General features: G+C 32.1%; 1 long non-coding RNA gene and 2 pseudogenes across 1 annotated transcript; all 3 read right to left on the bottom strand.

Moving 5' to 3' along the window:
* Positions 1-54,486: 54,486 nt before the first annotated feature.
* On the bottom strand, positions 54,487-57,285 carry LOC146937555 (uncharacterized; annotated as a pseudogene).
* Positions 57,286-58,338: 1,053 nt separating this feature from the next.
* LOC146937554 (uncharacterized) lies at positions 58,339-59,072 on the bottom strand (annotated as a pseudogene).
* A 1,291-nt stretch (positions 59,073-60,363) lies between these two features.
* Positions 60,364-61,241, bottom strand: LOC146937553 (uncharacterized). The gene is made up of 2 exons (XR_015030974.1): positions 60,767-61,241; positions 60,364-60,678 (listed from the first exon to the last, which is right to left on the bottom strand). It is a non-coding gene; the product is annotated as an uncharacterized LOC146937553 (long non-coding RNA).
* Between the last annotated feature and the right edge of the window lie 10,848 nt (positions 61,242-72,089).

The raw sequence follows: 72,089 nt of genomic DNA, 5'->3' as shown, positions 1-72,089 counted from the left end.
AATAATGTCAAATAGAGTTATCATCCTGGAAGACGAAAGGTCACACCTTGTGACCTTTCGTCTTCGAGGATAAAAAATCTATTTAAACAATATTTTAGTCAAGTTACTTGTTCATTGGTTATATATTCAAGTAACCTGACTGAAATAATGTTTAAATCGAGTTATCATCCTGGAAGACGAAAGGTCACACCTTGTGACCTTTCGTCTTCCAGGATAAAAACTTTATTTAAACAATATTTTAGTGACATTACTTGTTCATTGGTTATATATTCAAGTAACCTGGCTAAAATAATGTTCAAATCGAGTTATCATCCTGGAAGACGAAAGGTCACACCTTGTGACCTTTCGTCTTCCAGGATAAAAACTCTATTTAAACAATATTTTAGTCACGTTACTTGTTCATTGGTTATATATTCAAGTAACCTGACTAAAATAATGTTCAAATCGAGTTATCATCCTGGAAGACGAAAGGTCACACCTTGTGACCTTTCGTCTTCTAGGATAAAAACTCAATTTAAACAATATTTTAGTCAGGTTACTTGTTCGTTGGTTATATATTCATGTAACCTGACTAAAATAATGTTCAAATAGAGTTATCATCCTGGAAGAGGAAAGGTCACACCCTGTGACCTTTCGTCTTCCAGGATCAAAACTCTATTTAAACATTATTTTAGTCAAGTTACTTGTTCATTGGTTATATATTCAAGTAACCTGATTAAAATAATGTTCAAATAAAACTCTATTTAAACAATATTTTAGTCAAGCTACTTGTTCAATGGTTATATATTCAAGTAACCTGACTAAAATAATGTCAAATAGAGTTATCATCCTGGAAGACGAAAGGTCACACCTTGTGACCTTTCGTCTTCTAGGATAAAAAATCTATTTAAACAATATTTTAGTCAAGTTACTTGTTCATTGGTTATATATTCAAGTAACCTGACTGAAATAATGTTTAAATCGAGTTATTATCCTGGAAGACGAAAGGTCACACCTTGTGACCTTTCGTCTTCCAGGATAAAAACTTTATTTAAACAATATTTTAGTGACGTTACTTGTTCATTGGTTATATATTCAAGTAACCTGACTAAAATAATGTTCAAATCGAGTTATCATCCTGGGAGACGAAAGGTCACACCTTGTGACCTTTTGTCTTCCAGGATAAAAACTCTATTTAAACAATATTTTAGTCACGTTACTTGTTCATTGGTTATATATTCAAGTAACCTGACTAAAATAATGTTCAAATCGAGTTATCATCCTGGAAGACGAAAGGTCACACCTTGTGACCTTTCGTCTTCCAGGATCAAAACTCTATTTAAACATTATTTTAGTCAAGTTACTTGTTCATTGGTTATATATTCAAGTAACCTGACTAAAATAATGTTCAAATCGAGTTATCATCTTGGAAGACGAAAGGTCACACCTTGTGACCTTTCGTCTTCCAGGATAAAAACTTTATTTAAACAATATTTTAGTGACGTTACTTGTTCATTGGTTATATATTCAAGTAACCTGACTAAAATAATGTTCAAATCGAGTTATCATCCTGGGAGACGAAAGGTCACACCTTGTGACCTTTCGTCTTCCAGGATAAAAACTCTATTTAAACAATATTTTAGTCACGTTACTTGTTCATTGGTTATATATTCAAGTAACCTGACTAAAATAATGTTCAAATCGAGTTATCATCCTGGAAGACGAAAGGTCACACCTTGTGACCTTTCGTCTTCCAGGATCAAAACTCTATTTAAACATTATTTTAGTCAAGTTACTTGTTCATTGGTTATATATTCAAGTAACCTGACTAAAATAATGTTCAAATCGAGTTATCATCCTGGAAGACGAAAGGTCACACCTTGTGACCTTTCGTCTTCCAGGATAAAAACTTTATTTAAACAATATTTTAGTGACGTTACTTGTTCATTGGTTATATATTCAAGTAACCTGACTAAAATAATGTTCAAATCGAGTTATCATCCTGGAAGACGAAAGGTCACACCTTGTGACCTTTCGTCTTCCAGGATCAAAACTCTATTTAAACATTATTTTAGTCAAGTTACTTGTTCATTGGTTATATATTCAAGTAACCTGACTAAAATAATGTTCAAATCGAGTTATCATCCTGGAAGACGAAAGGTCACACCTTGTGACCTTTCGTCTTCCAGGATAAAAACTCTATTTAAACAATATTTTAGTCACGTTACTTGTTCATTGGTTATATATTCAAGTAACCTGACTAAAATAATGTTCAAATCGAGTTATCATCCTGGAAGACGAAAGGTCACACCTTGTGACCTTTCGTCTTCTAGGATAAAAACTCAATTTAAACAATATTTTAGTCAGGTTACTTGTTCGTTGGTTATATATTCATGTAACCTGACTAAAATAATGTTCAAATAGAGTTATCATCCTGGAAGAGGAAAGGTCACACCCTGTGACCTTTCGTCTTCCAGGATCAAAACTCTATTTAAACATTATTTTAGTCAAGTTACTTGTTCATTGGTTATATATTCAAGTAACCTGATTAAAATAATGTTCAAATAAAACTCTATTTAAACAATATTTTAGTCAAGCTACTTGTTCATTGGTTATATATTCAAGTAACCTGACTAAAATAATGTCAAATAGAGTTATCATCCTGGAAGACGAAAGGTCACACCTTGTGACCTTTCGTCTTCGAGGATAAAAAATCTATTTAAACAATATTTTAGTCAAGTTACTTGTTCATTGGTTATATATTCAAGTAACCTGACTGAAATAATGTTTAAATCGAGTTATCATCCTGGAAGACGAAAGGTCACACCTTGTGACCTTTCGTCTTCCAGGATAAAAACTTTATTTAAACAATATTTTAGTGACATTACTTGTTCATTGGTTATATATTCAAGTAACCTGGCTAAAATAATGTTCAAATCGAGTTATCATCCTGGAAGACGAAAGGTCACACCTTGTGACCTTTCGTCTTCCAGGATAAAAACTCTATTTAAACAATATTTTAGTCACGTTACTTGTTCATTGGTTATATATTCAAGTAACCTGACTAAAATAATGTTCAAATCGAGTTATCATCCTGGAAGACGAAAGGTCACACCTTGTGACCTTTCGTCTTCTAGGATAAAAACTCAATTTAAACAATATTTTAGTCAGGTTACTTGTTCGTTGGTTATATATTCATGTAACCTGACTAAAATAATGTTCAAATAGAGTTATCATCCTGGAAGAGGAAAGGTCACACCTTGTGACCTTTCGTCTTCCAGGATCAAAACTCTATTTAAACATTATTTTAGTCAAGTTACTTGTTCATTGGTTATATATTCAAGTAACCTGATTAAAATAATGTTCAAATAAAACTCTATTTAAACAATATTTTAGTCAAGCTACTTGTTCATTGGTTATATATTCAAGTAACCTGACTAAAATAATGTCAAATAGAGTTATCATCCTGGAAGACGAAAGGTCACACCTTGTGACCTTTCGTCTTCTAGGATAAAAAATCTATTTAAACAATATTTTAGTCAAGTTACTTGTTCATTGGTTATATATTCAAGTAACCTGACTGAAATAATGTTTAAATCGAGTTATCATCCTGGAAGACGAAAGGTCACACCTTGTGACCTTTCGTCTTCCAGGATAAAAACTTTATTTAAACAATATTTTAGTGACGTTACTTGTTCATTGGTTATATATTCAAGTAACCTGACTAAAATAATGTTCAAATCGAGTTATCATCCTGGGAGACGAAAGGTCACACCTTGTGACCTTTCGTCTTCCAGGATAAAAACTCTATTTAAACAATATTTTAGTCACGTTACTTGTTCATTGGTTATATATTCAAGTAACCTGACTAAAATAATGTTCAAATCGAGTTATCATCCTGGAAGACGAAAGGTCACACCTTGTGACCTTTCGTCTTCCAGGATCAAAACTCTATTTAAACATTATTTTAGTCAAGTTACTTGTTCATTGGTTATATATTCAAGTAACCTGACTAAAATAATGTTCAAATCGAGTTATCATCCTGGAAGACGAAAGGTCACACCTTGTGACCTTTCGTCTTCCAGGATAAAAACTTTATTTAAACAATATTTTAGTGACGTTACTTGTTCATTGGTTATATATTCAAGTAACCTGACTAAAATAATGTTCAAATCGAGTTATCATCCTGGGAGACGAAAGGTCACACCTTGTGACCTTTCGTCTTCCAGGATAAAAACTCTATTTAAACAATATTTTAGTCACGTTACTTGTTCATTGGTTATATATTCAAGTAACCTGACTAAAATAATGTTCAAATCGAGTTATCATCCTGGAAGACGAAAGGTCACACCTTGTGACCTTTCGTCTTCCAGGATAAAAACTTTATTTAAACAATATTTTAGTCACGTTACTTGTTCATTGGTTATATATTCAAGTAACCTGACTAAAATAATGTTCAAATCGAGTTATCATCCTGGAAGACGAAAGGTCACACCTTGTGACCTTTCGTCTTCCAGGATCAAAACTCTATTTAAACATTATTTTAGTCAAGTTACTTGTTCATTGGTTATATATTCAAGTAACCTGACTAAAATAATGTTCAAATCGAGTTATCATCCTGGAAGACGAAAGGTCACACCTTGTGACCTTTCGTCTTCCAGGATAAAAACTCTATTTAAACAATATTTTAGTCACGTTACTTGTTCATTGGTTATATATTCAAGTAACCTGACTAAAATAATGTTCAAATCGAGTTATCATCCTGGAAGACGAAAGGTCACACCTTGTGACCTTTCGTCTTCTAGGATAAAAACTCAATTTAAACAATATTTTAGTCAGGTTACTTGTTCGTTGGTTATATATTCATGTAACCTGACTAAAATAATGTTCAAATAGAGTTATCATCCTGGAAGAGGAAAGGTCACACCCTGTGACCTTTCGTCTTCCAGGATCAAAACTCTATTTAAACATTATTTTAGTCAAGTTACTTGTTCATTGGTTATATATTCAAGTAACCTGATTAAAATAATGTTCAAATAAAACTCTATTTAAACAATATTTTAGTCAAGCTACTTGTTCATTGGTTATATATTCAAGTAACCTGACTAAAATAATGTCAAATAGAGTTATCATCCTGGAAGACGAAAGGTCACACCTTGTGACCTTTCGTCTTCGAGGATAAAAAATCTATTTAAACAATATTTTAGTCAAGTTACTTGTTCATTGGTTATATATTCAAGTAACCTGACTGAAATAATGTTTAAATCGAGTTATCATCCTGGAAGACGAAAGGTCACACCTTGTGACCTTTCGTCTTCCAGGATAAAAACTTTATTTAAACAATATTTTAGTGACATTACTTGTTCATTGGTTATATATTCAAGTAACCTGGCTAAAATAATGTTCAAATCGAGTTATCATCCTGGAAGACGAAAGGTCACACCTTGTGACCTTTCGTCTTCCAGGATAAAAACTCTATTTAAACAATATTTTAGTCACGTTACTTGTTCATTGGTTATATATTCAAGTAACCTGACTAAAATAATGTTCAAATCGAGTTATCATCCTGGAAGACGAAAGGTCACACCTTGTGACCTTTCGTCTTCTAGGATAAAAACTCAATTTAAACAATATTTTAGTCAGGTTACTTGTTCGTTGGTTATATATTCATGTAACCTGACTAAAATAATGTTCAAATAGAGTTATCATCCTGGAAGAGGAAAGGTCACACCTTGTGACCTTTCGTCTTCCAGGATCAAAACTCTATTTAAACATTATTTTAGTCAAGTTACTTGTTCATTGGTTATATATTCAAGTAACCTGATTAAAATAATGTTCAAATAAAACTCTATTTAAACAATATTTTAGTCAAGCTACTTGTTCATTGGTTATATATTCAAGTAACCTGACTAAAATAATGTCAAATAGAGTTATCATCCTGGAAGACGAAAGGTCACACCTTGTGACCTTTCGTCTTCTAGGATAAAAAATCTATTTAAACAATATTTTAGTCAAGTTACTTGTTCATTGGTTATATATTCAAGTAACCTGACTGAAATAATGTTTAAATCGAGTTATCATCCTGGAAGACGAAAGGTCACACCTTGTGACCTTTCGTCTTCCAGGATAAAAACTTTATTTAAACAATATTTTAGTGACGTTACTTGTTCATTGGTTATATATTCAAGTAACCTGACTAAAATAATGTTCAAATCGAGTTATCATCCTGGGAGACGAAAGGTCACACCTTGTGACCTTTCGTCTTCCAGGATAAAAACTCTATTTAAACAATATTTTAGTCACGTTACTTGTTCATTGGTTATATATTCAAGTAACCTGACTAAAATAATGTTCAAATCGAGTTATCATCCTGGAAGACGAAAGGTCACACCTTGTGACCTTTCGTCTTCCAGGATCAAAACTCTATTTAAACATTATTTTAGTCAAGTTACTTGTTCATTGGTTATATATTCAAGTAACCTGACTAAAATAATGTTCAAATCGAGTTATCATCCTGGAAGACGAAAGGTCACACCTTGTGACCTTTCGTCTTCCAGGATAAAAACTTTATTTAAACAATATTTTAGTGACGTTACTTGTTCATTGGTTATATATTCAAGTAACCTGACTAAAATACTGTTCAAATCGAGTTATCATCCTGGGAGACGAAAGGTCACACCTTGTGACCTTTCGTCTTCCAGGATAAAAACTCTATTTAAACAATATTTTAGTCACGTTACTTGTTCATTGGTTATATATTCAAGTAACCTGACTAAAATAATGTTCAAATCGAGTTATCATCCTGGAAGACGAAAGGTCACACCTTGTGACCTTTCGTCTTCCAGGATCAAAACTCTATTTAAACATTATTTTAGTCAAGTTACTTGTTCATTGGTTATATATTCAAGTAACCTGACTAAAATAATGTTCAAATCGAGTTATCATCCTGGAAGACGAAAGGTCACACCTTGTGACCTTTCGTCTTCCAGGATAAAAACTCTATTTAAACAATATTTTAGTCACGTTACTTGTTCATTGGTTATATATTCAAGTAACCTGACTAAAATAATGTTCAAATCGAGTTATCATCCTGGAAGACGAAAGGTCACACCTTGTGACCTTTCGTCTTCCAGGATCAAAACTCTATTTAAACATTATTTTAGTCAAGTTACTTGTTCATTGGTTATATATTCAAGTAACCTGACTAAAATAATGTTCAAATCGAGTTATCATCCTGGAAGACGAAAGGTCACACCTTGTGACCTTTCGTCTTCCAGGATAAAAACTTTATTTAAACAATATTTTAGTCACGTTACTTGTTCATTGGTTATATATTCAAGTAACCTGACTAAAATAATGTTCAAATCGAGTTATCATCCTGGAAGACGAAAGGTCACACCTTGTGACCTTTCGTCTTCCAGGATAAAAACTCTATTTAAACAATATTTTAGTCACGTTACTTGTTCATTGGTTATATATTCAAGTAACCTGACTAAAATAATGTTCAAATCGAGTTATCATCCTGGAAGACGAAAGGTCACACCTTGTGACCTTTCGTCTTCTTGGATAAAAACTCAATTTAAACAATATTTTAGTCAGGTTACTTGTTCGTTGGTTATATATTCATGTAACCTGACTAAAATAATGTTCAAATAGAGTTATCATCCTGGAAGAGGAAAGGTCACACCCTGTGACCTTTCGTCTTCCAGGATCAAAACTCTATTTAAACATTATTTTAGTCAAGTTACTTGTTCATTGGTTATATATTCAAGTAACCTGATTAAAATAATGTTCAAATAAAACTCTATTTAAACAATATTTTAGTCAAGCTACTTGTTCATTGGTTATATATTCAAGTAACCTGACTAAAATAATGTCAAATAGAGTTATCATCCTGGAAGACGAAAGGTCACACCTTGTGACCTTTCGTCTTCGAGGATAAAAAATCTATTTAAACAATATTTTAGTCAAGTTACTTGTTCATTGGTTATATATTCAAGTAACCTGACTGAAATAATGTTTAAATCGAGTTATCATCCTGGAAGACGAAAGGTCACACCTTGTGACCTTTCGTCTTCCAGGATAAAAACTTTATTTAAACAATATTTTAGTGACATTACTTGTTCATTGGTTATATATTCAAGTAACCTGGCTAAAATAATGTTCAAATCGAGTTATCATCCTGGAAGACGAAAGGTCACACCTTGTGAGCTTTCGTCTTCCAGGATAAAAACTCTATTTAAACAATATTTTAGTCACGTTACTTGTTCATTGGTTATATATTCAAGTAACCTGACTAAAATAATGTTCAAATCGAGTTATCATCCTGGAAGACGAAAGGTCACACCTTGTGACCTTTCGTCTTCTAGGATAAAAACTCAATTTAAACAATATTTTAGTCAGGTTACTTGTTCGTTGGTTATATATTCATGTAACCTGACTAAAATAATGTTCAAATAGAGTTATCATCCTGGAAGAGGAAAGGTCACACCTTGTGACCTTTCGTCTTCCAGGATCAAAACTCTATTTAAACATTATTTTAGTCAAGTTACTTGTTCATTGGTTATATATTCAAGTAACCTGATTAAAATAATGTTCAAATAAAACTCTATTTAAACAATATTTTAGTCAAGCTACTTGTTCATTGGTTATATATTCAAGTAACCTGACTAAAATAATGTCAAATAGAGTTATCATCCTGGAAGACGAAAGGTCACACCTTGTGACCTTTCGTCTTCTAGGATAAAAAATCTATTTAAACAATATTTTAGTCAAGTTACTTGTTCATTGGTTATATATTCAAGTAACCTGACTGAAATAATGTTTAAATCGAGTTATCATCCTGGAAGACGAAAGGTCACACCTTGTGACCTTTCGTCTTCCAGGATAAAAACTTTATTTAAACAATATTTTAGTGACGTTACTTGTTCATTGGTTATATATTCAAGTAACCTGACTAAAATAATGTTCAAATCAAGTTATCATCCTGGGAGACGAAAGGTCACACCTTGTGACCTTTCGTCTTCCAGGATAAAAACTCTATTTAAACAATATTTTAGTCACGTTACTTGTTCATTGGTTATATATTCAAGTAACCTGACTAAAATAATGTTCAAATCGAGTTATCATCCTGGAAGACGAAAGGTCACACCTTGTGACCTTTCGTCTTCCAGGATCAAAACTCTATTTAAACATTATTTTAGTCAAGTTACTTGTTCATTGGTTATATATTCAAGTAACCTGACTAAAATAATGTTCAAATCGAGTTATCATCCTGGAAGACGAAAGGTCACACCTTGTGACCTTTCGTCTTCCAGGATAAAAACTTTATTTAAACAATATTTTAGTGACGTTACTTGTTCATTGGTTATATATTCAAGTAACCTGACTAAAATAATGTTCAAATCGAGTTATCATCCTGGGAGACGAAAGGTCACACCTTGTGACCTTTCGTCTTCCAGGATAAAAACTCTATTTAAACAATATTTTAGTCACGTTACTTGTTCATTGGTTATATATTCAAGTAACCTGACTAAAATAATGTTCAAATCGAGTTATCATCCTGGAAGACGAAAGGTCACACCTTGTGACCTTTCGTCTTCCAGGATCAAAACTCTATTTAAACATTATTTTAGTCAAGTTACTTGTTCATTGGTTATATATTCAAGTAACCTGACTAAAATAATGTTCAAATCGAGTTATCATCCTGGAAGACGAAAGGTCACACCTTGTGACCTTTCGTCTTCCAGGATAAAAACTCTATTTAAACAATATTTTAGTCACGTTACTTGTTCATTGGTTATATATTCAAGTAACCTGACTAAAATAATGTTCAAATCGAGTTATCATCCTGGAAGACGAAAGGTCACACCTTGTGACCTTTCGTCTTCTAGGATAAAAACTCAATTTAAACAATATTTTAGTCAGGTTACTTGTTCGTTGGTTATATATTCATGTAACCTGACTAAAATAATGTTCAAATAGAGTTATCATCCTGGAAGAGGAAAGGTCACACCCTGTGACCTTTCGTCTTCCAGGATCAAAACTCTATTTAAACATTATTTTAGTCAAGTTACTTGTTCATTGGTTATATATTCAAGTAACCTGATTAAAATAATGTTCATATAAAACTCTATTTAAACAATATTTTAGTCAAGCTACTTGTTCATTGGTTATATATTCAAGTAACCTGACTAAAATAATGTCAAATAGAGTTATCATCCTGGAAGACGAAAGGTCACACCTTGTGACCTTTCGTCTTCGAGGATAAAAAATCTATTTAAACAATATTTTAGTCAAGTTACTTGTTCATTGGTTATATATTCAAGTAACCTGACTGAAATAATGTTTAAATCGAGTTATCATCCTGGAAGACGAAAGGTCACACCTTGTGACCTTTCGTCTTCCAGGATAAAAACTTTATTTAAACAATATTTTAGTGACATTACTTGTTCATTGGTTATATATTCAAGTAACCTGGCTAAAATAATGTTCAAATCGAGTTATCATCCTGGAAGACGAAAGGTCACACCTTGTGACCTTTCGTCTTCCAGGATAAAAACTCTATTTAAACAATATTTTAGTCACGTTACTTGTTCATTGGTTATATATTCAAGTAACCTGACTAAAATAATGTTCAAATCGAGTTATCATCCTGGAAGACGAAAGGTCACACCTTGTGACCTTTCGTCTTCTAGGATAAAAACTCAATTTAAACAATATTTTAGTCAGGTTACTTGTTCGTTGGTTATATATTCATGTAACCTGACTAAAATAATGTTCAAATAGAGTTATCATCCTGGAAGAGGAAAGGTCACACCTTGTGACCTTTCGTCTTCCAGGATCAAAACTCTATTTAAACATTATTTTAGTCAAGTTACTTGTTCATTGGTTAGATATTCAAGTAACCTGATTAAAATAATGTTCAAATAAAACTCTATTTAAACAATATTTTAGTCAAGCTACTTGTTCATTGGTTATATATTCAAGTAACCTGACTAAAATAATGTCAAATAGAGTTATCATCCTGGAAGACGAAAGGTCACACCTTGTGACCTTTCGTCTTCTAGGATAAAAAATCTATTTAAACAATATTTTAGTCAAGTTACTTGTTCATTGGTTATATATTCAAGTAACCTGACTGAAATAATGTTTAAATCGAGTTATCATCCTGGAAGACGAAAGGTCACACCTTGTGACCTTTCGTCTTCCAGGATAAAAACTTTATTTAAACAATATTTTAGTGACGTTACTTGTTCATTGGTTATATATTCAAGTAACCTGACTAAAATAATGTTCAAATCGAGTTATCATCCTGGGAGACGAAAGGTCACACCTTGTGACCTTTCGTCTTCCAGGATAAAAACTCTATTTAAACAATATTTTAGTCACGTTACTTGTTCATTGGTTATATATTCAAGTAACCTAACTAAAATAATATTCAAATCGAGTTATCATCCTGGAAGACGAAAGGTCACACCTTGTGACCTTTCGTCTTCCAGGATCAAAACTCTATTTAAACATTATTTTAGTCAAGTTACTTGTTCATTGGTTATATATTCAAGTAACCTGACTAAAATAATGTTCAAATCGAGTTATCATCCTGGAAGACGAAAGGTCACACCTTGTGACCTTTCGTCTTCCAGGATAAAAACTCTATTTAAACAATATTTTAGTCACGTTACTTGTTCATTGGTTATATATTCAAGTAACCTGACTAAAATAATGTTCAAATCGAGTTATCATCCTGGAAGACGAAAGGTCACACCTTGTGACCTTTCGTCTTCTAGGATAAAAACTCAATTTAAACAATATTTTAGTCAGGTTACTTGTTCGTTGGTTATATATTCATGTAACCTGACTAAAATAATGTTCAAATAGAGTTATCATCCTGGAAGAGGAAAGGTCACACCCTGTGACCTTTCGTCTTCCAGGATCAAAACTCTATTTAAACATTATTTTAGTCAAGTTACTTGTTCATTGGTTATATATTCAAGTAACCTGATTAAAATAATGTTCAAATAAAACTCTATTTAAACAATATTTTAGTCAAGCTACTTGTTCATTGGTTATATATTCAAGTAACCTGACTAAAATAATGTCAAATAGAGTTATCATCCTGGAAGACGAAAGGTCACACCTTGTGACCTTTCGTCTTCGAGGATAAAAAATCTATTTAAACAATATTTTAGTCAAGTTACTTGTTCATTGGTTATATATTCAAGTAACCTGACTGAAATAATGTTTAAATCGAGTTATCATCCTGGAAGACGAAAGGTCACACCTTGTGACCTTTCGTCTTCCAGGAGAAAAACTTTATTTAAACAATATTTTAGTGACATTACTTGTTCATTGGTTATATATTCAAGTAACCTGGCTAAAATAATGTTCAAATCGAGTTATCATCCTGGAAGACGAAAGGTCACACCTTGTGACCTTTCGTCTTCCAGGATAAAAACTCTATTTAAACAATATTTTAGTCACGTTACTTGTTCATTGGTTATATATTCAAGTAACCTGACTAAAATAATGTTCAAATCGAGTTATCATCCTGGAAGACGAAAGGTCACACCTTGTGACCTTTCGTCTTCTAGGATAAAAACTCAATTTAAACAATATTTTAGTCAGGTTACTTGTTCGTTGGTTATATATTCATGTAACCTGACTAAAATAATGTTCAAATAGAGTTATCATCCTGGAAGAGGAAAGGTCACACCTTGTGACCTTTCGTCTTCCAGGATCAAAACTCTATTTAAACATTATTTTAGTCAAGTTACTTGTTCATTGGTTATATATTCAAGTAACCTGATTAAAATAATGTTCAAATAAAACTCTATTTAAACAATATTTTAGTCAAGCTACTTGTTCATTGGTTATATATTCAAGTAACCTGACTAAAATAATGTCAAATAGAGTTATCATCCTGGAAGACGAAAGGTCACACCTTGTGACCTTTCGTCTTCTAGGATAAAAAATCTATTTAAACAATATTTTAGTCAAGTTACTTGTTCATTGGTTATATATTCAAGTAACCTGACTGAAATAATGTTTAAATCGAGTTATCATCCTGGAAGACGAAAGGTCACACCTTGTGACCTTTCGTCTTCCAGGATAAAAACTTTATTTAAACAATATTTTAGTGACGTTACTTGTTCATTGGTTATATATTCAAGTAACCTGACTAAAATAATGTTCAAATCGAGTTATCATCCTGGGAGACGAAAGGTCACACCTTGTGACCTTTCGTCTTCTTGGATAAAAACTCAATTTAAACAATATTTTAGTCAGGTTACTTGTTCGTTGGTTATATATTCATGTAACCTGACTAAAATAATGTTCAAATAGAGTTATCATCCTGGAAGAGGAAAGGTCACACCCTGTGACCTTTCGTCTTCCAGGATCAAAACTCTATTTAAACATTATTTTAGTCAAGTTACTTGTTCATTGGTTATATATTCAAGTAACCTGATTAAAATAATGTTCAAATAAAACTCTATTTAAACAATATTTTAGTCAAGCTACTTGTTCATTGGTTATATATTCAAGTAACCTGACTAAAATAATGTCAAATAGAGTAATCATCCTGGAAGACGAAAGGTCACACCTTGTGACCTTTCGTCTTCGAGGATAAAAAATCTATTTAAACAATATTTTAGTCAAGTTACTTGTTCATTGGTTATATATTCAAGTAACCTGACTGAAATAATGTTTAAATCGAGTTATCATCCTGGAAGACGAAAGGTCACACCTTGTGACCTTTCGTCTTCCAGGATAAAAACTTTATTTAAACAATATTTTAGTGACATTACTTGTTCATTGGTTATATATTCAAGTAACCTGACTAAAATAATGTTCAAATCGAGTTATCATCCTGGAAGACGAAAGGTCACACCTTGTGACCTTTCGTCTTCCAGGATAAAAACTCTATTTAAACAATATTTTAGTCAAGTTACTTGTTCATTGGTTATATTTTCAAGTAACCTGACTAAAATAATGTTTAAATCGAGTTATCATCCTGGAAGACGATAGGTCACACCTTGTGACCTTTCGTCTTCCAGGATAAAAACTTTATTTAAACAATATTTTAGTGACGTTACTTGTTCATTGGTTATATATTCAAGTAACCTGACTAAAATAATGTTCAAATCGAGTTATCATCCTGGAAGACGAAAGGTCACACCTTGTGACCTTTCGTCTTCCAGGATAAAAACTCAATTTAAACAATATTTTAGTCAGGTTACTTGTTCGTTGGTTATATATTCATGTAACCTGACTAAAATAATGTTCAAATAGAGTTATCATCCTGGAAGAGGAAAGGTCACACCCTGTGACCTTTCGTCTTCCAGGATCAAAACTCTATTTAAACATTATTTTAGTCAAGTTACTTGTTCATTGGTTATATATTCAAGTAACCTGATTAAAATAATGTTCAAATAAAACTCTATTTAAACAATATTTTAGTCAAGCTACTTGTTCATTGGTTATATATTCAAGTAACCTGACTAAAATAATGTCAAATAGAGTAATCATCCTGGAAGACGAAAGGTCACACCTTGTGACCTTTCGTCTTCGAGGATAAAAAATCTATTTAAACAATATTTTAGTCAAGTTACTTGTTCATTGGTTATATATTCAAGTAACCTGACTGAAATAATGTTTAAATCGAGTTATCATCCTGGAAGACGAAAGGTCACACCTTGTGACCTTTCGTCTTCCAGGATAAAAACTTTATTTAAACAATATTTTAGTGACATTACTTGTTCATTGGTTATATATTCAAGTAACCTGACTAAAATAATGTTCAAATCGAGTTATCATCCTGGAAGACGAAAGGTCACACCTTGTGACCTTTCGTCTTCCAGGATAAAAACTCTATTTAAACAATATTTTAGTCAAGTTACTTGTTCATTGGTTATATTTTCAAGTAACCTGACTAAAATAATGTTTAAATCGAGTTATCATCCTGGAAGACGATAGGTCACACCTTGTGACCTTTCGTCTTCCAGGATAAAAACTTTATTTAAACAATATTTTAGTGACGTTACTTGTTCATTGGTTATATATTCAAGTAACCTGACTAAAATAATGTTCAAATCGAGTTATCATCCTGGAAGACGAAAGGTCACACCTTGTGACCTTTCGTCTTCCAGGATAAAAACTCTATTTAAACAATATTTTAGTGACGTTACTTGTTCATTGGTTATATATTCAAGTAACCTGACTAAAATAATGTTCAAATCGAGTTATCATCCTGGAAGACGAAAGGTCACACCTTGTGACCTTTCGTCTTCCAGGATCAAAACTCTATTTAAACATTATTTTAGTCAAGTTACTTGTTCATTGGTTATATATTCAAGTAACCTGATTAAAATAATGTTCAAATAAAACTCTATTTAAACAATATTTTAGTCAAGCTACTTGTTCATTGGTTATATATTCAAGTAACCTGACTAAAATAATGTCAAATAGAGTTATCATCCTGGAAGACGAAAGGTCACACCTTGTGACCTTTCGTCTTCTAGGATAAAAAATCTATTTCAACAATATTTTAGTCAAGTTACTTGTTCATTGGTTATATATTCAAGTAACCTGACTGAAATAATGTTTAAATCGAGTTATCATCCTGGAAGACGAAAGGTCACACCTTGTGACCTTTCGTCTTCCAGGATAAAAACTTTATTTAAACAATATTTTAGTGACATTACTTGTTCATTGGTTATATATTCAAGTAACCTGACTGAAATAATGTTTAAATCGAGTTATCATCCTGGAAGACGAAAGGTCACACCTTGTGACCTTTCGTCTTCCAGGATAAAAACTTTATTTAAACAATATTTTAGTGACATTACTTGTTCATTGGTTATATATTCAAGTAATCTGACTAAAATAATGTTCAAATCGAGTTATCATCCTGGAAGACGAAAGGTCACACCTTGTGACCTTTCGTCTTCTAGGATAAAAACTCAATTTAAACAATATTTTAGTCAGGTTACTTGTTCATTGGTTGTATATTCAAGTAACCTGACTGAAATAATGTTTAAATCGAGTTATCATCCTGGAAGACGAAAGGTCACACCTTGTGACCTTTCGTCTTCCAGGATAAAAACTTTATTTAAACAATATTTTAGTGACATTACTTGTTCATTGGTTATATATTCAAGTAACCTGACTAAAATAATGTTTAAATCGAGTTATCATCCTGGAAGACGATAGGTCACACCTTGTGACCTTTCGTCTTCCAGGATAAAAACTTTATTTAAACAATATTTTAGTGACGTTACTTGTTCATTGGTTATATATTCAAGTAACCTGACTAAAATAATGTTCAAATCAAGTTATCATCCTGGAAGACGAAAGGTCACACCTTGTGACCTTTCGTCTTCCAGGATAAAAACTCTATTTAAACAATATTTTAGTGACGTTACTTGTTCATTGGTTATATATTCAAGTAACCTGACTAAAATAATGTTCAAATCGAGTTATCATCCTGGAAGACGAAAGGTCACACCTTGTGACCTTTCGTCTTCTAGGATAAAAACTCAATTTAAACAATATTTTAGTCAGGTTACTTGTTCGTTGGTTATATATTCATGTAACCTGACTAAAATAATGTTCAAATAGAGTTATCATCCTGGAAGAGGAAAGGTCACACCCTGTGACCTTTCGTCTTCCAGGATCAAAACTCTATTTAAACATTATTTTAGTCAAGTTACTTGTTCATTGGTTATATATTCAAGTAACCTGATTAAAATAATGTTCAAATAAAACTCTATTTAAACAATATTTTAGTCAAGCTACTTGTTCATTGGTTATATATTCAAGTAACCTGACTAAAATAATGTCAAATAGAGTTATCATCCTGGAAGACGAAAGGTCACACCTTGTGACCTTTCGTCTTCGAGGATAAAAAATCTATTTAAACAATATTTTAGTCAAGTTACTTGTTCATTGGTTATATATTCAAGTAACCTGACTGAAATAATGTTTAAATCGAGTTATCATCCTGGAAGACGAAAGGTCACACCTTGTGACCTTTCGTCTTCCAGGATAAAAACTTTATTTAAACAATATTTTAGTGACATTACTTGTTCATTGGTTATATATTCAAGTAACCTGACTAAAATAATGTTCAAATCGAGTTATCATCCTGGAAGACGAAAGGTCACACCTTGTGACCTTTCGTCTTCTAGGATAAAAACTCAATTTAAACAATATTTTAGTCAGGTTACTTGTTCGTTGGTTATATATTCATGTAACCTGACTAAAATAATGTTCAAATAGAGTTATCATCCTGGAAGAGGAAAGGTCACACCTTGTGACCTTTCGTCTTCCAGGATCAAAACTCTATTTAAACATTATTTTAGTCAAGTTACTTGTTCGTTGGTTATATATTCAAGTAACCTGATTAAAATAATGTTCAAATAAAACTCTATTTAAACAATTTTTTAGTCAAGCTACTTGTTCATTGGTTATAAATTCAAGTAACCTGACTAAAATAATGTCAAATAGAGTTATCATCCTGGAAGACGAAAGGTCACACCTTGTGACCTTTCGTCTTCTAGGATAAAAAATCTATTTAAACAATATTTTAGTCAAGTTACTTGTTCATTGGTTATATATTCAAGTAACCTGACTGAAATAATGTTTAAATCGAGTTATCATCCTGGAAGACGAAAGGTCACACCTTGTGACCTTTCGTCTTCCAGGATAAAAACTTTATTTAAACAATATTTTAGTGACATTACTTGTTCATTGGTTATATATTCAAGTAACCTGACTAAAATAATGTTCAAATCGAGTTATCATCCTGGAAGACGAAAGGTCACACCTTGTGACCTTTCGTCTTCCAGGATAAAAACTCTATTTAAACAATATTTTAGTCACGTTACTTGTTCATTGGTTATATATTCAGGTAACCTGACTAAAATAATGTTCAAATCGAGTTATCATCCTGGAAGACGAAAGGTCACACCTTGTGACCTTTCGTCTTCTAGGATAAAAACTCAATTTAAACAGTATTTTAGTCAGGTTACTTGTTCGTTGGTTATATATTCATGTAACCTGACTAAAATAATGTTCAAATAGAGTTATCATCCTGGAAGAGGAAAGGTCACACCTTGTGACCTTTCGTCTTCCAGGATAAAAACTCTATTTAAACCATATTTTAGTCAGGTTACTTGTTCATTCGTTATATATTCAAGTAACCTGACTAAAATAATGTTCAAATCGAGTTATCATCCTGGAAGACGAAAGGTCACACCTTGTTTTCGTCTTCTAGGATAAAAACTCTATTTCAACCATATTTTAGTCAAGTTACTTGTTCATTGGTTATATATTCAAGTAACCTGACTAAAATAATGTTCAAATCGAGTTATCATCCTAGAAGACGAAAGGTTACACCTTGTGACCTTTCGTCTTCCAGGATAAAAACTTTATTTAAACCATATTTTAGTCACGTTACTTGTTCATTGGCTATATATTCAAGTAACCTGACTAAAATAACGTTTAAATCGAGTTATCATCTTGGAAGACGAAAGGTCACACCTTGTGACCATTCGTCTTCCAGGATAAAAACTTTATTGAAACAATATTTTAGTCCAGTTACTTGTTCATTGGTTATATATTCAAGTAACCTGACTAAAATAATGTTCAAATCGAGTTATCATCCTGGAAGACGAAAGGTCACACCTTGTGACCTTTCATCTTCCAGGATAAAAACTCTATTTAAACCATATTTTAGCCAAGTTACTTGTTCATTCGTTATATATTCAAGTAACCTGACTAAAATAATGTTCAAATCGAGTTATCATCCTAGAAGACGAAAGGTCACACCTTGTTTTCGTCTTCCAGGATAAAAACTCTATTTAAACCATATTTTAGCCACGTTACTTGTTCATTCGTTATATATTCAAGTAACCTGACTAAAATAATGTTCAAATCGAGTTATCATCCTAGAAGACGAAAGGTCACACCTTGTTTTCGTCTTCCAGGATAAAAACTCTATTTCAACCGTATTTTAGTCAAGTTACTTGTTCATTGGTTATATATTCAAGTAACCTGACTAAAATAATGTTCAAGTCGAGTTACCATCCTGGAAGACGTAAGGTCACACCTTGTGACCTTTCAACTTCCAGGATAAAGACTCTATTTAAACAATATTATAGTCACGTTACTTGTTCATTGGTTATATATTCAAGTAACCTGACTAAAATAATGTTTAAATCGAGTTATCATCCTGGAAGACGAAAGGTCACACCTTGTGACCTTTTGTCTTCTAGGATAAAAACTCTATTTAAACCATATTTTAATCATGTTACTTGTTCATTGGTTATATATTCAAGTAACCTGACTAAAATAATGTTCAAATCAAGTTATCATCCTAGAAGACGAAAGGTCACACCTTGTGACCATTCGTCTTCCAGGATAAAAACTCTATTTAAACAATTTTTTAGTCCAGATACTTGTTCATTGTTTACATATTCAAGTAACCTGACTAAAATAATGTTCAAATCGAGTTGTCATCCTGGAAGACGAAAGGTCACACCTTGTGACCATTCGTCTTCCAGGATAAAAACTCTATTTAAACAATCTTTTAGTCAGGTTACTTGTTCATTCGTTATATATTGAAGTAACCTGACTAAAATAATGTTCAAATCGAGTTATCATCCTGGAAGACGAAAGGTCACACCTTGTTTTCGTCTTCCATGATAAAAACTCTATTTCAACCATATTTTAGTCAAGTTACTTGTTCATTGGTTATATATTCAAGTAACCTGACTAAAATAATGTTCAAATCGAGTTATCATCCTAGAAGACGAAAGGTTACACCTTGTGACCTTTCGTCTTCCAGGATAAAAACTTTATTTAAACCATATTTTGGTCACGTTACTTGTTCATTGGTTATATATTCAAGTAACCTGACTAAAATAATGTTCAAATCGAGTTATCATACTGGAAGACGTATGGTCACACCTTGTGACCTTTCAACTTCCAGGATAAAAACTCTATTAAAACCATATTTTAGTCAAGTTACTTGTTCATTGGTTATATATTCAAGTAACCTGACTAAAATAATGTTCAAATCAAGTTATCATCCTGGAAGACGAAAGGTCACACCTTGTGACCATTCGTCTTCCAGGATAAAAACTTTATTGAAACAATATTTTAGTCCAGTTACTTGTTCATTGGTTATATATTCAAGTAACCTGACTAAAATAATGTTCAAATCGAGTTATCATCCTGGAAGACGAAAGGTCACACCTTGTGACCTTTCATCTTCCAGGATAAAAACTCTATTTAAACCATATTTTAGCCAAGTTTCTTGTTCATTCGTTATATATTCAAGTAACCTGACTAAAATAATGTTTAAATCGAGTTATCATCCTAGAAGACGAAAGGTCACACCTTGTTTTCGTCTTCCAGGATAAAAACTCTATTTAAACCATATTTTAGCCAAGTTACTTGTTCATTCGTTATATATTCAAGTAACCTGACTAAAATAATGTTCAAATCGAGTTATCATCCTAGAAGACGAAAGGTCACACCTTGTTTTCGTCTTCTAGGATAAAAACTCTATTTCAACAGTATTTTAGTCAAGTTACTTGTTCATTGGTTATATATTCAAGTAACCTGACTAAAATAATGTTCAAGTCAAGTTACCATCCTGGAAGACGTAAGGTCACACCTTGTGACCTTTCAACTTCCAGGATAAAGACTCTATTTAAACAATATTATAGTCACGTTACTTGTTCATTGGTTATATATTCAAGTAACCTGACTAAAATAATATTTAAATTGAGTTATCATCCTGGAAGACGAAAGGTCACACCTTGTGACCATTCGTCTTCCAGGATAAAAACTTTATTGAAACAATTTTTTAGTCCAGTTACTTGTTCATTGGTTATATATTCAAGTAGCCTGACTAAAATAATGTTCAAATCGAGTTATCATCCTGGAAGACGAAAGGTCACACCTTGTGACCTTTCGTCTTCTAGGATAAAAACTCTATTTAAACCATATTTTAGTCAAGTTACTTGTTCATTGGTTATATATTCAAGTAACCTGACTAAAATAATGTTCAAATCAAGTTATCATCCTGGAAGACGAAAGGTCACACCTTGTGACCATTCGTCTTCTAGGATAAAAACTTTATTGAAACAATATTTTAGTCCAGTTACTTGTTCATTGGTTATATATTCAAGTAACCTGACTAAAATAATGTTCAAATCGAGTTATCATCCTGGAAGACAAAAGGTCACACCTTGTGACCTTTCATCTTCCAGGATAAAAACTCTATTTAAACCATATTTTAGCCAAGTTACTTGTTCATTCGTTATATATTCAAGTAACCTGACTAAAATAATGTTCAAATCGAGTTATCATCCTAGAAGACGAAAGGTCACACCTTGTTTTCGTCTTCCAGGATAAAAACTCTATTTAAACCATATTTTAGCCAAGTTACTTGTTCATTCGTTATATATTCAAGTAACCTGACTAAAATAATGTTCAAATCGAGTTATCATCCTAGAAGACGAAAGGTCACACCTTGTTTTCGTCTTCCAGGATAAAAACTCTATTTCAACCGTATTTTAGTCAAGTTACTTGTTCATTGGTTATATATTCAAGTAACCTGACTAAAATAATGTTCAAGTCGAGTTACCATCCTGGAAGACGTAAGGTCACACCTTGTGACCTTTCAACTTCCAGGATAAAGACTCTATTTAAACAATATTATAGTCACGTTACTTGTTCATTGGTTATATATTCAAGTAACCTGACTAAAATAATGTTTAAATCGAGTTATCATCCTGGAAGACGAAAGGTCACACCTTGTGACCTTTTGTCTTCTAGGATAAAAACTCTATTTAAACCATATTTTAATCATGTTACTTGTTCATTGGTTATATATTCAAGTAACCTGACTAAAATAATGTTCAAATCAAGTTATCATCCTAGAAGACGAAAGGTCACACCTTGTGACCATTCGTCTTCCAGGATAAAAACTCTATTTAAACAATTTTTTAGTCCAGATACTTGTTCATTGTTTACATATTCAAGTAACCTGACTAAAATAATGTTCAAATCGAGTTGTCATCCTGGAAGACGAAAGGTCACACCTTGTGACCATTCGTCTTCCAGGATAAAAACTCTATTTAAACAATCTTTTAGTCAGGTTACTTGTTCATTCGTTATATATTGAAGTAACCTGACTAAAATAATGTTCAAATCGAGTTATCATCCTGGAAGACGAAAGGTCACACCTTGTTTTCGTCTTCCATGATAAAAACTCTATTTCAACCATATTTTAGTCAAGTTACTTGTTCATTGGTTATATATTCAAGTAACCTGACTAAAATAATGTTCAAATCGAGTTATCATCCTAGAAGACGAAAGGTTACACCTTGTGACCTTTCGTCTTCCAGGATAAAAACTTTATTTAAACCATATTTTGGTCACGTTACTTGTTCATTGGTTATATATTCAAGTAACCTGACTAAAATAATGTTCAAATCGAGTTATCATACTGGAAGACGTATGGTCACACCTTGTGACCTTTCAACTTCCAGGATAAAAACTCTATTAAAACCATATTTTAGTCAAGTTACTTGTTCATTGGTTATATATTCAAGTAACCTGACTAAAATAATGTTCAAATCAAGTTATCATCCTGGAAGACGAAAGGTCACACCTTGTGACCATTCGTCTTCCAGGATAAAAACTTTATTGAAACAATATTTTAGTCCAGTTACTTGTTCATTGGTTATATATTCAAGTAACCTGACTAAAATAATGTTCAAATCGAGTTATCATCCTGGAAGACGAAAGGTCACACCTTGTGACCTTTCATCTTCCAGGATAAAAACTCTATTTAAACCATATTTTAGCCAAGTTTCTTGTTCATTCGTTATATATTCAAGTAACCTGACTAAAATAATGTTTAAATCGAGTTATCATCCTAGAAGACGAAAGGTCACACCTTGTTTTCGTCTTCCAGGATAAAAACTCTATTTAAACCATATTTTAGCCAAGTTACTTGTTCATTCGTTATATATTCAAGTAACCTGACTAAAATAATGTTCAAATCGAGTTATCATCCTAGAAGACGAAAGGTCACACCTTGTTTTCGTCTTCTAGGATAAAAACTCTATTTCAACAGTATTTTAGTCAAGTTACTTGTTCATTGGTTATATATTCAAGTAACCTGACTAAAATAATGTTCAAGTCAAGTTACCATCCTGGAAGACGTAAGGTCACACCTTGTGACCTTTCAACTTCCAGGATAAAGACTCTATTTAAACAATATTATAGTCACGTTACTTGTTCATTGGTTATATATTCAAGTAACCTGACTAAAATAATATTTAAATTGAGTTATCATCCTGGAAGACGAAAGGTCACACCTTGTGACCATTCGTCTTCCAGGATAAAAACTTTATTGAAACAATTTTTTAGTCCAGTTACTTGTTCATTGGTTATATATTCAAGTAGCCTGACTAAAATAATGTTCAAATCGAGTTATCATCCTGGAAGACGAAAGGTCACACCTTGTGACCTTTCGTCTTCTAGGATAAAAACTCTATTTAAACCATATTTTAGTCAAGTTACTTGTTCATTGGTTATATATTCAAGTAACCTGACTAAAATAATGTTCAAATCAAGTTATCATCCTGGAAGACGAAAGGTCACACCTTGTGACCATTCGTCTTCTAGGATAAAAACTTTATTGAAACAATATTTTAGTCCAGTTACTTGTTCATTGGTTATATATTCAAGTAACCTGACTAAAATAATGTTCAAATCGAGTTATCATCCTGGAAGACAAAAGGTCACACCTTGTGACCTTTCATCTTCCAGGATAAAAACTCTATTTAAACCATATTTTAGCCAAGTTACTTGTTCATTCGTTATATATTCAAGTAACCTGACTAAAATAATGTTCAAATCGAGTTATCATCCTAGAAGACGAAAGGTCACACCTTGTTTTCGTCTTCCAGGATAAAAACTCTATTTAAACCATATTTTAGCCAAGTTACTTGTTCATTCGTTATATATTCAAGTAACCTGACTAAAATAATGTTCAAATCGAGTTATCATCCTAGAAGACGAAAGGTCACACCTTGTTTTCGTCTTCCAGGATAAAAACTCTATTTCAACCGTATTTTAGTCAAGTTACTTGTTCATTGGTTATATATTCAAGTAACCTGACTAAAATAATGTTCAAATCGAGTTATCATCCTGGAAGACGAAAGGTCACACCTTGTGACCTTTCATCTTCAAGGATAAAAACTCTATTTAAACCATATTTTAGCCAAGTTACTTGTTCATTGGTTATATATTCAAGTAACCTGACTAAAATAATGTTCAAATCGAGTTATCATCCTGGAAGACGAAAGGTCACACCTTGTGACCTTTCATCTTCCAGGATAAAAACTCTATTTAAACCATATTTTAGCCAAGTTACTTGTTCATTCGTTATATATTCAAGTAACCTGACTAAAATAATGTTCAAATCGAGTTATCATCCTAGAAGACGAAAGGTCACACCTTGTTTTCGTCTTCCAGGATAAAAACTCTATTTAAAACATATTTTAGCCACGTTACTTGTTCATTCGTTATATATTCAAGTAACCTAACTAAAATAATGTTCAAATCGAGTTATCATCCTAGAAGACGAAAGGTCACACCTTGTTTTCGTCTTCCAGGATAAAAACTCTATTTCAACCGTATTTTAGTCAAGTTACTTGTTCATTGGTTATATATTCAAGTAACCTGACTAAAATAATGTTCAAGTCGAGTTACCATCCTGGAAGACGTAAGGTCACACCTTGTGACCTTTCAACTTCCAGGATAAAGACTCTATTTAAACAATATTATAGTCACGTTACTTGTTCATTGGTTATATATTCAAGTAACCTGACTAAAATAATGTTTAAATCGAGTTATCATCCTGGAAGACGAAAGGTCACACCTTGTGACCTTTTGTCTTCTAGGATAAAAACTCTATTTAAACCATATTTTAATCATGTTACTTGTTCATTGGTTATATATTCAAGTAACCTGACTAAAATAATGTTCAAATCAAGTTATCATCCTAGAAGACGAAAGGTCACACCTTGTGACCATTCGTCTTCCAGGATAAAAACTCTATTTAAACAATTTTTTAGTCCAGATACTTGTTCATTGTTTACATATTCAAGTAACCTGACTAAAATAATGTTCAAATCGAGTTGTCATCCTGGAAGACGAAAGGTCACACCTTGTGACCATTCGTCTTCCAGGATAAAAACTCTATTTAAACAATCTTTTAGTCAGGTTACTTGTTCATTCGTTATATATTGAAGTAACCTGACTAAAATAATGTTCAAATCGAGTTATCATCCTGGAAGACGAAAGGTCACACCTTGTTTTCGTCTTCCATGATAAAAACTCTATTTCAACCATATTTTAGTCAAGTTACTTGTTCATTGGTTATATATTCAAGTAACCTGACTAAAATAATGTTCAAATCGAGTTATCATCCTAGAAGACGAAAGGTTACACCTTGTGACCTTTCGTCTTCCAGGATAAAAACTTTATTTAAACCATATTTTGGTCACGTTACTTGTTCATTGGTTATATATTCAAGTAACCTGACTAAAATAATGTTCAAATCGAGTTATCATACTGGAAGACGTATGGTCACACCTTGTGACCTTTCAACTTCCAGGATAAAAACTCTATTTAAACCATATTTTAGTCAAGTTACTTGTTCATTGGTTATATATTCAAGTAACCTGACTAAAATAATGTTCAAATCAAGTTATCATCCTGGAAGACGAAAGGTCACACCTTGTGACCATTCGTCTTCCAGGATAAAAACTTTATTGAAACAATATTTTAGTCCAGTTACTTGTTCATTGGTTATATATTCAAGTAACCTGACTAAAATAATGTTCAAATCGAGTTATCATCCTGGAAGACGAAAGGTCACACCTTGTGACCTTTCATCTTCCAGGATAAAAACTCTATTTAAACCATATTTTAGCCAAGTTACTTGTTCATTCGTTATATATTCAAGTAACCTGACTAAAATAATGTTTAAATCGAGTTATCATCCTAGAAGACGAAAGGTCACACCTTGTTTTCGTCTTCCAGGATAAAAACTCTATTTAAACCATATTTTAGCCAAGTTACTTGTTCATTCGTTATATATTCAAGTAACCTGACTAAAATAATGTTCAAATCGAGTTATCATCCTAGAAGACGAAAGGTCACACCTTGTTTTCGTCTTCTAGGATAAAAACTCTATTTCAACAGTATTTTAGTCAAGTTACTTGTTCATTGGTTATATATTCAAGTAACCTGACTAAAATAATGTTCAAATCGAGTTATCATCCTGGAAGACGAAAGGTCACACCTTGTGACCTTTCGTCTTCTAGGATAAAAACTCTATTTAAACCATATTTTAGTCAAGTTACTTGTTCATTGGTTATATATTCAAGTAACCTGACTAAAATAATGTTCAAGTCAAGTTATCATCCTGGAAGACGAAAGGTCACACCTTGTGACCATTCGTCTTCTAGGATAAAAACTTTATTGAAACAATATTTTAGTCCAGTTACTTGTTCATTGGTTATATATTCAAGTAACCTGACTAAAATAATGTTCAAATCGAGTTATCATCCTGGAAGACAAAAGGTCACACCTTGTGACCTTTCATCTTCCAGGATAAAAACTCTATTTAAACCATATTTTAGCCAAGTTACTTGTTCATTCATTATATATTCAAGTAACCTGACTAAAATAATGTTCAAATCGAGTTATCATCCTAGAAGACGAAAGGTCACACCTTGTTTTCGTCTTCCAGGATAAAAACTCTATTTAAACCATATTTTAGCCAAGTTACTTGTTCATTCGTTATATATTCAAGTAACCTGACTAAAATAATGTTCAAATCGAGTTATCATCCTAGAAGACGAAAGGTCACACCTTGTTTTCGTCTTCCAAGATAAAAACTCTATTTCAACCGTATTTTAGTCAAGTTACTTGTTCATTGGTTATATATTCAAGTAACCTGACTAAAATAATGTTCAAATCGAGTTATCATCCTGGAAGACGAAAGGTCACACCTTGTGACCTTTCATCTTCAAGGATAAAAACTCTATTTAAACCATATTTTAGCCAAGTTACTTGTTCATTCGTTATATATTCAAGTAACCTGACTAAAATAATGTTTAAATCGAGTTATCATCCTAGAAGACGAAAGGTCACACCTTGTTTTCGTCTTCCAGGATAAAAACTCTATTTAAACCATATTTTAGCCAAGTTACTTGTTCATTCGTTATATATTCAAGTAACCTGACTAAAATAATGTTCAAATCGAGTTATCATCCTAGAAGACGAAAGGTCACACCTTGTTTTCGTCTTCTAGGATAAAAACTCTATTTCAACCGTATTTTAGTCAAGTTACTTGTTCATTGGTTATATATTCAAGTAACCTGACTAAAATAATGTTCAAGTCAAGTTACCATCCTGGAAGACGTAAGGTCACACCTTGTGACCTTTCAACTTCCAGGATAAAGACTCTATTTAAACAATATTAAAGTCAAGTTACTTGTTCATTGGTTATATATTCAAGTAACCTGACTAAAATAATGTTTAAATCGAGTTATCATCCTGGAAGACGAAAGGTCACACCTTGTGACCATTCGTCTTCCAGGATAAAAACTTTATTGAAACAATATTTTAGTCCAGTTACTTGTTCATTGGATATATATTCAACTAGCCTGACTAAAATAATGTTCGAATCGAGTTATCATCCTGGAAGATGAAAGGTCACACCTTGTGACCTTTCGTCTTCTAGGATAAAAACTCTATTTAAACCATATTTTAATCAAGTTACTTTTTCATTGGTTATATATTCAAGTAACCTGACTAAAATAATGTTCAAATCAAGTTATCATCCTGGAAGACGAAAGGTCACACCTTGTGACCATTCGTCTTCCAGGATAAAAACTTTATTGAAACAATATTTTAGTCCAGTTACTTGTTCATTGGTTATATATTCAAGTAACCTGACTAAAATAATGTTCAAATTGAGTTATCATCCTGGAAGACGAAAGGTCACACCTTGTGACCTTTTGTCTTCTAGGATAAAAACTCTATTTAAACCATATTTTAGTCAAGTTACTTGTTCATTGGTTATATATTCAAGTAACCTGACTAAAATAATGTTCAAATCAAGTTATCATCCTAGATGACGAAAGGTCACACCTTGTGACCATTCGTCTTCCAGGATAAAAACTCTATTTAAACAATTTTTTAGTCCAGTTACTTGTTCATTGGTTACATATTCAAGTAACCTGACTAAAATAATGTTCAAATCGAGTTATCATCCTAGAAGACGAAAGGTTACACCTTGTGACCTTTCGTCTTCCAGGATAAAAACTTTATTTAAACCATATTTTAGTCACGTTACTTGTTCATTGGGTATATATTCAAGTAACCTGACTAAAATAACGTTTAAATCGAGTTATCATCCTCGAAGACGAAAGGTCACACCTTGTGACCATTCGTCTTCCAGGATAAAAACTTTATTGAAACAATATTTTAGTCCAGTTACTTGTTCATTGGTTATATATTCAAGTAACCTGACTAAAATAATGTTCAAATCGAGTTATCATCCTGGAAGACGAAAGGTCACACCTTGTGACCTTTCCTCTTCCAGGATAAAAACTCTATTTAAACCATATTTTAGCCAAGTTACTTGTTCATTCGTTATATATTCAAGTAACCTGACTAAAATAATGTTCAAATCGAGTTATCATTCTAGAAGACGAAAGGTCACACCTTGTTTTCGTCTTCCAGGATAAAAACTCTATTTAAACCATATTTTAGCCACGTTACTTGTTCATTCGTTATATATTCAAGTAACCTGACTAAAATAATGTTCAAATCGAGTTATCATCCTAGAAGACGAAAGGTCACACCTTGTTTTCGTCTTCCAGGATAAAAACTCTATTTCAACCGTATTTTAGTCAAGTTACTTGTTCATTGGTTATATATTCAAGTAACCTGACTAAAATAATGTTCAAGTCGAGTTACCATCCTGGAAGACGTAAGGTCACACCTTGTGACCTTTCAACTTCCAGGATAAAGACTCTATTTAAACAATATTATAGTCACGTTACTTGTTCATTGGTTATATATTCAAGTAACCTGACTAAAATAATGTTTAAATCGAGTTATCATCCTGGAAGACGAAAGGTCACACCTTGTGACCTTTTGTCTTCTAGGATAAAAACTCTATTTAAACCATATTTTAATCAAGTTACTTGTTCATTGGTTATATATTCAAGTAACCTGACTAAAATAATGTTCAAATCAAGTTATCATCCTAGAAGACGAAAGGTCACACCTTGTGACCATTCGTCTTCCAGGATAAAAACTCTATTTAAACAATTTTTTAGTCCAGATACTTGTTCATTGTTTACATATTCAAGTAACCTGACTAAAATAATGTTCAAATCGAGTTGTCATCCTGGAAGACGAAAGGTCACACCTTGTGACCATTCGTCTTCCAGGATAAAAACTCTATTTAAACAATCTTTTAGTCAAGTTACTTGTTCATTCGTTATATATTGAAGTAACCTGACTAAAATAATGTTCAAATCGAGTTATCATCCTGGAAGACGAAAGGTCACACCTTGTTTTCGTCTTCCATGATAAAAACTCTATTTCAACCATATTTTAGTCAAGTTACTTGTTCATTGGTTATATATTCAAGTAACCTGACTAAAATAATGTTCAAATCGAGTTATCATCCTAGAAGACGAAAGGTTACACCTTGTGACCTTTCGTCTTCCAGGATAAAAGCTTTATTTAAACCATATTTTAGTCACGTTACTTGTTCATTGGTTATATATTCAAGTAACCTGACTAAAATAATGTTCAAATCGAGTTGTCATCCTGGAAGACGAAAGGTCACACCTTGTGACCATTCGTCTTCTAGGATAAAAACTCTATTTAAACCATATTTTAATCAAGTTACTTGTTCATTGGTTATATATTCAAGTAACCTGACTAAAATAATGTTCAAATCAAGTTATCATCCTGGAAGACGAAAGGTCACACCTTGTGACCATTCGTCTTCTAGGATAAAAACTTTATTGAAACAATATTTTAGTCCAGTTACTTGTTCATTGGTTATATATTCAAGTAACCTGACTAAAATAATGTTCAAATCGAGTTATCATCCTGGAAGACAAAAGGTCACACCTTGTGACCTTTCATCTTCCAGGATAAAAACTCTATTTAAACCATATTTTAGCCAAGTTACTTGTTCATTCGTTATATATTCAAGTAACCTGACCAAAATAATGTTCAAATCGAGTTATCATCCTAGAAGACGAAAGGTCACACCTTGTTTTCGTCTTCTAGGATAAAAACTCTATTTCAACCGTATTTTAGTCAAGTTACTTGTTCATTGGTTATATATTCAAGTAACCTGACTAAAATAATGTTCAAGTCAAGTTACCATCCTGGAAGACGTAAGGTCACACCTTGTGACCTTTCAACTTCCAGGATAAAGACTCTATTTAAACAATATTAAAGTCAAGTTACTTGTTCATTGGTTATATATTCAAGTAACCTGACTAAAATAATGTTTAAATCGAGTTATCATCCTGGAAGACGAAAGGTCACACCTTGTGACCATTCGTCTTCCAGGATAAAAACTTTATTGAAACAATATTTTAGTCCAGTTACTTGTTCATTGGATATATATTCAACTAGCCTGACTAAAATAATGTTCGAATCGAGTTATCATCCTGGAAGATGAAAGGTCACACCTTGTGACCTTTCGTCTTCTAGGATAAAAACTCTATTTAAACCATATTTTAATCAAGTTACTTTTTCATTGGTTATATATTCAAGTAACCTGACTAAAATAATGTTCAAATCAAGTTATCATCCTGGAAGACGAAAGGTCACACCTTGTGACCATTCGTCTTCCAGGATAAAAACTTTATTGAAACAATATTTTAGTCCAGTTACTTGTTCATTGGTTATATATTCAAGTAACCTGACTAAAATAATGTTCAAATTGAGTTATCATCCTGGAAGACGAAAGGTCACACCTTGTGACCTTTTGTCTTCTAGGATAAAAACTCTATTTAAACCATATTTTAGTCAAGTTACTTGTTCATTGGTTATATATTCAAGTAACCTGACTAAAATAATGTTCAAATCAAGTTATCATCCTAGATGACGAAAGGTCACACCTTGTGACCATTCGTCTTCCAGGATAAAAACTCTATTTAAACAATTTTTTAGTCCAGTTACTTGTTCATTGGTTACATATTCAAGTAACCTGACTAAAATAATGTTCAAATCGAGTTATCATCCTAGAAGACGAAAGGTTACACCTTGTGACCTTTCGTCTTCCAGGATAAAAACTTTATTTAAACCATATTTTAGTCACGTTACTTGTTCATTGGGTATATATTCAAGTAACCTGACTAAAATAACGTTTAAATCGAGTTATCATCCTCGAAGACGAAAGGTCACACCTTGTGACCATTCGTCTTCCAGGATAAAAACTTTATTGAAACAATATTTTAGTCCAGTTACTTGTTCATTGGTTATATATTCAAGTAACCTGACTAAAATAATGTTCAAATCGAGTTATCATCCTGGAAGACGAAAGGTCACACCTTGTGACCTTTCCTCTTCCAGGATAAAAACTCTATTTAAACCATATTTTAGCCAAGTTACTTGTTCATTCGTTATATATTCAAGTAACCTGACTAAAATAATGTTCAAATCGAGTTATCATTCTAGAAGACGAAAGGTCACACCTTGTTTTCGTCTTCCAGGATAAAAACTCTATTTAAACCATATTTTAGCCACGTTACTTGTTCATTCGTTATATATTCAAGTAACCTGACTAAAATAATGTTCAAATCGAGTTATCATCCTAGAAGACGAAAGGTCACACCTTGTTTTCGTCTTCCAGGATAAAAACTCTATTTCAACCGTATTTTAGTCAAGTTACTTGTTCATTGGTTATATATTCAAGTAACCTGACTAAAATAATGTTCAAGTCGAGTTACCATCCTGGAAGACGTAAGGTCACACCTTGTGACCTTTCAACTTCCAGGATAAAGACTCTATTTAAACAATATTATAGTCACGTTACTTGTTCATTGGTTATATATTCAAGTAACCTGACTAAAATAATGTTTAAATCGAGTTATCATCCTGGAAGACGAAAGGTCACACCTTGTGACCTTTTGTCTTCTAGGATAAAAACTCTATTTAAACCATATTTTAATCAAGTTACTTGTTCATTGGTTATATATTCAAGTAACCTGACTAAAATAATGTTCAAATCAAGTTATCATCCTAGAAGACGAAAGGTCACACCTTGTGACCATTCGTCTTCCAGGATAAAAACTCTATTTAAACAATTTTTTAGTCCAGATACTTGTTCATTGTTTACATATTCAAGTAACCTGACTAAAATAATGTTCAAATCGAGTTGTCATCCTGGAAGACGAAAGGTCACACCTTGTGACCATTCGTCTTCCAGGATAAAAACTCTATTTAAACAATCTTTTAGTCAAGTTACTTGTTCATTCGTTATATATTGAAGTAACCTGACTAAAATAATGTTCAAATCGAGTTATCATCCTGGAAGACGAAAGGTCACACCTTGTTTTCGTCTTCCATGATAAAAACTCTATTTCAACCATATTTTAGTCAAGTTACTTGTTCATTGGTTATATATTCAAGTAACCTGACTAAAATAATGTTCAAATCGAGTTATCATCCTAGAAGACGAAAGGTTACACCTTGTGACCTTTCGTCTTCCAGGATAAAAGCTTTATTTAAACCATATTTTAGTCACGTTACTTGTTCATTGGTTATATATTCAAGTAACCTGACTAAAATAATGTTCAAATCGAGTTGTCATCCTGGAAGACGAAAGGTCACACCTTGTGACCATTCGTCTTCTAGGATAAAAACTCTATTTAAACCATATTTTAATCAAGTTACTTGTTCATTGGTTATATATTCAAGTAACCTGACTAAAATAATGTTCAAATCAAGTTATCATCCTGGAAGACGAAAGGTCACACCTTGTGACCATTCGTCTTCTAGGATAAAAACTTTATTGAAACAATATTTTAGTCCAGTTACTTGTTCATTGGTTATATATTCAAGTAACCTGACTAAAATAATGTTCAAATCGAGTTATCATCCTGGAAGACAAAAGGTCACACCTTGTGACCTTTCATCTTCCAGGATAAAAACTCTATTTAAACCATATTTTAGCCAAGTTACTTGTTCATTCGTTATATATTCAAGTAACCTGACCAAAATAATGTTCAAATCGAGTTATCATCCTAGAAGACGAAAGGTCACACCTTGTTTTCGTCTTCTAGGATAAAAACTCTATTTCAACCGTATTTTAGTCAAGTTACTTGTTCATTGGTTATATATTCAAGTAACCTGACTAAAATAATGTTCAAGTCAAGTTACCATCCTGGAAGACGTAAGGTCACACCTTGTGACCTTTCAACTTCCAGGATAAAGACTCTATTTAAACAATATTAAAGTCAAGTTACTTGTTCATTGGTTATATATTCAAGTAACCTGACTAAAATAATGTTTAAATCGAGTTATCATCCTGGAAGACGAAAGGTCACACCTTGTGACCATTCGTCTTCCAGGATAAAAACTTTATTGAAACAATATTTTAGTCCAGTTACTTGTTCATTGGATATATATTCAACTAGCCTGACTAAAATAATGTTCAAATCGAGTTATCATCCTGGAAGATGAAAGGTCACACCTTGTGACCTTTCGTCTTCTAGGATAAAAACTCTATTTAAACCATATTTTAATCAAGTTACTTTTTCATTGGTTATATATTCAAGTAACCTGACTAAAATAATGTTCAAATCAAGTTATCATCCTAGAAGACGAAAGGTCACACCTTGTGACCATTCGTCTTCCAGGATAAAAACTCTATTTAAACAATTTTTTAGTCCAGATACTTGTTCATTGTTTACATATTCAAGTAGCCTGACTAAAATAATGTTCAAATCGAGTTGTCATCCTGGAAGACGAAAGGTCACACCTTGTGACCATTCGTCTTCCAGGATAAAAACTCTATTTAAACAATCTTTTAGTCAAGTTACTTGTTCATTCGTTATATATTGAAGTAACCTGACTAAAATAATGTTCAAATCGAGTTATCATCCTGGAAGACGAAAGGTCACACCTTGTTTTCGTCTTCCATGATAAAAACTCTATTTCAACCATATTTTAGTCAAGTTACTTGTTCATTGGTTATATATTCAAGTAACCTGACTAAAATAATGTTCAAATCGAGTTATCATCCTAGAAGACGAAAGGTTACACCTTGTGACCTTTCGTCTTCCAGGATAAAAACTTTATTTAAACCATATTTTAGTCACGTTACTTGTTCATTGGTTATATATTCAAGTAACCTGACTAAAATAACGTTTAAATCGAGTTATCATCCTGGAAGACGAAAGGTCACACCTTGTGACCATTCGTCTTCCAGGATAAAAACTTTATTGAAACAATATTTTAGTCCAGTTACTTGTTCATTGGTTATATATTCAAGTAACCTGACTAAAATAATGTTCAAATCGAGTTATCATCCTGGAAGACGAAAGGTCACACCTTGTGACCTTTCCTCTTCCAGGATAAAAACTCTATTTAAACCATATTTTAGCCAAGTTACTTGTTCATTCGTTATATATTCAAGTAACTTGACTAAAATAATGTTCAAATCGAGTTATCATCCTAGAAGACGAAAGGTCACACCTTGTTTTCGTCTTCCTGGATAAAAACTCTATTTAAACCATATTTTAGCCACGTTACTTGTTCATTCGTTATATATTCAAGTAACCTGACTAAAATAATGTTCAAATCGAGTTATCATCCTAGAAGACGAAAGGTCACACCTTGTTTTCGTCTTCCAGGATAAAAACTCTATTTCAACCGTATTTTAGTCAAGTTACTTGTTCATTGGTTATATATTCAAGTAACCTGACTAAAATAATGTTCAAGTCGAGTTACCATCCTAGAAGACGTAAGGTCACACCTTGTGACCTTTCAACTTCCAGGATAAAGACTCTATTTAAACAATATTATAGTCACGTTACTTGTTCATTGGTTATATATTCAAGTATCCTGACTAAAATAATGTTTAAATCGAGTTATCATCCTGGAAGACGAAAGGTCACACCTTGTGACCTTTTGTCTTCTAGGATAAAAACTCTATTTAAACCATATTTTAATCAAGTTACTTGTTCATTGGTTATATATTCAAGTAACCTGACTAAAATAATGTTCAAATCAAGTTATCATCCTAGAAGACGAAAGGTCACACCTTGTGACCATTCGTCTTCCAGGATAAAAACTCTATTTAAACAATTTTTTAGTCCAGATACTTGTTCATTGTTTACATATTCAAGTAACCTGAGTAAAATAATGTTCAAATCGAGTTATCATCCTGGAAGACGAAAGGTCACACCTTGTTTTCGTCTTCCATGATAAAAACTCTATTTCAACCATATTTTAGTCAAGTTACTTGTTCATTGGTTATATATTCAAGTAACCTGACTAAAATAATGTTCAAATCGAGTTATCATCCTAGAAGACGAAAGGTTACACCTTGTGACCTTTCGTCTTCCAGGATAAAAACTTTATTTAAACCATATTTTGGTCACGTTACTTGTTCATTGGTTATATATTCAAGTAACCTGACTAAAATAATGTTCAAATCGAGTTATCATCCTGGAAGACGTAAGGTCACACCTTGTGACCTTTCAACTTCCAGGATAAAAACTCTATTTAAACCATATTTTAGTCAAGTTACTTGTTCATTGGTTATATATTCAAGTAACCTGACTAAAATAATGTTCAAATCAAGTTATCATCCTGGAAGACGAAAGGTCACACCTTGTGACCATTCGTCTTCCAGGATAAAAACTTTATTGAAACAATATTTTAGTCCAGTTACTTGTTCATTGGTTATATATTCAAGTAACCTGACTAAAATAATGTTCAAATCGAGTTATCACCCTGGAAGACGAAAGGTCACACCTTGTGACCTTTCATCGTCCAGGATAAAAACTCTATTTAAACCATATTTTAGCCAAGTTACTTGTTCATTCGTTATATATTCAAGTAACCTGACTAAAATAATGTTCAAATCGAGTTATCATCCTAGAAGACGAAAGGTCACACCTTGTTTTCGTCTTCCAGGATAAAAACTCTATTTAAACCATATTTTAGCCAAGTTACTTGTTCATTCGTTATATATTCAAGTAACCTGACTAAAATAATGTTCAAATCGAGTTATCATCCTAGAAGACGAAAGGTCACACCTTGTTTTCGTCTTCTAGGATAAAAACTCTATTTCAACCGTATTTTAGTCAAGTTACTTGTTCATTGGTTATATATTCAAGTAACCAGACTAAAATAATGTTCAAGTCAAGTTACCATCCTGGAAGACGTAAGGTCACACCTTGTGACCTTTCAACTTCCAGGATAAAGACTCTATTTAAACAATATTATAGTCACGTTACTTGTTCATTGGTTATATATTCAAGTAACCTGACTAAAATAATGTTCAAATCAAGTTATCATCCTGGAAGACGAAAGGTCACACCTTGTGACCATTCGTCTTCGAGGATAAAAACTTTATTGAAACAATATTTTAGTCCAGTTACTTGTTCATTGGTTATATATTCAAGTAACCTGACTAAAATAATGTTCAAATCGAGTTATCATCCTGGAAGACGAAAGGTCACACCTTGTGACCTTTCATCTTCCAGGATAAAAACTCTATTTAAACCATATTTTAGCCAAGTTACTTGTTCATTCGTTATATATTCAAGTAACCTGACTAAAATAATGTTCAAATCGCGTTATCATCCTAGAAGACGAAAGGTCACACCTTGTTTTCGTCTTCCAGGATAAAAACTCTATTTAAACCATATTTTAGCCAAGTTACTTGTTCATTCGTTATATATTCAAGTAACCTGACTAAAATAATGTTCAAGTCGAGTTACCATCCTGGAAGACGTAAGGTCACACCTTGTGACCTTTCAACTTCCAGGATAAAGACTCTATTTAAACAATATTATAGTCACGTTACTTGTTCATTGGTTATATATTCAAGTAACCTGACTAAAATAATGTTTAAATCGAGTTATCATCCTGGAAGACGAAAGGTCACACCTTGTGACCATTCGTCTTCCAGGATAAAAACTTTATTGAAACAATATTTTAGTCCAGTTACTTGTTCATTGGTTATATATTCAAGTAGCCTGACTAAAATAATGTTCAAATCGAGTTATCATTCTGGAAGACGAAAGGTCACACCTTGTGACCTTTCGTCTTCTAGGATAAAAACTCTATTTAAACCATATTTTAGTCAAGTTACTTGTTCATTGGTTATATATTCAAGTAACCTGACTAAAATAATGTTCAAATCAAGTTATCATCCTGGAAGACGAAAGGTCACACCTTGTGACCATTCGTCTTCTAGGATAAAAACTTTATTGAAACAATATTTTAGTCCAGTTACTTGTTCATTGGTTATATATTCAAGTAACCTGACTAAAATAATGTTCAAATCGAGTTATCATCCTGGAAGACGAAAGGTCACACCTTGTGACCTTTCATCTTCCAGGATAAAAACTCTATTTAAACCATATTTTAGCCAAGTTACTTGTTCATTCGTTATATATTCAAGTAACCTGACTAAAATAATGTTCAAATCGCGTTATCATCCTAGAAGACGAAAGGTCACACCTTGTTTTCGTCTTCCAGGATAAAAACTCTATTTAAACCATATTTTAGCCAAGTTACTTGTTCATTCGTTATATATTCAAGTAACCTGACTAAAATAATGTTCAAGTCGAGTTACCATCCTGGAAGACGTAAGGTCACACCTTGTGACCTTTCAACTTCCAGGATAAAGACTCTATTTAAACAATATTATAGTCACGTTACTTGTTCATTGGTTATATATTCAAGTAACCAGACTAAAATAATGTTTAAATCGAGTTATCATCCTGGAAGACGAAAGGTCACACCTTGTGACCATTCGTCTTCCAGGATAAAAACTTTATTGAAACAATATTTTAGTCCAGTTACTTGTTCATTGGTTATATATTCAAGTAGCCTGGCTAAACTAATGTTCAAATCGAGTTATCATCCTGGAAGACGAAAGGTCACACCTTGTGACCTTTCGTCTTCTAGGATAAAAACTCTATTTAAACCATATTTTAGTCAAGTTACTTGTTCATTGGTTATATATTCAAGTAACCTGACTAAAATAATGTTCAAATCAAGTTATCATCCTGGAAGACGAAAAGTCACACCTTGTGACCATTCGTCTTCCAGGATAAAAACTTTATTGAAACAATATTTTAGTCCAGTTACTTGTTCATTGGTTATATATTCAAGTAACCTGACTAAAATAATGTTCAAATCGAGTTATCATCCTGGAAGACGAAAGGTCACACCTTGTGACCTTTTGTCTTCTGGGATAAAAACTCTATTTAAACCATATTTTAGTCAAGTTACTTGTTCATTGGTTATATATTCAAGTAACCTGACTAAAATAATGTTCAAATCAAGTTATCATCCTAGATGACGAAAGGTCACACCTTGTGACCATTCGTCTTCCAGGATAAAAACTCTATTTAAACAATTTTTTCGTCCAGTTACTTGTTCATTGGTTACATATTCAAGTAACCTGACTAAAATAATGTTCAAATCAAGTTATCATCTTGGAAGACGAAAGGTCACACCTTGTGACCTTTCGTCTTCCAAGATAAAAACTCTATTTAAACCATATTTTAGTCACGTTACTTGTTCATTCGTTATATATTCAAGTAACCTGACTAAAATAATGTTCAAGTCGAGTTACCATCCTAGAAGACGTAAGGTCACACCTTGTGACCTTTCAACTTCCAGGATAAAGACTCTATTTAAACAATATTATAGTCACGTTACTTGTTCATTGGTTATATATTCAAGTATCCTGACTAAAATAATGTTTAAATCGAGTTATCATCCTGGAAGACGAAAGGTCACACCTTGTGACCTTTTGTCTTCTAGGATAAAAACTCTATTTAAACCATATTTTAATCAAGTTACTTGTTCATTGGTTATATATTCAAGTAACCTGACTAAAATAATGTTCAAATCAAGTTATCATCCTAGAAGACGAAAGGTCACACCTTGTGACCATTCGTCTTCCAGGATAAAAACTCTATTTAAACAATTTTTTAGTCCAGATACTTGTTCATTGTTTACATATTCAAGTAACCTGAGTAAAATAATGTTCAAATCGAGTTATCATCCTGGAAGACGAAAGGTCACACCTTGTTTTCGTCTTCCATGATAAAAACTCTATTTCAACCATATTTTAGTCAAGTTACTTGTTCATTGGTTATATATTCAAGTAACCTGACTAAAATAATGTTCAAATCGAGTTATCATCCTAGAAGACGAAAGGTTACACCTTGTGACCTTTCGTCTTCCAGGATAAAAACTTTATTTAAACCATATTTTGGTCACGTTACTTGTTCATTGGTTATATATTCAAGTAACCTGACTAAAATAATGTTCAAATCGAGTTATCATCCTGGAAGACGTAAGGTCACACCTTGTGACCTTTCAACTTCCAGGATAAAAACTCTATTTAAACCATATTTTAGTCAAGTTACTTGTTCATTGGTTATATATTCAAGTAACCTGACTAAAATAATGTTCAAATCAAGTTATCATCCTGGAAGACGAAAGGTCACACCTTGTGACCATTCGTCTTCCAGGATAAAAACTTTATTGAAACAATATTTTAGTCCAGTTACTTGTTCATTGGTTATATATTCAAGTAACCTGACTAAAATAATGTTCAAATCGAGTTATCACCCTGGAAGACGAAAGGTCACACCTTGTGACCTTTCATCGTCCAGGATAAAAACTCTATTTAAACCATATTTTAGCCAAGTTACTTGTTCATTCGTTATATATTCAAGTAACCTGACTAAAATAATGTTCAAATCGAGTTATCATCCTAGAAGACGAAAGGTCACACCTTGTTTTCGTCTTCCAGGATAAAAACTCTATTTAAACCATATTTTAGCCAAGTTACTTGTTCATTCGTTATATATTCAAGTAACCTGACTAAAATAATGTTCAAATCGAGTTATCATCCTAGAAGACGAAAGGTCACACCTTGTTTTCGTCTTCTAGGATAAAAACTCTATTTCAACCGTATTTTAGTCAAGTTACTTGTTCATTGGTTATATATTCAAGTAACCAGACTAAAATAATGTTCAAGTCAAGTTACCATCCTGGAAGACGTAAGGTCACACCTTGTGACCTTTCAACTTCCAGGATAAAGACTCTATTTAAACAATATTATAGTCACGTTACTTGTTCATTGGTTATATATTCAAGTAACCTGACTAAAATAATGTTCAAATCAAGTTATCATCCTGGAAGACGAAAGGTCACACCTTGTGACCATTCGTCTTCGAGGATAAAAACTTTATTGAAACAATATTTTAGTCCAGTTACTTGTTCATTGGTTATATATTCAAGTAACCTGACTAAAATAATGTTCAAATCGAGTTATCATCCTGGAAGACGAAAGGTCACACCTTGTGACCTTTCATCTTCCAGGATAAAAACTCTATTTAAACCATATTTTAGCCAAGTTACTTGTTCATTCGTTATATATTCAAGTAACCTGACTAAAATAATGTTCAAATCGCGTTATCATCCTAGAAGACGAAAGGTCACACCTTGTTTTCGTCTTCCAGGATAAAAACTCTATTTAAACCATATTTTAGCCAAGTTACTTGTTCATTCGTTATATATTCAAGTAACCTGACTAAAATAATGTTCAAGTCGAGTTACCATCCTGGAAGACGTAAGGTCACACCTTGTGACCTTTCAACTTCCAGGATAAAGACTCTATTTAAACAATATTATAGTCACGTTACTTGTTCATTGGTTATATATTCAAGTAACCTGACTAAAATAATGTTTAAATCGAGTTATCATCCTGGAAGACGAAAGGTCACACCTTGTGACCATTCGTCTTCCAGGATAAAAACTTTATTGAAACAATATTTTAGTCCAGTTACTTGTTCATTGGTTATATATTCAAGTAGCCTGACTAAAATAATGTTCAAATCGAGTTATCATTCTGGAAGACGAAAGGTCACACCTTGTGACCTTTCGTCTTCTAGGATAAAAACTCTATTTAAACCATATTTTAGTCAAGTTACTTGTTCATTGGTTATATATTCAAGTAACCTGACTAAAATAATGTTCAAATCAAGTTATCATCCTGGAAGACGAAAGGTCACACCTTGTGACCATTCGTCTTCTAGGATAAAAACTTTATTGAAACAATATTTTAGTCCAGTTACTTGTTCATTGGTTATATATTCAAGTAACCTGACTAAAATAATGTTCAAATCGAGTTATCATCCTGGAAGACGAAAGGTCACACCTTGTGACCTTTCATCTTCCAGGATAAAAACTCTATTTAAACCATATTTTAGCCAAGTTACTTGTTCATTCGTTATATATTCAAGTAACCTGACTAAAATAATGTTCAAATCGCGTTATCATCCTAGAAGACGAAAGGTCACACCTTGTTTTCGTCTTCCAGGATAAAAACTCTATTTAAACCATATTTTAGCCAAGTTACTTGTTCATTCGTTATATATTCAAGTAACCTGACTAAAATAATGTTCAAGTCGAGTTACCATCCTGGAAGACGTAAGGTCACACCTTGTGACCTTTCAACTTCCAGGATAAAGACTCTATTTAAACAATATTATAGTCACGTTACTTGTTCATTGGTTATATATTCAAGTAACCAGACTAAAATAATGTTTAAATCGAGTTATCATCCTGGAAGACGAAAGGTCACACCTTGTGACCATTCGTCTTCCAGGATAAAAACTTTATTGAAACAATATTTTAGTCCAGTTACTTGTTCATTGGTTATATATTCAAGTAGCCTGGCTAAACTAATGTTCAAATCGAGTTATCATCCTAGAAGACGAAAGGTCACACCTTGTGACCATTCGTCTTCCAGGATAAAAACTCTATTTAAACAATTTTTTAGTCCAGATACTTGTTCATTGTTTACATATTCAAGTAACCTGAGTAAAATAATGTTCAAATCGAGTTATCATCCTGGAAGACGAAAGGTCACACCTTGTTTTCGTCTTCCATGATAAAAACTCTATTTCAACCATATTTTAGTCAAGTTACTTGTTCATTGGTTATATATTCAAGTAACCTGACTAAAATAATGTTCAAATCAAGTTATCATCCTAGAAGACGAAAGGTCACACCTTGTGACCATTCGTCTTCCAGGATAAAAACTCTATTTAAACAATTTTTTAGTCCAGATACTTGTTCATTGTTTACATATTCAAGTAACCTGAGTAAAATAATGTTCAAATCGAGTTATCATCCTGGAAGACGAAAGGTCACACCTTGTTTTCGTCTTCCATGATAAAAACTCTATTTCAACCATATTTTAGTCAAGTTACTTGTTCATTGGTTATATATTCAAGTAACCTGACTAAAATAATGTTCAAATCGAGTTATCATCCTAGAAGACGAAAGGTTACACCTTGTGACCTTTCGTCTTCCAGGATAAAAACTTTATTTAAACCATATTTTGGTCACGTTACTTGTTCATTGGTTATATATTCAAGTAACCTGACTAAAATAATGTTCAAATCGAGTTATCATCCTGGAAGACGTAAGGTCACACCTTGTGACCTTTCAACTTCCAGGATAAAAACTCTATTTAAACCATATTTTAGTCAAGTTACTTGTTCATTGGTTATATATTCAAGTAACCTGACTAAAATAATGTTCAAATCAAGTTATCATCCTGGAAGACGAAAGGTCACACCTTGTGACCATTCGTCTTCCAGGATAAAAACTTTATTGAAACAATATTTTAGTCCAGTTACTTGTTCATTGGTTATATATTCAAGTAACCTGACTAAAATAATGTTCAAATCGAGTTATCACCCTGGAAGACGAAAGGTCACACCTTGTGACCTTTCATCGTCCAGGATAAAAACTCTATTTAAACCATATTTTAGCCAAGTTACTTGTTCATTCGTTATATATTCAAGTAACCTGACTAAAATAATGTTCAAATCGAGTTATCATCCTAGAAGACGAAAGGTCACACCTTGTTTTCGTCTTCCAGGATAAAAACTCTATTTAAACCATATTTTAGCCAAGTTACTTGTTCATTCGTTATATATTCAAGTAACCTGACTAAAATAATGTTCAAATCGAGTTATCATCCTAGAAGACGAAAGGTCACACCTTGTTTTCGTCTTCTAGGATAAAAACTCTATTTCAACCGTATTTTAGTCAAGTTACTTGTTCATTGGTTATATATTCAAGTAACCAGACTAAAATAATGTTCAAGTCAAGTTACCATCCTGGAAGACGTAAGGTCACACCTTGTGACCTTTCAACTTCCAGGATAAAGACTCTATTTAAACAATATTATAGTCACGTTACTTGTTCATTGGTTATATATTCAAGTAACCTGACTAAAATAATGTTCAAATCAAGTTATCATCCTGGAAGACGAAAGGTCACACCTTGTGACCATTCGTCTTCGAGGATAAAAACTTTATTGAAACAATATTTTAGTCCAGTTACTTGTTCATTGGTTATATATTCAAGTAACCTGACTAAAATAATGTTCAAATCGAGTTATCATCCTGGAAGACGAAAGGTCACACCTTGTGACCTTTCATCTTCCAGGATAAAAACTCTATTTAAACCATATTTTAGCCAAGTTACTTGTTCATTCGTTATATATTCAAGTAACCTGACTAAAATAATGTTCAAATCGCGTTATCATCCTAGAAGACGAAAGGTCACACCTTGTTTTCGTCTTCCAGGATAAAAACTCTATTTAAACCATATTTTAGCCAAGTTACTTGTTCATTCGTTATATATTCAAGTAACCTGACTAAAATAATGTTCAAGTCGAGTTACCATCCTGGAAGACGTAAGGTCACACCTTGTGACCTTTCAACTTCCAGGATAAAGACTCTATTTAAACAATATTATAGTCACGTTACTTGTTCATTGGTTATATATTCAAGTAACCTGACTAAAATAATGTTTAAATCGAGTTATCATCCTGGAAGACGAAAGGTCACACCTTGTGACCATTCGTCTTCCAGGATAAAAACTTTATTGAAACAATATTTTAGTCCAGTTACTTGTTCATTGGTTATATATTCAAGTAGCCTGACTAAAATAATGTTCAAATCGAGTTATCATTCTGGAAGACGAAAGGTCACACCTTGTGACCTTTCGTCTTCTAGGATAAAAACTCTATTTAAACCATATTTTAGTCAAGTTACTTGTTCATTGGTTATATATTCAAGTAACCTGACTAAAATAATGTTCAAATCAAGTTATCATCCTGGAAGACGAAAGGTCACACCTTGTGACCATTCGTCTTCTAGGATAAAAACTTTATTGAAACAATATTTTAGTCCAGTTACTTGTTCATTGGTTATATATTCAAGTAACCTGACTAAAATAATGTTCAAATCGAGTTATCATCCTGGAAGACGAAAGGTCACACCTTGTGACCTTTCATCTTCCAGGATAAAAACTCTATTTAAACCATATTTTAGCCAAGTTACTTGTTCATTCGTTATATATTCAAGTAACCTGACTAAAATAATGTTCAAATCGCGTTATCATCCTAGAAGACGAAAGGTCACACCTTGTTTTCGTCTTCCAGGATAAAAACTCTATTTAAACCATATTTTAGCCAAGTTACTTGTTCATTCGTTATATATTCAAGTAACCTGACTAAAATAATGTTCAAGTCGAGTTACCATCCTGGAAGACGTAAGGTCACACCTTGTGACCTTTCAACTTCCAGGATAAAGACTCTATTTAAACAATATTATAGTCACGTTACTTGTTCATTGGTTATATATTCAAGTAACCAGACTAAAATAATGTTTAAATCGAGTTATCATCCTGGAAGACGAAAGGTCACACCTTGTGACCATTCGTCTTCCAGGATAAAAACTTTATTGAAACAATATTTTAGTCCAGTTACTTGTTCATTGGTTATATATTCAAGTAGCCTGGCTAAACTAATGTTCAAATCGAGTTATCATCCTGGAAGACGAAAGGTCACACCTTGTGACCTTTCGTCTTCTAGGATAAAAACTCTATTTAAACCATATTTTAGTCAAGTTACTTGTTCATTGGTTATATATTCAAGTAACCTGACTAAAATAATGTTCAAATCAAGTTATCATCCTGGAAGACGAAAAGTCACACCTTGTGACCATTCGTCTTCCAGGATAAAAACTTTATTGAAACAATATTTTAGTCCAGTTACTTGTTCATTGGTTATATATTCAAGTAACCTGACTAAAATAATGTTCAAATCGAGTTATCATCCTGGAAGACGAAAGGTCACACCTTGTGACCTTTTGTCTTCTGGGATAAAAACTCTATTTAAACCATATTTTAGTCAAGTTACTTGTTCATTGGTTATATATTCAAGTAACCTGACTAAAATAATGTTCAAATCAAGTTATCATCCTAGATGACGAAAGGTCACACCTTGTGACCATTCGTCTTCCAGGATAAAAACTCTATTTAAACAATTTTTTCGTCCAGTTACTTGTTCATTGGTTACATATTCAAGTAACCTGACTAAAATAATGTTCAAATCAAGTTATCATCTTGGAAGACGAAAGGTCACACCTTGTGACCTTTCGTCTTCCAAGATAAAAACTCTATTTAAACCATATTTTAGTCACGTTACTTGTTCATTCGTTATATATTCAAGTAACCTGACTAAAATAATGTTCAAATCGATTTATCATCCTGGAAGACGAAAGGTCACACCTTGTTTTCATCTTCTAGGATAAAAACTCTATTTCAACCATATTTTAGTCAAGTTACATGTTCATTGGTCATATATTCAAGTAACCTGACTAAAATAATGTTCAAATCGAGTTATCATCCGAGAAGACGAAAGGTTACACCTTGTGACCTTTCGTCTTCCAGGATAAAAACTTTATTTAAACCATATTTTAGTCACGTTACTTGTTCATTGGTTATATATTCAAGTAACCTGACTAAAATAATGTTCAAATCGAGTTATCATCCTAGAAAACGTAAGGTCGCACCTTGTGACCTTTCAACTTCTAGGATAAAGACTCTATTTAAACAATATTATAGTCACGTTACTTGTTCATTGGTTATATATTCAATTAACCTGACTAAAATAATGTTTAAATCGAGTTATCATCCTGGAAGACGAAAGGTCACACCTTGTGACCATTCGTCTTCCAGGATAAAAACTTTATTGAAACAATATTTTAGTCCAGTTACTTGTTCATTGGTTATATATTCAAGTAACCTGACTAAAATAATGTTCAAATCGAGTTATCATCCTGGAAGACGAAAGCTCACACCTTGTGACCTTTCATCTTCCAGGATAAAAACTCTATTTAAACCATATTTTAGTCAAGTTACTTGTTCATTCGTTATATATTCAAGTAACCTGACTAAAATAATGTTCAAATCGAGTTATCATCCTAGAAGACGAAAGGTCACACCTTGTTTTCGTCTTCCAGGATAAAAACTCTATTTAAACCATATTTTAGCCAAGTTACTTGTTCATTCGTTATATATTCAAGTAACCTGACTAAAATAATGTTCAAGTCGAGTTACCATCCTGGAAGACGTAAGGTCACACCTTGTGACCTTTCAACTTCCAGGATAAAGACTCTATTTAAACAATATTATAGTCACGTTACTTGTTCATTGGTTATATATTCAAGTAACCAGACTAAAATAATGTTTAAATCGAGTTATCATCCTGGAAGACGAAAGGTCACACCTTGTGACCATTCGTCTTCCAGGATAAAAACTTTATTGAAACAATATTTTAGTCCAGTTACTTGTTCATTGGTTATATATTCAAGTAGCCTGGCTAAACTAATGTTCAAATCGAGTTATCATCCTGGAAGACGAAAGGTCACACCTTGTGACCTTTCGTCTTCTAGGATAAAAACTCTATTTAAACCATATTTTAGTCAAGTTACTTGTTCATTGGTTATATATTCAAGTAACCTGACTAAAATAATGTTCAAATCAAGTTATCATCCTGGAAGACGAAAGGTCACACCTTGTGACCATTCGTCTTCCAGGATAAAAACTTTATTGAAACATTTTAGTCCAGTTACTTGTTCATTGGTTATATATTCAAGTAACCTGACTAAAATAATGTTCAAATCGAGTTATCATCCTGGAAGACGAAAGGTCACACCTTGTGACCTTTTGTCTTCTAGGATAAAAACTCTATTTAAACCATATTTTAGTCAAGTTACTTGTTCATTGGTTATATATTCAAGTAACCTGACTAAAATAATGTTCAAATCAAGTTATCATCCTAGATGACGAAAGGTCACACCTTGTGACCATTCGTCTTCCAGGATAAAAACTCTATTTAAACAATTTTTTCGTCCAGTTACTTGTTCATTGGTTACATATTCAAGTAACCTGACTAAAATAATGTTCAAATCAAGTTATCATCTTGGAAGACGAAAGGTCACACCTTGTGACCTTTCGTCTTCCAAGATAAAAACTCTATTTAAACCATATTTTAGTCACGTTACTTGTTCATTCGTTATATATTCAAGTAACCTGACTAAAATAATGTTCAAATCGATTTATCATCCTGGAAGACGAAAGGTCACACCTTGTTTTCATCTTCTAGGATAAAAACTCTATTTCAACCATATTTTAGTCAAGTTACATGTTCATTGGTCATATATTCAAGTAACCTGACTAAAATAATGTTCAAATCGAGTTATCATCCTAGAAGACGAAAGGTTACACCTTGTGACCTTTCGTCTTCCAGGATAAAAACTTTATTTAAACCATATTTTAGTCACGTTACTTGATCATTGGTTATATATTCAAGTAACCTGACTAAAATAATGTTCAAATCGAGTTATCATCCTAGAAGACGTAAGGTCGCACCTTGTGACCTTTCAACTTCTAGGATAAAGACTCTATTTAAACAATATTAAAGTCACGTTACTTGTTCATTGGTTATATATTCAATTAACCTGACTAAAATAATGTTTAAATCGAGTTATCATCCTGGTAGACGAAAGGTCACACCTTTTGACCATTCGTCTTCCAGGATAAAAACGTTATTGAAACAATATTTTAGTCCAGTTACTTGTTCATTGGTTATATATTCAATTAACATGACTAAAATAATGTTTAAATCGAGTTATCATCCTGGAAGACGAAAGGTCACACCTTGTGACCATTCGTCTTCCAGGATAAAAACTTTATTGAAACAATATTTTAGTCCAGTTACTTGTTCATTGGTTATATATTCAAGTAACCTGACTAAAATAATGTTCAAATCGAGTTATCATCCTGGAAGACGAAAGGTCACACCTTGTGACCTTTCATCTTCCATGATAAAAACTCTATTTAAACCATATTTTAGTCAAGTTACTTGTTCATTCGTTATATATTCAAGTAACCTGACTAAAATAATGTTCAAGTCGAGTTACCATCCTGGAAGACGTAAGGTCACACCTTGTGACCTTTCAACTTCCAGGATAAAGACTCTATTTAAACAATATTATAGTCACGTTACTTGTTCATTGGTTATATATTCAAGTAACCAGACTAAAATAATGTTTAAATCGAGTTATCATCCTGGAAGACGAAAGGTCACACCTTGTGACCATTCGTCTTCCAGGATAAAAACTTTATTGAAACAATATTTTAGTCTAGTTACTTGTTCATTGGTTATATATTCAAGTAGCCTGGCTAAACTAATGTTCAAATCGAGTTATCATCCTGGAAGACGAAAGGTCACACCTTGTGACCTTTCGTCTTCTAGGATAAAAACTCTATTTAAACCATATTTTAGTCAAGTTACTTGTTCATTGGTTATATATTCAAGTAAGCTGACTAAAATAATGTTCAAATCAAGTTATCATCCTGGAAGACGAAAGGTCACACCTTGTGACCATTCGTCTTCCAGGATAAAAACTTTATTGAAACAATATTTTAGTCCAGTTACTTGTTCATTGGTTATATATTCAAGTAGCCTGGCTAAACTAATGTTCAAATCGAGTTATCATCCTGGAAGACGAAAGGTCACACCTTGTGACCTTTCGTCTTCTAGGATAAAAACTCTATTTAAACCATATTTTAGTCAAGTTACTTGTTCATTGGTTATATATTCAAGTAACCTGACTAAAATAAGGTTCAAATCAAGTTATCATCCTGGAAGACGAAAGGTCACACCTTGTGACCTTTCGTCTTCCAGGATAAAAACTATATTTAAACCATATTTTAGTCAAGTTACTTGTTCATTGGTTATATATTCAAGTAACCTGACTAAAATAATGTTTAAATCGATTTATCATTCTGGAAAACGAAAGGTCACACCTTGTGACCTTTCGTCTTCTAGGATAAAAACTTTATTTAAACAATATTTTAGTCACGTTACTTGTTCATTGGTTATATATTCAAGTAACCTGACCAAAATAATGTTTAAATCGAGTTACCATCCTGGAAGACGAAAGGTCACACCTTTTGACCTTTCGTCTTCCAGGATAAAAACTCTATTTAAACAATATTATAGAAACCAAACCATTCAACTTCAAGGGGTGATGTTATATTATCAGCCGGTGCATTAGGTAGCCCTCAACTTTTGTTTCTAATTATAAGTGGCATTGGATCAAAAGAACAATTAAAAAAATTCAACATTCCACTAGTTCATGAAATGAAACAGGTTGGTCACGGAATGCAAGACAACCCTTGCATAGCAATCTTAGTTGATCCACCACAAATTGCAGGCATAACAGAAGACTTGAAAATCATAGTGGAAGCATCAACACTTCCACTAAGCATCAAGAAATCAAGGGTTAACATTGCAATGCCTCTTTCAAAAGGGTACCTTAAACTGAACAACAATGATCCAAGGCTTAACCCTACTGTGAAATTCCACTATCTAGGGAATGAAAAAATTGATGTATCAAAAGTGGAAGGAATGAATCACATAACTTCTACTTTACAATTCCAACAATAGGATCCAGGTGGTCTCTTATTCATTGAAGGAGTCAACATGCATGGGAGTTTTTCATCAGAATGAGAACTCGGGGTCGAGTTCTTCAGAGGTGGAGGAGACTGATGCAGGAGGGTTTTATGGAGGGTTTTTTTAGTAATTTAGTAGTATTTATTATTTAGCCAAATCTTAGTAATTTTCTAGAACTCTATTATTATTACGTTTTATTATATTTTGGCCTACGGGTTTGTTATATATTTCACTATATAAGTAGAACTTATGTAGCATAAGAGGTACACTTTTTGATTCAATAAAATTATTCGAGATTTTCTCTCAATTTCTGGTGGATTCCGGAACCCTTATTTTGATAGGTTTGTGCTTGCAACCCTATTTTCACAAGTTTGTCGCTTGCAAACTTGTTCTTTTCTATCTAGGATTAGCGCTTGCTAACCCTACGCTTCCATACTGCGTCAGATTATGTTCTTGGAAAATGGAAAAGGTGAGCAAGTCATTACATTCATAACAAGCTATCGTTTAAAATTTGTTAATTCAATAACGTTAGCAATTATAGATCTTTTCTGAATATATTGATCTTTTCTTCAAATTTTTAGAACTTATGATTCCCTCAATAATGAACGTTGCAATTTATAGACTTGATTAATTCTTTAGAGTTCATTTCATTTATGTGTTGATTTAATTTAGGTGTTTTTCAAAGTTTGAACATATAAGGAGGGTGTTGGCTTTCCCTAAAAAAAAAGGAGGGTGTTGGCTAATCATATTAATTATATAACAATATTGTAAAACCATCTCCATTAGTAACAATATTCTAGTCATATTTTCTGCAGAAAAATGACAACATTGTAGTCATTATTCTATTCATACAAGATACAACACAATGGACAGAGCATGGTTGGGTCTCATTTTCCATTCTTACTTTTCACTCGTTTTTTAACAAAGTGCCTGCTCTAAAATTTTCTTCTGATATGTTAAAATTTGTCATCAAGCAATGTGAAACATCATGTACAAATGGCTTTTTTAATCCAATTGCCTGTGATCATTATAGTTTGACATATTCATAATTGCTTTTTAGATCACACACATTTGGTAAATATTAGTAAACTCTTACTAGTTAACTAAAACTCTAATAAAATTAGTGAACTCTCGATTTTTTTATGCAACTGGTGCTTTATGAATATGAGATTCTACATTAGTTTATGGATTCACGATTTAATTATTTATTTATATGTTGCGATATTTATTGGTTTTAAAAAGCGAATTACGTTTTTAGTGTTTTTTGATGAACAACATTTATACCACCATATTTGCCTTTCACTTTCCCAAACTCTAGTAGCCGACGCAACTTTAATTGTGTTTGATCTACTAACGAGGGGTGATTTAGGGTCAATTTTGACATGAAATCTCTCCTCCGAATTGTTTTTCTTTCTCTTTTAGTTAACTAAGTGATTTTCACATATTTTCAGTTTTCTTTCGTTTGTTTTTGTGATTTCATCGTCTAGCACGACTTTGATTTCCCGTCTTTGTGCGATGTGTTCTTGATTTTCCATCTTAGTTCGGTGTTTATTTGATTCAGGTTGAAAGATTAGTTTTAATTGCGTCGTTAACGTTGCATATCTCAGTGGCTTGAATTTGTATTGTATCGACGTTCTCTATCAATTTGTATTGACAAGAACCTAAACAATTCCTTCAAAGACACACCCTCCTCAGTCTGCTCCAATTTTCACAAAAGCCAAATCTCTAACAACATGTAGTCTAAGAAACTCGAACTCATCAAATCATAAACCTTTTCTAAATCCACTTTGATTGGAGGCATGTGTAAAATGTTTTACAACATCAATGCTTAATATAAATTAATCTAAAAAAAATAGGGTGTAATGTATACATAAAAAATGCTAACTTGCTCCCTCGAGGCAAGGGTTTAGAAACTAAACAAGAATTTTTACTAGAAAATGGTGCATTACATTATATATATTAATGGGAAAATTACAATAAATATCCTTTATCTTATTTATTTGTAACACATTAGTCCTTTATCTTTTTTTGTCCCGTTTAGGTCCTTCTATCCTTCCTTCAAATGTTGATGACCGAGCCAATGCTAGATTTTGGGCTGCATGCATCTGCGTGTTTAAAAATCCAAATTTTAGGTTTCTTTTTTTAAATCCAAAATATAAATTTATGAGTTTGATAAACTTGTGCACATTTTAATAGATAAAGGAGCTTCCTTAAAAATAAAATAGATAAAGGAGCTAAATGGGACAAAAGAAAGATAAATGACTAATGTGGTACAAATAAATAAGATAAAAGACCTTTAGTGTAATTTTGCCTATATTAATAGTTTAAATTTATCTTTCTAATGCAAAGGTTCTTCTTAAAGTTCTTAACTTAATCCTTAAAAAAAAAAAAACTTCTTAACTTATTATCTGTCCACTAAAAAAAAACTTGTTACCCTATAAAAGAAAAGGTGTAACAAGAAACAAAATAAACATAAATCCTAGGTCAAAATACTAGGTTAAAAACTTTTCACCGCTGCGGAGGCATAATCATGGGTGAAGAAAACGACACCACTAAGAGACAATGACATCTTTCTTCTTTTGGTGATGATTTACTTCATCGGCAACCATTCTTGCCGGATGAACTCGTCTTTGAAATCCTCTCGAGGCTTCCGGTGAAATTCCTCCTTCAATACAAGTGCGTGAGTAAATCATGGAAAACCCTAATCTCCGATCCTCAATTTACACAAACTCACTTTTGGAACTTAATCGTGGATCCAACCATAACCCATCAATGATTTTTCCATTCCCTGAATAGTGAGCCGTGCAGAATCGCATCTATACCCGTGAAGCCATTATTTGAAAACCTATCAGAGCCTCCTAAAGCTATCGAGTTCAGCATCAAACACAAGTATCGTATACTTGGTTCATGCAATGGGTTGTTGTGTCTATTTTCTATCGATGAAGGTTATGTTCGATTGTTGAACCCTTCTATTGAATGGAAATCCAAAAAATCTTCAACCCTTGATTGTTATAAATACTAGAACGCCGACCCGTGCATCACACGGGTCTCACGGGCTGAAATAATTTGATACATAATAAAACAAAGAATTAATTAAGTTTTTAGTCCCTATAAATATATCAAATTTCGTTTTTAGTCCTCATAATTTTTTTTGATAGATTTTGGTTCCTATAAAAAAATTGGGTTAAATATGTTTTTGGTCCCTATAAATATGTCAACTTTTCTTTTAGTCCCTCTAAAATTTTCCTTCAACTTTTAGTCCCTATAAAATTTTCAATCTACACTTTTGGTCCCTCTTTTAAAGTAAACTCATATGTATAATTCATATTTTCTAATAAAATTTTCCAGAAAAATTCAAAATATTATAAGAATCACTCAAAAAAAAAAATTCAGAATTTATTAACAAAACATGAATTTAATATGAATTTTTATATTTTTTACGGTTAAAAATTCATATTTAATTTGTGTTTTGTTAAAAAATTCTAATATTTTTTTAGGAATTTTTTTTAGAATATTTTACACATTTCTGCATAATTTCATTAAAAAATACAAAAATTAAATTAAAAATAGGGACCAAAAGTAGAGATTGAAAATTTTATAGGGACTAAAAGTCGAAGGAATATTTTAGAGGGACTAAAACGAAAAGTTGACATATTTATAAGGACTAAAAACATATTTAACCCTAAAAAATTTCAGCACGTAGTTTTAGTCCCTATTAAATTAAAATTTGTTTAATTATGCTTAAAATTTTAAATTTTTTAATGATTTTTTACATACTTGTTTAAAACATTATAAAATGTTCCTTCACTTAAACACATACTAAGCAAAGGCAAGCATACTAACTTGGTTTTGTCAATCTGTACTTTTAATTTAACATGTGAATGCGCGGGATCTAGTTACTCAAGCCAAATCAGTATTGAGTTTTTTTCATCAAGCATACCAACTTGGTGAATGACTATCTAACATTCAGAAAAATATTAACACCTTCCGGAGGTAGATCTAAAAATAAATTTCGTACATTTAGAGGTCGAAGCACTAATAAAAGACAATGATAATAAATTTTTGAAATAATACTTATGCCAATGAATATATTTATTTAGGTGGACTGGAAAAAGTTTCCTTAGCTAAGTAAATATAGCCGACACAACAACTTGAAGAAAATTAAAAACCAAACTGTAAAAAACAAAAGGAAAAAACACAGATTATTTAATGTCTGATTTATGCAGATTGAAAGAATTCGATAACAAAGCAAACAGCTCTAGCATTTGAGCAAGCTAAACATCTTTGTCGTCCTTGTGCTCAATTTTGACACGAACAACACTGGTAGGTTTTGTGACCGACGTCTGGCCAGATTCATCATCATCAACAGTCACAGAGTCAATGCTATTAGAGGACATCTTAGCACCTGTTTTGGTGGTTGGTGTGTCAATCACACATGTATTGCTGCATGAGTCCTTAGCTTCTGGTACATCCTGCAGACATTGGTGACAAACAATTTGATCAATTGTGTTACGGATTAAACCTTTACGGACTCATGAAAGATTAATGTAATAATTACCATCTGAACATTTGAATTGTTTGGCGCAGCACCATCCACACTAAGCTCAACAACAAATCCATCGTCGGGTTTCTATCACATATACATCAATAAAGGGAAGCAATTAGCAACACGGTTATTCCTTTATGTGCATTATTCTATAACAATTATAAAACTGTAATATCAGTTATGTTCTACCTTCAAATCATACATAAACATAAACTGCTCAATGACACCAACATCATCAGATGCCTTCTTTACGGCATAATTTTGATACTTCTTTACGACATTTCCTTCACCAACCTCAACCTTGAAAAGAATTTGCTTGTCAATCAGCACATTAAAATCAGCAGGATAATCATTGCCTACTGCTCCCTGCTCAAAAATAATAAAATGTTAGTACAAATTTTCGTCGGTAGATATACCTCATATATAGACCACACATTTATACAATTATATAATACACGACTACCTCATCACGTTCATTGATCAAGTCTTGCACATTACGCCAAATAAACTGGGTCACCTGGCGATCAAAAAGAACAAAAGTAGTGGACCCTGTGTCGTCCATCACGATGACATGCAGCTTAAACCTATCAAATAATCAACTATATCAATACAATTCCACGCATGATAAAAACAAAAATTATATTCGGATAAACTTTGTTTACCTTGGGACTGCACCCTTGCATGTTTTACACTTGCGACAACGGAGCACTCCATTGTCAATGGTGGCCAATGAAGCACACTGGGTGCATGATCGAAAGTACCAATCAACCCCAGTTTCGATCTCATATATAGTGGCAAGCACCGAACCTTGACAAATCTGTAAATATTTCGTAGCCTTTTGCATAAAAATATTGAACAAAATTAACAAAGATGAATCCAAAAATACATCTAAAAATTTCATTAAACAGATAGCCACCTCAGTTGACTCAATCATGCTTTCAATTGTCATTCGGTTGGTGTTGAGCAAGTCATCTGATAAAGACGCAGAGCTGTTCGTTGAAATCTGGCTGACACTTCGGGTTAACTGTATTGATGCATTTTTCATTCTAATAAAAGGGCACCAATGTCAATAAAAGAGTAGCGAGACTCAAGTAGCAAGGTAAGGGACGACAACATATAACTCATGTAACCTATTAATAATAATTGGACAATAATATTTGACAGTGTTACTATTAATATTGTGCTGCCCTTTTCTGTGTGCACATCTTCTCAAACTTTCTTACTTATTACGAATTCTAGCATGCCATCAGAAAACTATTGTTAGTGGATATCTTTACGGTTGTATGCCAAATAAACTACCCATAAACGATGGGAGGACCTCCAGACAACTTAATTACGACCAAAAAAACTTGCCTTTATTCTATAACATATAAAAATGTAAATGGTTAACCTGTCATGTACGCAGCGACTTCAGGCAAATCTCCATTAAGTATCAGCTTAGTCCCATTAAAGGCATTAGCAACTCCCATAGCACCTAATTTTTCAAAAATTCAACAGCAAGTGAACATAATTTCACATTTCATTCTTGATATCAGCAGAAAACACAAACTTAAAACATGACATACCTAAATATATGTGTGTCTTGCAGAACTGCAATATCAATATAGTAGGTGTGTGGTTGTCATGGTTTCCAAAAAAGGTCACAATTTTGTCATCATGTTCACCCCAAAGAGAGCAATGCAAGTGGTTGTTTCTGTAATAAAATATTACCAAAATATCAATTCAGGAACATAAGGTATATTAAAATTATATTACATGAAACCAGCTACAAAGAAACAGACAAAGCTTACTCAAGATCCTCTAAAGTGAGATCAATAACCCTGCTTTTCCTTCCATCCTTTTCAGTTTCCCTTATATCACCTCTTTCAATTACATGACCAATAACATCTGAAATTACGTATACAAAAGCAAAAACAAATAACAAATGTATGAAATTCCTAAAGCAATGCTTATAGGTAGTAATAATGTACAACGCACATTCAGAATTGAAGTCTTTGAAGTCTTACCCGTAGACACTTCCTCGACAGTTGAAGAAAGAATTTCATTGAATGGCTTGAACTCAAAAACGTTCATAGGGATAGCAGGCGAGTGTACTTTGGTAAAAGTTGAATTGTGCATCATACTAAGCTTATCTTTGTGTGAATTTACCTTATAAGGACCTTCATTAAAACCTACAATTGCATTTTCAAGCTGATATGTACCCCCTTCTTCAACCATGGACCTGAACCTTGCCACCAAATCTTTTCTAGCTGTGGCGTGAATACGTCTATCCTATTGACGACAACAACATTAGTAAACAGCTGGTTAAATTACATAACTAAAAAACAACGATGACATTAGTTTAATTTTAAAGCTAACAGTGCAAACATGTAAAAACCTTTTCATCGACCAGTAACATGTTCATGAAAATGATGCTAGTGGGGACCTGCTTCTCTCGAATCAACCAAATGTGAGCAACTCACACACACATTTTGAGGTTATTTCTTCCTCCAGAAACAGCTGAGATTGGAGTGTATTTGGCAGACATCATTGGCCGGTTTTTTCCTTTCCAAGAAAGAGAATGCTTGCTTAGATTGAGAAGGTCTGGCTAATAGATTATGATGTATTTATAGAAAAAGGTGCAATACGTGTGAGTAGGATATGATGGTTGAGCAATAAAGAGTATTACTTATCACGTTAAGCACAAAATAGTGAAACAAAATTAGGAAATGGCCAACATTTTAGGATAAGGATTAATATGAATCAGCCTGAAATTAATATTGACATACTGTGTTTACTAAGGATTGGCATCTTAATAAGCATGAAAGATTGAAATACTCGCTATTTTTAGGAAATAGCATAATTTGTTACTAGTATTTAGACCCGTGCGATGCACGGGAAGTAAATTATGGCACTAATTAATAAATAAGATATTGTAAATGAAATATTAGTTGTTAATAAGCATGAAATAATGCTTCCAAAACAAAAATAATAAAAACTTAAAGTAATTTTTTTTTTGAAGGAAAAAACCTAAAGTAATTTAGAATTCTTGATATCACAACAAATAGGTAAATAAAAATAACCAAATGCAACTACTAATATAATTTCGCCTTAGGAAATAATATGCACATTTATAGATAATAAAGCTGTATCAACTCTCAACACTTGAATCGGTAAAATTCAGTTTAGTGTCCATAACTTTTGCTAATTCCAATGAAAAAATGCATCATAAAGATGATGATCAACCTGCCATGAAATAGAATAAATTTGTATGATTAGATGTGAATTTTTTTTAAATGATAGAAGTTATAAAGAGAAATACAAATTACATCTTCATATAATTTTCATAAAAAAGTATAAGGAAAATGCATAACATGCTGTTAATTTGTAAATCAAATTTAGTTGATAAGTTTTAATTTTTATGGCAACAACCAAATTTAAATAATTATATATATATATATATATATATATATATATATATAGTACCAGAGAAATACATTGTATATATATATATATATATATATATATATATATATATATATATATATATATAGTACCAGAGAAATACATTGTTTTAATTAAAAAAAACCTTTAAAAACAGCTAGATGCACACAACAAAAATGAAATAGAAAATATATACAAATATTGATGTGTAAATTACCTATCTTAAATTCCAAAAGACTTCTTTGTAGACAAAGTTTGTTGGAGACATGTCCTTCGTCTTTGAAAATCAACATCTTCATCCCAACACGTGAAGTAACGCGTGAAGGAGCGACATTTAACTATCCATGTGAAAATATGGGTTTTGGAAGATATATTCCAACATTTTTAACAGATTGTCCTTGACTCTTATTGATAGTCATTGTAAATGAGACTACAATAGGAAACTGTTTAAGTTGAAAAGTGAAAGTAAGTTTTGAATTAGATGGAGATGGAGTCAAAGTCAATCTTTGGAAATAAACCTTTTGTCCAATATTGTGTTTTGATTTATCTTTGCCTCAAGTACGAAATTTCCCATTTGGGTAATTATAAGGCGTGTGCCATTGCATATAATCCTAATGGTTGATCAATATTTCTCAACAACATTATTGGAACTCCAACCTTGAGATTTAACTCATGGTTCGGCGACCCTGAAGATTTGACGGTGTTCAGAAATTCTGGAGCGAGAATCTCATCAGGACTATTAATATTTTCATCATGTGTAGACGGACTATCAGCACATAGGTATATTTTTTTCTCACCAGGAATCATTGATAAAATGTAATTGTTCAATGAATCAACAATATCATTGGTAGGTGCTAAAATTGCCCTATTTTGAAAAAAAATAATGAAAGATCACCAATTAAAGCAACATGGTCACCTGAATTCTCGATCAACATACCATCTATTTCCATTTCAACTTCCTCATAATTGTTTTCTCCGATGTTTCCATCTCCAACATTTAAAATTCAATCTAAGAACTCTTTGACTTCATTGACATCAGAACAGGAAGATCCAGTTTGAAGCCTCATTTTTTCCGTCAATTTTAAGACTCGTCAATATTTCCAAAGGTATGATGAATTAATGCTAGCATGTACAACATCATATCTTGTTCCCTTTGGAATGACCGAAAGAATTTGCCTCAAATCACTTTTTTTTTTTTTAAAAAAAAAGTGATTTTTGTTGGGGTAAAGAAACGAAAATTTAGATAGTATAAATTTTAAGTTAAAAAAGACGAACTCTTACCACTTGTGTGCTTATTCAAATGCCTACTCCGTAGAATTAACATCTTCGTAATTGTGTGCATCTCGGTAAGGTTTTATTTGTGGCTTTTCGCATAAAATTTACTTTGTGCTTATGACAAACTATGAGTAATATGTGGATTTGAGAAAGTAAAATATCTAAATGCAGATAATTTCAACTTTGTTGCCAAAGTGACACATTATCACCATCAACTCATAAATCATCATAAATATAAGAAATGGAAAATAAAATGGAAATCAAAGAAGAGAAGAAATGATAAAAGCCAAATTTTTTAAAGAAGGATAAAAGCTAAGATTATTCATTCAATTTCATTCTATCTCGTTCACTCCTACAAATTAAAAAAACTTAAAAACTCTATTTTCTCTATTATGAGTATTTTAGATGACATATTGTTAGTTTCTACAAAACGTTTACAGCGATGGAAGTCATGAGGATGGTGTGTTTCTCTTATTTATTAATACATGAACATGAATTAAAACGTTGATCAAGCTGATACCTATCACCTTCTGTAAAAAAAAAAAAAAGAAGAAGATACCAATCACACAAAAATGCAATAATTACTAAAAATCAATATGTGAAAAAAATATTAGAGACCATCGAATAATCAAGATGTGATATAGTAGCGTGTTCTACCTGTAGTAGGACAGTGTTAAATTTTAAGGCCAAGATCAAAATATTAATTGAGATTACACATGCAGATGGGTTTTTGCCACTTTATATGAAAGGGAATACTGATCATGTTATGAAAGACAATAAATAAAATAAGGTGATTTATTTTGGTCACCAACGCAAGTGATTTTGGTCATCGTCGCATCTCCCAATAGAGCAATATTGATGTAGACAAAAAAACGTAAACTTGTTATTTTTCGATATATGACACATATCACCAAAGTATCAAATGTCATAAGAACCAAATTAGCAAATGTCAAAGGAATAAATTTCCAAAACAATTAAGAAAGTACTTATTGAGTAAAAAAAATCGAAACAAAATAAATCTAAGTAGTCTAGACTAAGAAGTGCTAAAATATCAATCTTCGAGTTCTTGCTTAATTTTGACAACTTTTTGCAACTTAGTGGTTGACGTCTGAGTTCCGCAATCAATGTCAATATGTGCTGCATCTCAGTCGCCATTTCTCTTTATCAAAGACTTGGATGGATGAGTATGTTTAGGAATTGAATTAGCTTCATCATCAAGAAGCTACACGAATAAAAATTCATAGCAATAGCAATAGTTAATTAAATAAATTTTATGAGTACTATGTAGATATTATAGTGTATTTAACTACCTTCATGTTATCAACAGTTTGGGGAGTAATAGGACCCTTGAAATCAACATCATCTTCCTCACCAGTTTGAGGAGTAACATGACACTCCATGTGATACTTTTTCTTAAACTCATTAATGATTTCACTGTCATCGGACAACTTTTTTGACGGCATATGTATAAAACTTCTGGTCAACATTTTTTATTGATTTTCAGTTTGAAAAGCATATCCTTGTCACGTAAGGTGTCAAGCTCAGTTGGATAATCATACATGGCCTTTCCTTGTTTGTGATTTGTATTAGAAAACAATTAAGATCAATTTTTATTGTTTTAATATTACATAAAAAACGAAAACAAAAAATAATATATTTACGTTCATTACCAATTCCATTAGTTCTTTTGCAGTCTTTCCAAAGTATTGTGAAATAACTCTATCAAACAACACAAAAGTAGTTGACCCACTATCATCCATCACATGAATGTGCACCATAAACCTGAAAAATGAAAAGTGAATATACATGATAGATCCAATAACATTATTCAACCTACATAGAATTGAGAAAAAATAAATCATATAAAGTTAGACAAAGTTAGAAATATTAATAGAGAGATACTTTAATCGTTGATATAAAAGCGAAGTTAGAAATAAAAATAAAAGAGATTCAAAGCAAAAAATGAATATGACGTACTTTAATTTGAAGCAAGATGATTTAATCGAAGGATGAAGGGGGTGCAATATGACTTATAAATGCTATTTGATGTTACTTATATAGAGAGAGTTGAGAGAGGATTAGTTTGGCATAAAGTGGCACAGATGTAGACAGAGTTAGTTACAAAAAACAAACATTAGATGAGGGTTTTTTTTTCTTTTTCTTTGGTGGCACAAATTTAATGAGAAATTTTTTTTAGCAAAAGTTTGTTCAGGAAAAGTTAGTTAACAAAAAAAAAATATGGGGATCGGTGTTTATATTTCCAAATAAATAGAGAAAATAGTAAACAAACTATGATGTCCATCAAAAAAATAAAAGATAAGATTATGAAAGAAAAAAGCGAAAAAAACAAACTAAGATTATGGAAGAAAAAAAAACGTATTTAGTAGTTTATGGCACAAACTTAGCAAAAGTTTGTTCAATTGCTTAATTATATATTAAATACTAATATGAAAGAAAAACAAAATAAGATTATGAAATTAAAAAAAAAAACGGAAAAAAAATAAACTAAGATTATGGAAGAAAAAAAACGTATTTAGTAGTTTATGGCACAAATTTAGCAAAAGTTTCTTCAATTACTTAAATATATATTAACTAATAATAATCATTAGATGTCAATATTACAATGACAAAATTAACCTCAAATTTTGGCTCCAAAAAGTAGTTTAAGACAACTTAAGAACTTTTATTAATAAGATAAGATAAGATATGCGATCATTTTTTAAGAATATAAAGAAACGGCGAAAAATTAGGAAGGAAAAGTGCAACATTTTTGGCTACAAAAAGTTGTCTATGAGACTTAAGACCTTTTATACATAAGATAAGATAAATAAGATACACGATCATTTTCTAAAAATATTAATAAACAACAAAAAATTAGGAAGGAAAAGTGCAACAACATTTTTGCCTCCAAAATTAAGTTGTCTAAGAGACTTAAGACCTTTTATAAATAAGATAAATAAGATACACGATAATTTTCTAAATATATAAATAAACAGCAAAAAATTAGGAAGGAAAAGTGCAACAATATTTTTGGCTCCAAATTTTTTTTAAGACAACTTAAGACCTTTTATAAATAAGATAAGATAAGATAAATAAGATACACGATCATTTTCTAAAAATATAAATAAACAACAAAAAATTAGGAAGGAAAAGTGCAACAACATTTTTGCCTCCAAAATTAAGTTGTCTAAGAGACTTAAGACCTTTTATAAATAAGATAAATAAGATACACGATAATTTTCTAAATATATAAATAAACAGCAAAAAATTAGGAAGGAAAAGTGCAACAATATTTTTGGCTCCAAAATTTATTTTAAGACAACTTAAGACCTTTTATAAATAAGATAAGATAAGATAAATAAGATACACGATCATTTTCTAAAAATATAAATAAACAACAAAAAATTAGGAAGGAAAAGTGCAACAACATTTTTGCCTCCAAAAAGTTGTCTAAGAGACTTAAGACCTTTTATAAATAAGACAAATAAGATACACGATAATTTTCTAAATATATAAATAAACAGCAAAAAATTAGGAAGGAAAAGTGCAACAATATTTTTGGCTCCAAAATTTTTTTTAAGACAACTTAAGACCTTTTATAAATAAGATAAGATAAGATAAGATATGCGGTCATTTTTTAAGAATATAAAGAAACGGCGAAAAATTAGGAAGGAAAAGTGCAACATTTTTGGCTACAAAAAGTTGTCTATGAGACTTAAGACCTTTTATACATAAGATAAGATAAATAAGATACACGATCATTTTCTAAAAATATTAATAAACAACAAAAAATTAGGAAGGAAAAGTGCAACAACATTTTTGCCTCCAAAATTAAGTTGTCTAAGAGACTTAAGACCTTTTATAAATAAGATGCACATTGTGTTGACTTCTCTGCATAAAAAATAGGTGATTTTGTTTACTAAACATTGACATACTGATAAGCATGGAAAAATAGGACATTCTGTTAACTAAAGATTGACACATTGATAAGGATGAAACACATGACATAAATTAATATGAAAGAGTTTTTGCGTAAAACAGAAGAGATAATAGGGCCAATTTGTTTCGGAAGTAAAGATAAATATGAAATAGTTATTTCGGAAAACAGAAGAGATAAATATGAAATAGTTGTTTCAGAAAAATAGGGCTATAGATAAATATGAAATAGTTGTTTCGGAAAACATAAGAGATAAATATGAAATAGTTGTTTCAGAAAAATAGGGCTATAGATAAATATGAAATATTTGTAGGGCCAATTTGTTTCGGAAGTAGAGATAAATATGAAATAGTTGTTTCGGAAAATAGAAGAGATAAATATGAAATAGTTGTTTCGGAAAATTGAAGAGATAAATATGAAATATGATCAATGGCTAAAATTGAATGGCGCCTAAATGTGCAAGATCTAATGGCTTAGAAAAATGGAGGGAAAAATGGGGGGGGAATATTAGGGCTAGGGTTAGCTTTAGTTGTTTCGGAAAAATAGGGCTATAGATAAATATGAAATAGTTGTTTCGGAAAACAGAAGAGATAAATATGAAATAGTTGTTTCGGAAAAATAGGGCCCCACACTCACACACAACTACATCATATTTTCTTTAAATATATCCAACACAACTTAGTTAAATCATTAAAGCAAAATAATTAAAACTCAATTCTTTTACAAAATTATTTTTCTTCAAAATCAAACTTTTCTTTTGGATCCATCTCTATTATAAATATTTGCCTTAATTTTTTTTGATAGTACACGTGTCATTCTCTCTATGCTAATTGTCATTAAATGTTTTAATTTGGGCATATGTCATGGTAGTATCATTCATTTGTGTGATTATTGCTTTTATTGAGAAAGAATTTTAATTTGTGAATTCTTAAAAAGGTACCAGCATGATCATTGTTTTTATTAAGAAATAATTTTAATTTGTGAATTCTTAAAAAGGTGTATAAGGGATACAAAATCGGTACAATAATTGATTTAAATCATCTTATTTGGTATCATGCTTTCACAATCTCTAGAGTTTTGCTCAATTATTGATTTAAATCAAATTGTAACCAAAAATCATTTGTGGTTGAAAATTCTTAATCATGTCATTAAAAAATTATCATTCAATGACATTTTGACGTGTGGCATTATTGTGTAGTTGAACCAATCGTATTGCATCGTTTTGTCTTTTTTGCATCATATTATTTATTTTTATATTGCTTTGCATAATATTTCATTTATACTGTTTACCTATATATACCCCGTTTTTATTCAATTGTCTCACTCATCTATTCCACCTCCCCATCAATCTAAAAAACGAGATTATAATGGCATCAAGATATGATAACATCTCTGAGATCAACCCTCTGAAGGAATCATGGACCGTGGTTGTTCGGATTGTCCGTGTTTGGTTTGTTTGTGATGTCTCTCTAGATATTTTTAGGTTGTAAGCCAATCAAACATTTTAGGATTAGCCAATTTTGCATCATATTTTTTATTTGTTCATGATATCATTTGCTTTTATTATTTTTCCTATACATAGTATATGTTTCTTTCATCATTTCCACTTGCACATTTCTTCCAAATAGTGTAGTCAAACTCCAAAAGATTGTCATGACACCAAGATTTGATAACATCTATGAAATCAACTCGATCAAAGAATCATGAAGCGAGTTGTTCGAATCATTCATGTTTGGTTCGTTAATAATATCAACTGTGATAGACACCCGTTCTATCTAGATATGATTCCCATGGATGCGCCTATTTGTATATAATGAATTTAATTTAAATTAATCTAATTTTTGTATATAATTCATGTCATTATGCGAAGAAGTTGATATTCAAATTTGAGAAACACTTAAAAAAGAGAAAAGTGTATTCTATGAGTAACTTGGGTGGTGATGTAAATCTTGGATTGTATTGAACAAAAGAGAATGAATACAAACTCAATTGTATAAGTTTGCCAAGACTTTTTTTATTTTCATGAATTTCAATATGGATGAATAATAACTATATATTTTGCTTATTCGTTATTGCCTAATCACATATCCACATAGTGTACACGTCACCTTCAAATTCTATAGAAAATTTCATCTATTTTTAGTTAATTGTTATTTTTGTATTTGTTTTTATTTTATAACCATCTTTAATTTGGAAGTAATTTATTGTATGGTTAAATTGGTCATAAAAAGATTCGTTATTCATAAAATAATATTATTCATAAAATAATATTAATACACCTTCTTTGTATGACCCACAATATGATGATCTCCACAATCAAAATAATTAATAAGATTTTATTTAAAAAAATAAATGATAAGATTTAATTAATTTTGTTAAAAATAGTTAAAATTTCATTAATACATGCAAACAAACTCACAGCAGTCCCATGAGCTTAGTTAAGCTGGTAAGGACAATGCATAATATATGCAAGGTCCGAGGTTCGAACCCCGGACACCACCAAAAAAAAAAAAACTCACAGCACCCAAGTTATTAGCATACAACAGCAAAATGCCTTCAAATAATATGATGAAATTTAAGTATCGAAATGCTCATGCTTCCGGATCTACAACGTTGACACCCAAATCATTGATTGAATTTGTAATTGACTGATGCCGATCTTTCAATAGGAACTAAACGAACACCGCGACAAGACGTGAAATCAAACGCCGCACAAAACGACAAACTACACAACTCCGCACCTAGACGATGAAATCACAAAAAACACAAAAGGTAAAACTTGATATAGGTGAAAATTACTTATTTAGACTTAAAGGAAAGGGGAAAAAAGATGTAGAGAAGTGATTTTAGATGAAAATAAATGACTTAAAACTACCCCTCCTTGATGAATGAAGGAGAAAAAAAGTTTAAAGAGAAGTTGGAGTTTGTGTTCATATCTTTATTAGTACACCATTTTAATCTTGACCTGATAACAAGCAATATTGACTTCAATACAGAGATTACATGATTTGAATAGTTTTTCAATTTAATTTTAAATTAAATTAGATTTTTTTAGAGAAGGTTTTACATTGCAGAAAATTAAAAAATTTGACCTAATAACAAGCATTATTAACTTCAATATAGATATTGCATGATTTGAATAGTTTTTCAATATAATTTTAAATTAAATTGGAACTATTAAAGGTTTTTTAAATTGCTGAAAATTAAATCTTGATAATTTTAAATTAAATACGAGTTTAATTAACATTGTTGAAATCGATCTTTTTTGAGGGAAATTGTTGAAATCGATCTGTTACATGTGATTTATTTTTTATTGCTCATAAGTTAGACTAAGTTGCCCATATTTTTTTCGCTTTTTTTGTTTAAATTTATTTACATTATTGTTGCTAAAAAAAACTTTTTATTTCTAATAAAAAAATTATTTTATGCAAAAAGTTCCATAGAAAATATTTTGTTAATTAAATACTTATTCATTTCGTAAAAATATTCGATTAATTAATATAATACCAAAATAAAAAGGGTTAATTATGTTTCTAGTCCCTATAAAATAGCGACCTTGTAAGTTTAGTCCCTACTTAATTTTAATAACATTTTTTGTAACATCCCAGACTGCTTACAGGATTGCCGACTAACCCCACAAACCAACACAAGTCTTTTTAGCATGCTTTGTCCTCACTCACATGCTTACCGGGAAACTTCCCGGTAGGTCACCCATCCTAGTACTACTCCAAGCCAAGCACGCTTAACTGTGGAGTTCCTATGGATTGAGCTCCCGAAAAGAAGATGCATCTTGTTGATATGGGTAGTACCTAACAATTCTTATAAGCCTTCCTTCAACCATGTAGTCCCATACCTACACGGCCTCCGGATCCCTCTCATTCCGATGTGATTCGGTTCCTACTATTGTCGTGGGGGTCCCTTGCGGCTTAAACCGTTCCCCTTAGGTCGGGAACCTTTCGTATCCACCTAGCGGGATATCGAAAGCCACGACGTGGGTGTTACATGCCCACCAGCTTCCGCCTGGTTCGTCCCCGAACCACACCGTACTGGGAGAGGTCTGCTCTGATACCAAGTGTAACATCCCAGACTGCTTACAGGATTGCCGACTAACCCCACAAACCAACACGAGTCTTTTCAGCATGCTTTGTCCTCACTCACATGCTTACCGGGAAACTTCCCGGTAGGTCACCCATCCTAGTACTACTCCAAGCCAAGCACGCTTAACTGTGGAGTTCCTATGGATTGAGCTCCCGAAAAGAAGATGCATCTTGTTGATATGGGTAGTACCTAACAATTCTTATAAGCCTTCCTTCAACCATGTAGTCCCATACCTACACGGCCTCCGGATCCCTCTCATTCCAATGTGATTCGGTTCCTACTATTGTCGTGGGAGTCCCTTGCGGCTTAAACCGTTCCCCTTAGGTCGGGAACCTTTCGTATCCACCTAGCGGGATATCGAAAGCCACGACGTGGGTGTTACGTTTTTAGTCCCTAATTTTGTTTTTCTGCACTGAGTATTAGTCCCTACTCAATTCAAATTTGTTTAATTTATGCTTAAACTCTTAAATTTTTGAACAATTTTTTGCAGACATGTTTAGAACATTACTAAAAGTTCGTCCGCAAAAAATTATTGCAAAATTTGATTTCTACATCCAGATTTTATTACTTTTTATCTTTAACTTTTGTCGTTTTAAAAAATTCATATTTAATTCATTTCATGTCAGAAAATTCTAAATTTTAGTAAACGAACCTTTCATAGTGTTCTAATCTTGTCTCAAAAAAATCGTTCAAAAATTTAAGAGTTTAAGGATAATTAATCAAACTTTGTTTTAGCAGGGACTAAAATTATAAGTAAATTTTTTTTTATAGGGACTAAAAATGCTATTAAAATTAAGTAGGGACTAAACTTACAAGGTCGCTATTTTATAGGGACTAGAAACATAATTAACCCAAATAAAAATGAAGCAGGTATTATCTGAACGCCTTCCCTAAAAAAAAGTACATGAACGCCTGATTGATTCACATTTAAGCACAGATTAAATTAGAGGCCGTACAATTTATATTAGTAGATCCAAAAGGACTTCACTGCACAAATTATTTTTCTAAAGTTCACTCATGGAGAAATTTATTTCTAAGCTTAGCTAAATCAAATTGACAAATTAATTTTAAATTCCCTTATTGGGTGATCCATTTTCTCTTTGAATGATATACTCCCTCCGGTCCTTATTATAAGAAAAAGTTGACTTTTTAGGTTCATAGAATAATTAATGTATCTTATTTTAAATATAGACTAGATACATCACTTGCACAATGAACCAAAAAAAATAATTGTTTCTTAATAAGGACCGGAGGGAGTATTTATCAACTTAATTTACTCCCTCCGTCCCTCAATAGATGACCTAGTTGACAATATACATTATTGACTTGACATACTTTGACCATATTTTTCTACTAATTCATAAAGATAAATAATATCATGTAAGATGTTATTGGATTCGTCTCGGTGAATATTTTTAAAATATTAAATTTTCATAATTTTTTTAGTAGAGAATTGAATATATCAAAGATAAAACATATGCATTGGTACGTGTGTCGGAGTCAACTAGGTCATCTATTGAAGGACAGAGAGAGTATTTAACAATAAATGTCAAATTAAACGAACCATCATTTCCTTTACCAAGATTTTATAATGAGTATTTGACCCTAATTCTCTTTTAAGTGAAGAAAGAAAAGTTAAATATATCATATGGGCTAACTCCCTAATTAACCAACCTAGTAACTATAGTTTATTTTACCAATAAAAACAAAATAAAAATTCATATTATTTCTTCGGAGTTTTAACGTTCTCTTCTCTCTCTCTCTCTCTTCATTTTCGATTTCACATTCACAAATTCTCAACTTGAATTCAACAAATTCTTTTTCTTCGGTTTTGATTCCAATTATTGTTTTTGTTTTTGTTGAAAACGAATTACGGTTTTGTATTACGACGTCGTTTTCGAACGGTCGAATTCGGAGAAGAAAGAAGCGACGCCGACGCCGTCACGAGCACATGTAATCGGTGGCGGTGTATGCGCTGTCACGGGCGAGGTTTTGTGGCCATGGAGACCGCAAGGATCAGATTACGGTGGTTCGAATGAGATAGCGTGAGGTGGAGGAAGGGAAAGAGATAGGGAAGAAGATGAGAGTTTTTTCGCTGTGCCAGCGAGAACCGATTATACCGGAAAATTGGTTCGATTTTTGTTTTTGAATTTGATTTTGATTAATGTTGATTTCGATTTTAAATTGATTTTGAAATTGATTAATGTCGATTAATGTTAATTTTGATTTTGATAGTTTGTGGTTTTAGTTTATTTACTGCTTATAGCATATAATCACTTATGTATTATCTATTTCTATAGCAGCCACATGGTCAAGACCCATGAATACGACGTCGTCCAAGTTGGAGAAGAAAGATGCGACACCCGCGAGACGCGAATGAAGTCCTTGACATTTCACGGAATTCTACTGGAAATCAAGTACGTTTCTTTGATTTTTGTTTTTGACTTCGATTTCGTGTGTTATGGTTTATGAGGTTAATGTTGATTTTGAAATTAGGGTATTTTAATGTATTGCAATAACATATAACATGCTATGATTGTATTTGGTAGTAATTCTCTTAAAGAGACTTAGGCCTTGTTTCCATAAATAGCTTATTTGCCGGAGTTTACGTCGCTCAAAATTATAAACTGCCTAACATTGTTGAGAGTGCTGATACCGTGTTGAAAATGGTCAAAGATGTCTATGAAAGATACCGCAATGATTAATGATTAGTAATCAGGTTTTTGTTGTAACTTTTTTGTCTGTTTTTAATCATAGATACTACTTACTTTATACCTTAATAACATTATTATTTTATTGTTATATTGTTCTTTATGCTGATGCTGGTATTATCTTGTTAGCGTAACAATTTGTATCTTTCCATTTCTTCTTCTGTGTATCATGTCTCAAAACCTAGTGAGATAAGACTTGGATTTTTATTGTTGTTTTGCATGTACGCCCATTATAATGGTATGTATTGTGCAAACATGATGAAGGGTCAACATGCTATTTAACTATGAAGCATAGGCATGACATTCCAAAGTTGCTAATGTAAAAAAACATAGGACACCGTCACCACTACATTTATATTAATTTGTTTAGGTAACGAGGATCTACATTCTATGTTGTAATAGAATATTAGGCTTTTAGGGATGTGATCTCTTAATGTATATTAGCTGTATAGTTGTCGCTTTTCATTTACTTAGACGCTTTTCATTTACTTAGGCGGGACAATCATTGAAAGTAGGGGCTGATTAAAGAATAATTTGGTAATGAGTTATGTAAAATGCGAGGTTATCATCCACAATGAGCAAATATGGATCGTTACATAGTATTTGTTTAGGGGATATGTGGGGGATAGGATGGGGGAGAGAGTGGATGAAAGGAATTATTTTAAATTTTGTTCTTTGGTTTATTGTTTTGGAAGGATAGGAAGATGAAGGGATTGGAGGGGAGTTAACTTCATTCTCACTTAAGTGAGACTCTCCTCCAATATTGGGAAGATTTGTAGGGTTTAGAAGATTAAGTAATTCAATATAAAGTTTAACTAGATCAACCTAAATATCCTTATAATGCCAAGGAGAAATGTGTGTTGTGTCTGATATTCCTTTCATTGAGGTTCTCTCTCTATCTATATTTCAATATCCATGGTGTAGTTAGTGAAGCCGCATGGCTGTCAATCAATGCTTGATTTGTGCAGGGTAAATGGGAAAATGGTGCGTGTAAATTGAACAGAAAGAAAATAGAGATTAATGAGTTGGCCTGCTTTGTGTATGTTTGGGTGAGTGTTTGGCAAATGTGTTTCAGAATAAACTTGATTTTGTAAAATTGCTTTGGTTTGTATTGAATTTGAACTGGTGTTATTTTTGTTATGTAGTCTAAATTTTGCAGCTTAATACCAAAGCTTTTAATCACTTCTGGCTAATATGTGATTTATATGTGATTTAGATGTTAGATTTGATCACTTTTTGCTAACAACAATTAAACGTCTATGCTTTACTAAAAGTTAAATCAATGTTGTTACTTTTTTCCGTGACAGAAAATACACACTTTGTTGGTAGTTGAGTGCTATGTCTAAAATTTTCTTATATGTTGGTAGTTGAGTGTCATGTCTAAAGTTTTCTTATAAGTAATTCTCTCAGAGAGACTCAGGCCTTGTTTCCATAAATAGCTTATTTGCTGCTTATACCATATAATCAGTTATGTATAATCTATTTCTATAGCAGCGAACAGGTCAAGACCCATGAAGTACAAACACCGGACATGACACTAATATGGAAACAAACAGTTAATAATTTAAGTGATTGAATATATCTGTTGGTGTCATGTCGGTGTTGAACACTGAGATGTGTCAGATATGAGCCACACCTTTAATATCGACATAGAGATGCATGGTCCCTTGAAGATCTATCCTTCGTTCGTTTCTTCATAATCTTACAGACCTAATTGAAAGCGCCCTATAAATTTGGGTGCTGTCATAAAAATGCTAATCATTTTGACAAAATGTGGTCAGTTGATAGTAAATGGTTAAATATAGTAACAAACTTGACAATTTAATAGAGTCAGTGACCTTTTTGAAATATTCATAGGGACCTGAATGATATTAAAGGTTAAATATA

The sequence above is a fragment of the Medicago sativa genome, chromosome 3 (genome assembly GCF_051527215.1).
Source record: "Medicago sativa cultivar Bolivia chromosome 3, Bolivia_mono, whole genome shotgun sequence".
Lineage (NCBI taxonomy): Eukaryota > Viridiplantae > Streptophyta > Magnoliopsida > Fabales > Fabaceae > Medicago > Medicago sativa.
This window is presented reverse-complemented; position numbering and strand designations above follow the sequence as displayed.